The 72,089-nt window shown below is 44.5% G+C and overlaps 1 pseudogene; it reads right to left on the bottom strand.

Moving 5' to 3' along the window:
• Positions 1–32,152: 32,152 nt before the first annotated feature.
• LOC120915836 lies at positions 32,153–52,495 on the bottom strand (annotated as a pseudogene).
• Between the last annotated feature and the right edge of the window lie 19,594 nt (positions 52,496–72,089).

The raw sequence follows: 72,089 nt of genomic DNA, 5'->3' as shown, positions 1-72,089 counted from the left end.
GTAGAGTTGTAAGTGACACTGGAGGTGCAGTTAGATACTGTAGGTAAGATTCGAACCAAAGGAGAGCACAGCCACGGATACCAAGCAAATTGAGGTTTTTGAGGAGGAGCCCTGCATGCACAATCACCCTGTACTTGCTTTTGTGCGACTGTCTGATCTTTTCAGATTTCTGGAATTGCTTTTCAATTGAGTACCCTAGCTCGCTGATTGATGACCACGTTCTGCCCTCTGTGCCTCTACAGGAAGTATACAAACCATAAATTAGAGGAATCTTCATCAAAACATGCCAGATTCTTGATGACATCCACCGCCTAGAACAGGGATCCTCAAACTACGGCCCTCCAGCTGTTGTAGAACTACACATCCCATGAGGCATTGTAACACACTGACATTCACAGACATGACTAGGCATGATGGTAATTGTAGTTCCTGAACAACTGGAGGGCCGTAGTTTGAAGACCCATGGTCTAGAACTAAAACACAAAACCAAAAATCAATTTTATTCCTGCAACATAAACGTATCTCTCCTCACTCTTACAGAGCCAAGACCACCCTTAACCACCTTCTCAAAATGTACTACAAACACAGAGCCAAATGCAGACATCACCAAGTTACTTCCTTTAATTAACAACAGCTTCTACATCTCATTCATTTTAGTTTCTCATGGTTTTAAAATTGGCCACATCAATGATATTACATAAATCATTTGGGACCTTTATTTTACTGCTGTTCCTGGCCATGTTGAGAAAAATTTCTTTTATTTCCCGTCTGACACTGAGAATTTGTGTTCCCAATGGGATGCGGCTTACATCGTATCCAATTTGTGGGACATTTTAAAATACGTTCATTTGAATGAGGCTGGTTCACATATGTGCGTTGCATTCGCACTCCGCATTGCCCAAAAAATGTGTGTGTTTTCTGGGCATTGTGGTGCGAATTGCGAGCACATTATCTTCTATGGCAATGCATCTGATTCGCAGATGTGTTCCGTTGTGAACAGGCATTCTCTTCCCCTCCTCAATACACCTCCCCCTCTCCCTGCTCAGCTGATCCTCACCTACAACGCAGAGAAACCGCTGAACAGCTGTTTTTTCTTTTTGCAGAGAAAATGGAGCTGGAATTTGCACCGCATATGTGTGAACCCAGCCTAAGGGACCAAACACTGACTGGGTTTACACTGCTGTGCAGCAGCTCACAGCAGGGGTCTGATGCATCCCTGTTCTCCCTTTCAGGGACAGATCAGGCCTGAATTTTTGGCTGAATTCGGACAGGAAATAGACGGGAAGACGCACAGGACTCTGCAGCCGTCCTGGAGCTGTATAAACTGGCTCCATTGAGAGCCGGTCACAGTCTCCTGACATGCAAATTGGATGCAGGGAAACCACATCCAATTTGCACAAGTGTGAACCCAGCCTAAAGCTAAAGTTTATCTTTCAATGTTTTTTATTGAAAATTTTCACAAAACATGAATCAGACAGAAAATTTGATTACATACATGTTGTGTACAATTGATACGGCTACAAGTGCTTAGTATATTGAGCTCCAGAGGTATAAACAATATATCGTCCACAGCAATCCACAGAAACGGCTCTCCTAAAGCTCACAAACCACTTACTAACAGCTAATACCAACGATCATTATTCCGTACTCTTACTCTTGGACCTCTCCACTGCCTTTGATAGAGTTGATTACCCCCTAGAGCTCATTATCAAAAAACTCAATTTGCTTGGTATCCATGGGTGTGCTCTCCGTTGGTTCGAATCTTACCTATCTCACCGCACCTCCAGTGTCACTTACAACTCTACTTCCTTCTCTCCAACACCTCTTACCATTGGTGACCCCCAAGGTTCTGTCCTTGGATCTCTACTATTCTCGATCTACACATCATCCCTGGGTCAGCTGATAGCGTCCCATGGCTTCCACTACCATTTATTTGTCGATGACACCCAAATCTATCTCTCTACCCTTCAGATCACACATCACTTATTTACTAACAGACATATCAGCCTGGATGTCACACCACCTCCTTAAACTGAATCTATCTAAACCCAAGCTCATGATATTTCCTCCACCACGTGCCCCTTCACCTTAGTTCAGTCAAGATCAATGGTACAACTATCAGTCCACATGCCAGGGTGCTAGGGGTAAACCTAAACTCTGAACTGTCCTTTCAGGCCCACATCCAATCCCTGTCCAAATCATGCTGCCTTAGCCTCCGCAACATCTCTAGAATACACCCCTTTTTAATCAATGACACCACCAAGCTTCTAATTCACTCCCTGGTTATCTCTCGCCTCGACTACTGCAACTCATTTGTCATTGGATTACCTTTACATATACTACCCCCCCTTCAGTTCATAATGAATGCTGCTGCAAAACTCATCCACCTTACCAACCGTTCCTCCACCCCTTTCTGCCAATCCCTGCACTGGATTCCGATCACCCAACAAATCAAATTCAATTTAAAGTACTAACAATAATTTACAAAGCTGTCCACAACTCTGCCCCCAGCTATATCACTAAAAAAAATGTTACTCAACCCCCCTCCATCACCATGATTACACGAGATCTCCTTCACCTCCTCTACAAGGAACGAGTCACAACGGATTTCAAACGTGCTACGTCAAAGTCCCGCTTTCTCGCAACTTGGCAACCTTTTATGTCCGCATCACTCTCTCAAGAGGACTAAAACGCTTTTGATCACTACTCTTTCTCGTACTTTACGTCTCCTCCACCTGTGGCCTCAGGCGAGGATACCCCATCTCCTGCACTTTCCACCGCTCCCAGCTGATTGGGACTGCACTGTTTACTTCGGCCTGGATGTCACCTCTCTCCCCCCCCTCCCCCCCTATCTTCTGGTCACCTGGACACTGCTCTTATCTCGGTGCCTCCCCCCCCCCTTCCCTCCATCACCCCCTCCTCCTGCCTTAGCTCCCTTTGTTATGTTACAACGATGCACTGTTACTTATAGCTGTTTGTAATTCAAGGACCATCCTTCAAGTTCACCCTGGTCACGTATCTATTTTGCATAGATCCCACCAGTTCATACCAATGTGGGGACGGTGTCCTCCTCTGCATCCCCCCCCCCTGTTCTTGGGGGCTGTGGTCGAGGATCTCGCCTCTACTGTAACTAATACATGCCTATTGATCATTTTAATGCCTTGTTCTCTGGTCCGCTCAATGACATGTCTCTGTTAACATATAAGTATTGTCACACCAGGGCTGCGCCCCTCTTGTTACTTGTAACACCTTGCATCGTTTCTCCTGCTTTGACATTCCTGTTTTGTATTTCTTGGAAATTCAATAAATACTTTTTGAAAAAAAAAAAAAAATGTTACATACAAAATAACATAGGTCAGACATTGTCATTACCATACAGTACATTGAGAACACAGGAAAAAAAGACAAATAAAGAACTCATGTATAATTACAATGACTGCAGCCTGGGTTGCCCAATGAGTTAGACATTTAACCAACTGACACAACCCATGTAATAGCTGAGCGACCATCAGGCACCACACAGAAGGACAATGTGCTATATTCTATCGTAGCAGCAGCTGGTGTGTATTGGTGGCAGGAGGGAGGGGAGAGAGGGGCGAAAAGCTACCTCTCAAACCAGGAGCCAATCCCATAACCCCCATCGATACCCAACTGGAGACATCCCATTAGTGTCCAGGGTGCCCATAACTTATCATATTTCCAAGCACACCCCCTGTTTGAATATGTCATCCTATATAACGGAGTACCTCATCCACCAACTTCTCCCAACCGGAGATGGTCGGTGGAGATGAGGAAACCCAGTTAGGCAGAATCACCTTTTTAGCATAATACAGGTAAGTTTTATAAGAAATTGAGGGCCAAATCTTCAAAGGAGATACGCAGGCGGAACTGCTGTTCAGCCTGCGTATCCCTGTGCCTAACTTTGGAAACGATCCTCAAAAGGATTTTTCCAAAGTTAGGCAGAAGATCTGACATCTGTAAGACACTTACACTGTCAGATCTTAAGATGCAGTACCGCATCCGCCGCTGGGGGCATTTCGAGTCGAAATGCTGCCTAACGTATGCAAATGAGTACTTAAGCAGATCCACAAAGCTTTTAAGCTTTGTGTTTTCTGCGTAAGTTCCGATTTGCTTGCGCAAAATTAGGGCTGGTTTTACAATGTGTAAAGTTAGTACACCATGGGGGCGTGGCTTGGCACGCAACGGACATGGACGCTTGGTGAGGAAGCTCCGTTACACACACAGCCTGCACTCGCCTGATCACCCGATCCGCAGCTCCCAGATGCCGGGCAAGAAGCTCTACGGCACCCCGCACTCCCGCTCGAGAAAAGGAGCCTCTGCCTCCGCATCCCGGGACATTTCTGACCTCTTTAAAGCCACGGCGGGGACCCGCAGCAGCGTGGGGAAGGCCAAGATGGCGCTGGAGCGTCACGAGGACGACTTCAGCGAGGACTCTCAGTCGGCGCCTGAGGATTCAGGTAGGGGGTTAACCCGCTCAGATCAGCCCCTCACATTCGCGGCCATGTCTGTGATAGCCGCGGACATAAAGTCCACGTTCTCGGCTGCCATCACAGATTTAAAATCCAACCTGGTGGCTCTGAATGATAAAATGGCCGCGACGGAGGCTGCAGGCAAGCACAGGGACAGGGCCATACGCAGGCTTGAGAAAGTTTCTTCCTCTCACAACCATCGTTTTATTGAAATGAATAGGCACCTGGAGGACTTGGACAATAGAAGCAGGAGGTGCAATATTCGTGTGAGGGGCATCCCAGAATCTGTGGAACCTGCTCAGATTGTGCCGGCCCTTCAAAGAGTGTTTAACAGCCTGCTTGACAGACAGGAAGACATGATGATTGATTTTGTCAGGGCTCACAGGGCTCTTAGGCCAAAGGGCCCGGACACTGCTCCTCCACGGGACATTATTTGTTGCTTACAGAGCTTCACTCTTAAGGAAGAGATTATACGTAATGCCAGAAGGAATGACCAAGTGGTTTTTAATGGAGCAAACATTATGCTGTTCCAAGACTTATCTCAGATTACACTAAAAAATAGAAGGGCACTGCGCCCCCTACTGGAAGCTTTGAGAGAGAAAGAACTGAGATATACATGGAGGTTTCCTTTTGCGCTGACTGTGACTCTCAATGGCCACCAACATGTCTTGCGTGACCCTGATGGTTTGCCGGAGTTCTGTTCTGCCATGGGACTCGACCAGATCTTTCTGCCAGACTGGTACGCTGAATTCCAGGATCCTCACCGGGAAAGGTCGCCATCGAGGTCTCCGCTATCTACACCTGAGAAGAGGTCGGCAAAAAAGCAGAAACCTAACCGACCAGGAAACTCCAAAGCTGGAACTCCGAGGCCCTCCAGAGATGACCGCAGAGACCGGGAAGAGGAATAGCCTAGATCTGTTGGGCTCCTGATTGATGTCCCTGACCTACTTGGTTGCTTCCCTTTTTTTTTTTTTTTTTTGTTTTTTTTTTTGCTAATCTTTGTTTGTTGCCTTCCCTTTTTCTCCCCCATCTCAGCTGCTCATACCAGCCATACAGGCTATTTTGGTAAATCAACCATCTGACTTCCTGGCACTTCCATTTGGTGACCCCACTTATTGCGATAATTTGGGGGGGGGGCACTAACTGATTGTACAATGAACATTTACCATCCATGTATCTGTGCACACAGCGGCCGCTGTGGTAGCTAGGCTTCAGACAGTCTCTGAATTCCTCTCGGACTATTACCTTTACTAGTTTATTGCCTTTTTGTTTGCAGACTGTTCAGTATGGGTTGGCCCTTAGAGGGATGAGGATGGTAAGGGCTAATATGATTTTTGCTCCCATAGGTGTCATGGAGGGGATTTTGTAGCAGATGGGGATCAGCGGCTTAATCCTAGAATTTTTACTCACTCACTTTGGGATCGGGTGGATTTTGTTCTGCACTTTGTCCTAATAGTGGACAAACCAGTTCTAATCTTTTTTCTTTATAAGCAGGTTGTGTGTGTTACATTGTTCTTTAGTAATTTGTTGGTGATAACTTTTCTCTTTTGGTGTTATTACCTACCCTCAGGCTCTTAATGGCCAAAATTGTCCATTTTCTGTTGGCGGTCACCTCCCTCTACCCCCAACAAGTGTGTCCGTTCCCACGTTGAAGGGACGGGACGCACCATATAGTTCCTTTCTCAGGTGGGCCGGTCCCACCTGTTAAGGTATACTCTCAGCATACTCCATTCTTTTCTATTTCACTCCTTTTGTTTTTTCTCACTCTCTCCTTTTTTTTTTTTTTTTTTTTAGCACCTTTTACTTGTTGGCTATTGGCTTTGATTGGATATACTGCATCACTGGGTATATTGTCGAATTTAATTTTCTCTTTTGTCCCCTCGACAGTTGTGTGCCCCGGGCACACTCCGGCTCATCTCGCTCTGAACTCCCGCCATGGCCTACTCTGACCTCGGCCGAGGTCCAACCGTGATTTCGCATAATGTCAAAGGTATGAACATTCCTGAGAGGCGCTCCACATTATTACGTGAACTCAAAAAAGGTAGGCCGCATTTCGTGTTTCTTCAGGAAACCCACTTCAAAACACACCATGTGCCCAGACTGACAGACGCTTTCTTCATAGAGGCGTATCATGCTACAAATGATGAATCCAGGGCTAGGGGGGTTTCGACATTGATAAGCAGGGATGCTCCCTTTATCCTACAGGAAAAATTGTTAGACCCCATGGGCAGATACGTATTTTTGAAGGGCCTGTACAATAATGCCCCAATGACATTGGCTAATGTCTACTTCCCTAATAGGTCTCACATATCCTTTTGCCATCACATAGTACAGGAACTCTTGGGATTTGCCTCAGGCTGTCTAATACTTGGCGGGGATTTCAATGTGCCTCTCAACCCCCTAGCCGACACCTCAAACGGGAAGACGTGCATAGCTTACAAAATTCTTAAACGACTTAAAGCATTACTTCGAACTTTACATTTGATCGACACTTGGCGGTTTGACCATCCTGATGGTCGTGACTACACTTTTTTCTCACCCCCTCACAACAGACATTCCCGTATTGACTATCTTTTTATTTCACAACAAGACCTGGGTCGGATGACAGGGTCGCATATAGGCATAAAGTCTTTCTCGGACCACGCCCCGATATCTCTAACCCTAAAAGCCGGTACTCCTGTGCAACGCCCCCAAACATGGAGGCTGAACGCCTCTCTCCTGACGGACCCCGATCTGCTACCTACGTTGACTTCCTCGTTAACGGACTTTTTTGTGCGAAACTCTACCCCAGACATGGATCCACTCACGGTGTGGGAGGCACACAAATGCACAATCAGAGGAGATCTCATTAAAATGGGGTCGATGCGTAAACGGGAAAGGGAGAGGCACATTGCTGCCCTTGTGGACAAGATAAAACGCTTAGAAAACCTCCACAAGCAATCCCTTAGTGTAAGCTCGGCCTCTGAACTTCTGGCCCATAGGAAAGCCCTCCAGCAGATGTTCAATGACAAATCGAAGCGGCTCTTGTTTTTCCAGCAGCGCCTTTACTATGAGTCGGGGAACAAGACAGGCAAGTTATTGGCTAGAGCCCTAAAGGAACACACTGCTAAAAATGTAATCCATGGGATTAGGAGAGGGGACGGCCAATTAGATGTAACCACTGAAGCTATTGCAAGACATTTTCAGGACTTTTATACGAATCTCTATAATCTTCCCCCTCAACATAAAGTAAATGGATGGGTTGGGGATAGACCACAAATTATTAAGGACTACCTGGACAGGAGTGGCATGCCCGCTCTTCCTGATGCGGATGTCTCATTGCTGGAGGGCCCAATTACAACGGCAGAGGTAGAACTTGCTATTAAACTCCTTAAATCAGGCAAAAGCCCGGGTCCTGATGGATTCACATCCATCTACTACAAGACTTTTGGTAACATTCTAGTAGACCCACTTAGGAAGGCCTTGGACTCTATGTCCGAAGCTAGGACAGTCACCCCTGACTTTCTCACTGCCCACATCACCGTTCTACCCAAGGCAGGGAAAGACCCTGCTGAGTGCGCCAGCTACCGCCCTATCTCTTTACTTAACTTGGACACTAAGATTTACGCGAAGATCCTTGCCTCCAGACTGAGCCCTATGTTGTCCAAACTGGTTGGCCCTGACCAGGTGGGCTTTATGCCTGGCCGTGAGGCCAAAGATAATGTTATAAAGGCCATGCTTCTGACGCATGCGGCTTGTGCGGGTCACGTCGAGGGCCTTCTCCTGTCTACGGACGCGGAGAAGGCCTTTGACCGTGTTGCATGGGACTTTATGCTGGCTACCTGCACAAAGGTTGGCCTGGGGCCTCGTATGATAGCTAGGATCTCTGCACTATATCAGTCCCCCTCTGCACGACTAAAAGTGAACGGTGCGCTATCAGACACAGTCCTGATCAATAATGGCACTAGACAGGGGTGTCCTCTTTCACCCCTACTATTCATCTTGTCCCTCGAGCCTTTTATTAGAATGATTAGAGCTAATGCAGACATTCAGGGCTTCACGGTGGCGAATAAGGAGTACAAGGTAGCCGCCTATGCGGATGACTTGCTTTTCTTCCTATCCAGCCCATTGTCCTCCCTATCTCATCTATTGAAGGAGTTTGAGTCGTACGGCTACGTTTCCAATCTCAAAATCAACTATTCCAAGTCAGAAGCCCTGAATGTGTCCATGTCAGATGAGGTGTTTGGTCAGGTGAAAGACTCCTCTTCTTTTAGGTGGGTCCCTTTGGCCTTAAAATATCTTGGAATTTGACTCACACCCAACATTGGGGACGTGTATGGTCATAACTTCCCGGTTTTCCTAAAATGTGTCAGGGAAGATCTCCTTAGGTGGCAATCGGGTCATTTTTCTTGGTTCGGTCGTGCGGCCATTATCAAGATGACTACCCTCCCCCGTTTGTTATATCTGTTACATGCACTTCCGGTAAGGGTCCCCGCGTCCTTTTTTTTAGCCCTCAAGTCCATAGTTTTGAGATTTCTGTGGAATTCACAGAAGCCCAGAATTCGCTTCTCCCGGTTAATGAAACCAAAGGAACTGGGTGGCATGGGCATTCCAAACTTTAGAGCATACTATCAGGCCACTCACCTGACTAGAATCGTCGACTGGCACTGTCATAGGTCAGCAAAAGACTGGGTCTCTCTGGAGGATGCTCTATGCCCAATTCCTTTGAAATTCTCCCCTTGGGTCCCCTGGGACAGTTGTCCGTTAGGTTTGAGGCGTCATCCTCTCACTGGCACCACACTAGATATTTTCCACAACCTGACTAAAACCTTCGACTTTGCCTCACAACCTGGTCACCTAACCCCACTAAGGGACAACCCCGCGTTTACACCTGGTGTGGGCAACCTAAACTTCCAATCGCTAAATAAACTTGACCCCCTGTTAGTGGGTAATTGTTTCAACAATGGCCTGGTGAAAGACTGGGCAACTCTTAAGACTGAAGCTGACATCCCCCATATGCCCATGTGGGCGTACTTTCAACTTCGTAGTTACCTGGGGAGCCGGGCAGTTAGAGCTAAATTACACAGAACCCCTTCGACATTGGAGTCAATCTGTCAGTCTGGTGCACCTTGTGTTAGGGCCACGTCCATGACATACTCTTGGCTTCAGGAATTGCATTTTAAGGAGGTGGACGGACTCAGAGCGAGATGGGCTGAGGAGCTTCGGATGGAGATTACGGCCAAACAATGGAGGTATGCCTGCATACTAACTCACAAATGTTCAATAAGCACAAAAATGCAGGAAACTGCTTATAAATTGTTAACACATTGGTACAATACCCCAGCTAAAATGCACAAATGGAATCCGCAGGTCCCAGAATCCTGCTGGAGGTGTCACGAGGGAATAGGCACTTTACTCCACATTTGGTGGCAATGCCCGCTCATAGCACGGTTCTGGGACAGAGTGATAGCACTAACAAAACAAATCACAGACACTGAAATTACCTTGGACGCGGCTGCTTGTTTGCTCCAGGTCACGGATGTCTCCTTGAGGAGGTTTAAAAACTCCTTGACGAGACACTTACTGAACGCCGCGAGATCCTTGATACCTCTTTATTGGAGGTCTCAGAGGATCCCCTCTGTTGCGGAATGGCTGAAAAAGATTTCGGACGTTCATGCGATGGAGGAGACTCTGACCCAGGCAACTCAAGGTGTGGACAAATTCTTTAACCTGTGGCAGCCATGGGTAATCTTCAGGTACTCGTCCGAATACACAGACATTATGTCCCGATCGCTGCCCCTGATGGCATAATTGAGTTCTGAGCGGATACCTAATTCTGTGACTGTCTATGTACATCTACGACTAACTGTTTAATGCCAAATAGTTCTTTCTTTTTATTTTATTTTTATTTATTTTTATTTATGTATTCTTTTCTGGCTCTTTACCTTGGGCCTTGACTCTTCATACCTTTGTGCTTACTCTGTGCTTTTCTTACTAAACCTCAGAAATCAGCCACGTTTGTAACTGACCGCTATGTGTAAAGCTTGTTTATCACACTTCAACTACATCCCCATTGGCTCCGCTAGATGTAGGTGGTTGGGACCACCTAGAGTTAACATAAGCTCCAAGGGGAACTATATATGCATAATAATACATAATACGTTATGTAAGCTTCAGATAATTAGCCTTCTACTCTGAATTGCTTTTGGATCTGTACCATGCATGCGCAGTACGTCCGGCGCGGGAGTGCGCCTCATTTGAATAGGAATCGCCCCCTCGAGAAGACGACCACCTTGCGACGGAGGCACTTAAGTTACACGGCGTGTAATTTCTAGGTAAGTGCTTTGAAGATCGGGCACTTAGGTAGAAATTTAACGCCTGTGTAACTTAACTGCTGAAAGTTAAGTTAGGCTACGTTTTGGAGAATTTGGCCCTTAGAGTTGTGTGAATGCTGCTCTACATCAAGGATCCCCAACAGAGCCAAAGTTGGGGTAGGAATCAGACTAGTTTGTAGCCTGAGGTTTATTTAATCAAAAATGGCTTGCCAGTAAGACACTATGACCGGACAATCCTAGAATATATGCATATAAGTTGCTATGTGAAGGTCACAGCGGGGGGCAGTTAGGGTTATGGTGCAGGAACATCCTCTGAAGTCTCTTAGGGGTATTTTGTACCATGTGGAGGAATTTGACCTGTATTAATTTATCCCTGGATGAGATGACAAATTTGGGACCTAGCTCCAAACTTTCCTCCCAAGATTCCCTATCCAAAGATGGAACATCTGCCTGCCAATATTCCCACTGTTTTTCCAGCTTGACCAAGCTGGTACAAAGAAGTGCACCATGGAAAGGGGTTTCTCCATTGCCCCGGGGGACAGCAGCTCCTCAATAGAATCTACTGCAATGGTTGGAGGCTGGCGAAATTGAGCCCTAGCTGTGTGCCGCAATTGATGGTATCTAAAAAACATCCACCCGGGCAGGTCAAATTTCTGAGTCCTCATTGGATGTGATTGACAGCAGCGCGAGCCAAGGAACCAATGAATGAGCCAAGAAGCTGGCCGAGAACTTCCTGTTTGGAAGTTAGTCAAGGAGGCAGCTTGGTGTCACAATAGTTTCTTGTTCAGGAGGTGAAGGAGCTGGTGGTATTTTTAGAAGACGCTAGCAAAAAAGATCAATATAAGCGATCAACACAAATGCTTTAGGCAACCTAAAGAAAAAAAACAGTGAACTTTAAGTGCTGTAATAGTTAATTGATGAACAGAGATAGGACAGAAGTCCTAGAAAACTTCCTGAACTGAGGCACAATTAGTACCCAGGAAGATAAAAAAAGATAGGAGTAAAGGGCTCCAAAGGCCGAGTGTGGATGATCCTGTCTCCCTTCTTCCATGCTGAGTTCCATTGGGATGGAGGAAGGGGATGTGGAATGATAGCTCAACATTGTAAAGGGTGTAGGCCCTCCTGAAAACATGTTTCGCTCCATTATGATTGATCAGCATTTTTGCCTGTGCAGCCCATTGGTACTGAATATGGGTAGGTATCACATGGGTATCACAGAGCATGATGGGATTGTGAGGCCTATATAGGTCCGATGCACCCGCGCACCTGTCATTGCAGCGAGGAGAGGCGACGTGTCAACATCGGGAGAAGAAGAGAAGTGAAGAACATGACGTCACAGCACGGAAGAAGAACTCACAGCGGAGAGCGGCGAACATAGAAGGAGACCCCTGGAGAGCTGAGAAGACCCCCCGGATAGCGGAGAAGACCCGTCGGGATAGCGGAAGAAGAAGCCCCCCCGCCGAAGACGCCGGAGGAAACCCGCCGGGGGGTGGGGGCTTTTTTAAAAGCGACCCCCCCGGCGGTGGAAGAGAACCAGACGGCGGCCCCCACCCACCCGAAGACGTCAAAGAAGAAGCCCCCCCTGGTAAACAGAGCTAATAAAGAAGACAGGGGGGCCTCCGGAGCAGAAAAATAAATTATTTTAAAAACCCTTGTGTGGTGTGTTTATTAACTTTTAAATTTTTCCTACAGGTGAATGGGTAGGGGTACGATGTACCCCATATCCATTCACTTAGGGTGGGGGGCCGGTATCTGGGGGCCCCCTTATTAAAGGGGCTCCCAGATTCCGATAAGCCTCCCGCCCGCATACCCCGACAACCAACGGCCAGGGTTGTCGGGAAGGGGCCCTGTCCTCATCAACATGGGGACAGGGTGCTCTGAGGTGGGGGGGGCCGCAGTGCGCCCCCCTGCCCCAGAGCACCCAACCCCTCCATATTGAGGGCATGCAGCCTGGTACGGCTCAGGAGGGGGGGGCGCTCGCTCGTCCCCACTCCCTTCCTGGCCGGCCGGGTAGCGTGCTTTGGATACGGGTCTGGTATGGATTGTAGGGGGACCCCCTACACCGTTTTTTTCGGTGTAGGGGGGGCTCTCCTTACAACCCATAACAGACCTAAGGGCCCGGTATGCTCCTGAGGGGGGAACCCATGCCGGATTTTTATTTAAAATCCGGCGGGGACTTCCCCCTCAGGATTCATAACAAACGCCGCACACGTGTAGAATTGGCGGGAATCCAAGTCGGATCTCCCGTCGCTTCTATGACGCGCTTGCTGGGATGTGCTGTCACTATTCCAGTGAGTGCGAGATCTCGGCACCATGTCGCCGAGAATCAGCGCGATGCTGTCGTGCTAAAAACACAATATCACAAACACCTACTGTACATATTTATGTTGGGTATAGATGCACTTTAATCGTGACTTGTATGGATCTTAATTCTCATTGTCTCTATTGTATTAATTTGTTCTCTAACTCACCAGAACTGGCAGATTTTGAGTTTGACTTTGCAGATAAATAAATGGATGTGCTAAAGAGCTTGCACCATTTTTCTTGCCCTTCTTTATATATTCTATATTGAATAATGCTGAATCCAATGACACACCAGTGTCTCTGTGGGCACATACTTGCATTTCCCTTTGTACCACTTTACCAAAATGTCCTCTACTGAATCTATTTTTTTGTGTTTAAGACCTTGACCCACTTTTCTGGTCTTGCATGTATATTCTCTAGTTTATTAATAACTCTTGTCTCAGCTCATGATAGGTGGTGTATTTTTTGCTGGCTTAGCAATTTAATAAAATATGTGTTTTTTCTGTAATCCAGTTGTTCTCCAATGCATCAGCACTTAGTACGAGGTCACAACACTCTGTCACTTTACCCTATTACCATGTATACAGTATAAGCATAAAGATATGAAGAAAAGCACGTAATAGGACAAAGACAGGAAAACAAGAAAAGTCTTTAAATGGTTATACTTTATATCTCTATAACAGAAAGAAAAAAAAGCGACGCAAAAAAATTTAACATGTGGTTGTGTATATGTGTATATACATAAAAATTCAGAAGTATTAGTAGAGGAAACTATCTGCTGTCTCTTCCACTGAACTTCAATGAAAGTTCACACACACCTGTATGTTACCTTATACTCACTATACAATCAATGATATATAAGTGATTAAAATTGCGGGCCAATTGCCCCTAAATAATGTAAACACACTGAAATGTCCACAGCAAAGGTAAAGTCCCAAACAGAAGGATCTCCTAAAGATATAGATTTCTTAAACGAGAGTCCACGGTGACATATGAATAACACCCAGGAAAGAGTGAATATGTAAAGGAATCCTCCACCACCAGGTACTAGCCGCTTACCAGACTGTATGATCCCTTGGTTAAAAGAGATCACACATGCTTTGTGGCTTATTTCCCAGCCCTGGGTCTCTGTGTCTCAGCGGAAAATGATTTTCACAAATGTTCAGCTCACACGTCCACCTCAGCAGGTATTTAGATGGCCCCCAAAATCATGGCCTATTAATTTTATTGTCCTCTTGCTGATCTGTTTGTGTTTCTGTTTTCAAAATGTCCTCTACTGAATCTATTTTTTGTGTTTAAGACCTTGACCCACTTTTCTGATCTTGCATGCATATTCCCTAGTTTATTAATAACTCTGGTCTCAGCTCATGATAGGTGGTGTATTTTTTGCTGGCTTAGCAATTTAATAAAATATGTGTTTTTTCTGTAATCCAGTTGTTCTCCAATGCATCACCACTTAGTATGAGGTCACAACACTCTGTCACTTTGCCCTATTACCATGTATACAGTATAAGCATAAAGATATGAAGAAAAGCACGTAATAGGACAAAGACAGGAAAACAAGAAAAGTCTTTAAATGGTTATACATCTCTATTTAAATAAATATATATATATATATATATATATATATATATATATATATATATATATATATATATATATATATATGTTATTATATGTTATTTAATTCCTGGACATTAGGGGGGTCCTTTATTTTGTGTGATGCCATCCCAAAAAATATTATGGTAAATGGTAACTTATAATGGCATTACAATGTTTCAGGTTTAATTATCTATTTTTCATCTCATCTCAATCCCAAGAAATATACAGGTAACAAATTCCATATAATTCTGTGAAGAAAAAATAATAAGGTAAATGCTCAAACAAACAAATTTAAGATTGCTGAACTAGGTAAAATCATATGCAGTAGTAAATAACATTGAAAATAAAACAGAGTGACTTAACAAGCAGATGCTCAAGAACCTGCAAAAAAAAAAATACTCAGGGTTTCCTTTGACTCTGACTTAAAATAAATTTGCAGGGGTTTGGCCAACCTCCCATAGATGTGTCCATCAAAATCCTCTATTGTGAAAAAGCATTGGATGTAATATGGGACACAGAACCTGCTAATAGCACATTGCAATAGTTTTACAAACACTGCTGCATCTAAAAGTGATAACTGCTGGGCAGAAATTACAGTATTTAAAAATGTAACCGGTTGAGGATACTCGAACCTGCTACACAAGTCCAAAAAGGTCATCATAGCACATAGAATGAGTGTAACACGTACAGTCCTTATAATCCTCTGCCACATCTTCCACTCTCAATTTCCAGAAGTTTCCTGCTCTGAAAATAAAGCCAGGAGTTGCTGCAGCTGTCAAAAAATGAATGTCTAATGCCGCGTACAGACGGTCGTTTTTTGTGATGAAAAAAAACGTTGTTTTTAAAAACGTCATTTAAGATGACCGTGTGTGGGGAAAACGTCGTTTTATGTCTTTTTCAAAACGTCGTTTTTTGTTTCACAAAAAATGACCATGTGTGGGCAAAACGACGTTTAAAACGACGTTTTATAAACCCGGGCATGCTCAGAAGCTAGTTATGAAGCGAGCTTCAATGGAAAAGAGTGGTGAATGTAACCTCACTTTGCTAGAGCATTTTGGAAAAACGATGGTGTGTAGGCAACGTCGTTTTTGAAAATGAAGTTTCAAAAACGTCGTTTTATTTCATGATTTTAAACGTCGTTTTTTTTCATCACAAAAAACGTCCGTCTGTACGCGGCATAAGTCTTGTTCACACCATGTGCTGAGATGTGCGTTTGCGTCTGCAGTTGTCTCTGCAAGGGCCTCCCTAATGAGGGCCATTGCTTCATCGTCCACGTTCCTACCCCTCTTGGGCCCTCTTGTTTAAAGGCAGAGGGGAGGCACCTGGGATTAGGTGCTGGTATTGGGTCTGGCCACCTGCTGGCTGCCACTGGGCCCTGGCTGCCTTAGTTTTTGGTTCATTAATCACACACAATTTTATCTCATGACTGTTGCAAATTGAATGTTAATAAATAGAAAAGACTATAATTTTTGGCACACATCACGGCGCTTTGAGGGGGCAAGCCAGTACAGCCAGGTTCCAGGGCCGGGATAGGATTGAGGTCCTGAATTGCGGCCTCATGCCCAACTGATGGCATAAAATTCAGTTTTCCGTAGAAAGTTGTGCAGAACACAGCACGCCATAACAATGTGATTTAGTTTGTACTCCGCCATATTGACCGCGGCCGCGGAACCCGCGGACCCGATCGCCGCCGGTGTCCCGCGATCGGTCACGGGAGCAGAAGAACGGGGAGAGGTGTGTGTCACTGATCGTCTGTTCCCTGATATAGGGAAAGACGATCAATGATGTCACGAGTCCATCCCCGCCCCCCTACAGTTAGAAACACATATGAGGTCACACATAACCCCATACAGCGCCCCCTAGTGGTTAACTCCTAAACTGCAATTGTCATTTTCACAGTAACCTATGCTTTTTTATAGCACTTTTTGCTGTGAAAATGACAATGGTCACAAAAATGTGTCAAAATTGTCCGATGTGTCCGCCATAATGTCGCAGTCACAAAAAAAACGCTGATCGCCGCCATTAGTAGTAAAAAAAACATTATTAATAAAAATGCCATAAAACTATCCCCTATTTTGTAAACGCTATAAATTTTGCGCAAACCAATCGTTAAATGCTTATTATTATTTTGTTTCCAAATTATATGATATGTACTTATCCTTTGATTTTTCCATAGCCAACATAGACATCAGCTTTGTATATACTTGTATCCCCAACCAAGATGTAATTTCTGCTGTTAAATGGTTCTTAATTAAGCAGCCATCTCTGATTCTGATGGGGTTTTCTTACAAGGTTTCATGAATCCAATTTTGTTCTTTTCCAAATTATAAGAAGATCATAAATAAATTGTTTATAAAAAAATAAGTCCCAGGTGCCTATCCCTAAAAAACAACTGACTCCTCCTATTATGTCATGAAAATATTAGCCAGGCTAGGAGCAAATTTTGCTCCCATAGCCACGCACAAAAACTGCAAAAAATACCTTAATTATCCTTATATTAAAAATAATTTTGTGTAAGGCAAAAGTTGGAGATGGAGCCTGATGCTGGCAAGTGAACTGGTGTGCCTCCTTTTGGCCATAGTATGTGTGAGTGGAGGAATGGAGTGGTAATGGCCAGGAGATTGTTTCATTCTCCAGTCATATTAACCTTTCACTGGGAATGTGCATTTATTTTTTTGTGACTGATTTTTTTTTTGTATAGTTGACAATATTCCAATTAAAGTCATGTTGATGGATAATATTACTGGAGTTTCTTTGGTTTTTATGCCCACTTGGGGGTTTGGTGAGGAAGTAGATGGCGTGAGATCTGAACACTGGTTTTTAGTGAATTAATGAACCGTTTTAGGACCAGACAGTTGCAGAATCCAAATTTGGCAAATGTGTGAAAAAATTTAAATGTAAAAAATAGGCATCCCAAGAACCAGAAGTTAGTCCAAAATACCCCCCTCCATTTACACCCCCATCCCAGTATATCATGACATACAATTCCATGTAAAGAAAGAATGGGAGCTAGTTATGGAGCAGCTTGTGGCTCCCTAGACTCACATGCAGAGGCGTATATAGTGAAAATGGCACCTATGGCAAGCACTGAAGCTGTGCCCCTGTCAAAACATTTGAAACCCATCTTTCAGATAACCTTAACAAAAAAACGGCTAACAAAACTACAAGTCAAGCGCTTAAATTACCCCTTACACCAGAGTCAATAGCATTACATCTTATATCACAGTTCCCCCTTAGAGTTCCCAGAGAGCCCCCCTTACATCGGAATCAACATTTCCCCTTCACACTGGGAAACTTTTGCACTGATAAGACCCTGAGTCAGAAGGCCTGTGAGGAGACATCTCCTGAGTCCAGGAGTCCTGTCGAGAAATACAACGGCCCAATGCCACCGCTATAGAATCCCTGACAGCAGGCGGCGGAGTGATATTCAGCTGTCAGGGCTGCTGTAGCCAGAACTATAGAGGTAGCATTGGGAAATGTGGCTGCCTGCTTACTCCACGACCAGTGACTGCACTCACATGAGTAAGAAATTAGAAATAGTCCCACTTGCAGCACTGCCATTGTCCGTTAGCAAAGGTGATGAAAAGGAGATCCAGCCTATGCTCGGGAGCCTGGAGGGAAGAAAAGAACATCAGACCCTGGTAAGTGCATTGCACTGCCCAGCCACTCACCAGCGCCCCCTTCATATGGCGCCCATGGTACTTTCCATGGCTACCATACCCTAGATACACCACTGAATACACAGTACAAATTGGAAAAATCGTCAGAATGGCCAAACTTACTGTGATAGTGCCAGCAATGGAGCCAAAGGTGGCGGAGAAACGGATGTCCCGTTTCCATGAGGGCTGTGGACAGAGGGGGGTGCAGACTAACAATGAGAAGCCTGGGAGCTGTTACATTCAGCTGTCAGGGCTGCTGTAGCCAGAACTATAGAGGTAGCATTGGGAAATGTGGCTGCCTGCTTACTCCACGACCAGTGACTGCACTCACATGAGTAAGAAATTAGAAATAGTCCCACTTGCAGCACTGCCATTGTCCGTTAGCAAAGGTGCTGAAAAGGAGATCCAGCCTATGCTCGGGAGCCTGGAGGGAAGAAAAGAACATCAGACCCTGGTAAGTGCATTGCACTGCCCAGCCACTCACCAGCGCCCCCTTCATATGGCGCCCATGGTACTTGCCATGGCTGCCATACCCTAGATACACCACTGAATACACAGTACAAATTGGAAAAATCATCAGAATGGCCAAACTTACTGTGATAGTGCCAGCAATGGAGCCAAAGGTGGCGGAGAAACGGATGTCCCGTTTCCATGAGGGCTGTGGACAGAGGGGGGTGCAGACTAACAATGAGAAGCCTGGGAGCTGTGACATTCAGCTGTCAGGGCTGCTGTAGCCATAACTATAGAGGTAGCATCGGGAAATGCGGCTGCCTGCCTCCTCCACGACCAGTAACTGCACTCACATGAGTAAGAAATGAGAAATAGTCCCACTTGCAGCGCTGCCATTGTCCATTAGCAAAGGTGCTGAAAAGGAGATCCAGCCTATGCTCAGAAGCCCGGAGGGTAGAAGAGACAATCAGACCCTGGTAAGTGCATTGCTGCCCAGCCACTCACCAGCGCCCCCTTCATATGGCACCCATGGCACTTGCCATGGCTGCCATACCCTAGATACGCCACTGCTCACATGAGGTTGGTTTTGAGGATTAATTTGTGGATATAAAACAAAATCACTGATTGGGCAGCATTTTTTCTGTCCGTTATTTATAAAGTCATTAAGCAGTATTGTAAATCTTGCCCCGAGCATCAAATGAACCACAACTACATTTTGAGAGTCCTTAGATACACTTGCCTACAGTATATCTGAGGTCCCTTTCAAAAGGTTGCTATAGATCTGGTCGAGCCACTGCGGATGTCTGCCAGGGGGCGCTAGCAAATATTGGTAGTCCTTGCTTATGCCACCTGGTTTCCGAAAGCAAACACTCTCAGAAATGGGTTTTCTAAGGCAATAGCAAAATACCCATTCCACATGTTTTCCTATACAGTTATTCCTGAGGAATATTTGACAGATTGAGAAACCCCTTTTATGGCAAAAGTAACTAAAGAGAATTGTTGGATATTTAAAATTGTTCACCATTGCTCTTTACTTTACAATCCTAACTGACACATGGGAGTAAGGTTCCCCATTTCACAAAAGTGTATTTGAACACATTGTTCAGATGCAAAATAGGATAGTGCCAGTCTTGCCCATAGTGCAGGAACATATGCAATAAGCCCAAGAAATGCAGGCTACAGTTTATAACCTCTGTGCTAAGATCAGAAACTTTGGTAAACTTGGGGGCTTTGGTGCCCACCATGGAGAGTACTTTTCTGGCGAAGTGAGTGGACGCCTATGTGAAAGACAGAAAATCATGCAAAAAATTACAAATAGTCAGGATTTGTGGTGGACCTTGTGTCGCTGTGAATTTCAACCTCATCTCTACTGTCCATTAAAATTGATAATAGTAGGGAAGGAAAGGCAGTAAGTCCCAATTAAATGTACAGTGGAAGGGACAAGTAGACATTCTCCAAAATATAACATACAATTGTGCTCATAGATAATAAATTCACACTCATTGAAAGCATTTTTTATTGGAGCATGTTTATGCTAAATGTGCTTTCTCTGTCTTTTTTCTCTACGCTCTCTTTTTTTTTCTCTAAATACATAAGTGGGCCATATAGTGTATCGTTATTCACTTTAAGAAAAAAATATATATTTAACCTCCAAATACAGAACGGCTTCTTCACAGTAAGAGCTGCGGACATGTTGAATAGACTCCCTTGAGAGCTGCCTGGATTCTTTCCTAAATGCACAAAATATAACAGGATACTAATATTTAAAGGTAAAGTTGATCCAGGGAATATCGGATTAACCTCTTGGGAAAACAGGAAGGATTTTTTTTCCCCTGCTGAAGCAAATTGGATCATGCTTTATTGTTTTTTTTTTTGTTTGTTTTTTTGCCTTCCTCTGGATCAACAGTGGGTATAGGATTGTGCATATGGAGGTTTTGATTTGTGTGTGTCTTAGTTTTTTTTTCTGTGGGTGGGTTGAGCTGGATGTGTCTTCTTTCAACCAGATTAAATATGCAGCTATATACTGTGAGAGCCTGCTGCTGGGTAAAAAATGTTGACTGCTGGCAGTATGTTAAAAATAAAAAAATAACAGGTGTGGGGTGTGTGGCGCTACCAAAAAGTAAAATGTGATAAACAAATCACTCTTTATGGGTGGTTAGTTATCCAGTGGCATGAGGTGTTTGAAGGTATGGCGTATATTACCCTATACCAATACGGTTAAGCACAATCAAGCGTGCTTAGGACCCAAGGTCAGCAGTAAACCTAGGTATGTGTGACAACTCTGTTAATAGGGATATAATTTATCCCAATCATCCAAGGTTAAAATTAACCTGTGTCATACATTAAACACAAGTGAAAATATAAAAGGTATATGTAACAATATTAGGTGCCATTATTAGGTGCCACGCTTTACCCGCACCACCAGAGATAGAGCCACACTGTACCCGCACCACCGGAGAGAGACACACTGTACCCGCACCACCAGAGAGAGTGAAGCTGTACCTACACCACCAGAGAGAGCCACGCTTTACCCACACCACCAGATATAGCCATGCTATTGCCCAGTACCACCAGAGGGTGAGCCATGCTATACCCAAACCACCATAGAGAGAGCCATGCTGCCCAGTACCACCAGGTACTGAGCCACTGCCATGCTACACTACTGACTAGAGTCAGCCCAGGCAACCCTGAAGTGAACATCCAGCCAGAGGGATCACTGCTGCAGTTTCACTGGGTCTGGTACGATGGCTTGTTGCCCATTTACCATTACTGTTTCTAGGGACTGAGCAATTATAAAGTGCCTAACCTGCTATCCTCTAAGGCTGCTTTCACACTGGGGCGGGCGGGCATTGATGGTAAAACGCTGCTAGTTTTAGCGGTGCTTTACCGTTGTTTTAGGGGCACCATTCGAACACTAGCAGGGTGCTTTGCACGTGCTTCGGCAGTGGTGCCTATTCATTACAGTTTTTTTAACGTCCTGTCAGTGCAGCACCCCAGTGTGAAAGCACTCCGGCTTTCACACTGGAACTGCAGGGGAGGCGTTTTTACAGGCGCTATTTCTCGCCCAAAAGTGCCTGAAAAATGCCTCAGTGTGAAAGGGGTCTAACTATGTAACCCTAATACTGCATACAGGCCTTATTGACCACCGCAACGTGTGCCAACAAGCTCTTAACGCTAGAATGTCAACCTGAAAATAGGGGGGGTGACACAATTTTTTACCGCACCAGGTGACACCAATCCTAGTGATGCCACTGGGTGGGGGGGCCCCTCCATAAGGGTAGGTAGCAAGAGGTTTAGCAGGGAGAGTACACCCTAGTGTCCATGATACTCTCCATCAGACTCCCTGGGTGGCAGGAAATCACTGTCCTCTGCAGAGAGTTTGTCTCTGGAGAAAACCACCCAAGCTCGTTGGTTCAGCATGTAAGGAACTGTATAGCAGGCTTTAGGCAGTGTGCGTTGTAGTAATACCTGGTGACAGGCACTGATGTATTGCAGACACTGTCCATGCATGTAGTTTTAGAAACTGCATCACAGAGGCTGGTAACTGAATGCAGGCAAACTGTATAGTGATTACCATTGACACAGCAATGTCTCTCCTATAACATCTCACTGTATGGAACTGACCGTGCAACATCCCGTCATAGACACCCCCTCATTGTATACCGTTACTAGGAGCAACAACAGACATTCACAAACTCCTTTCACTGTGTTGAGCAGTAATAATAACATCACTTGTTTCTGCAATGCAGTGTGTAATGTCAGCGCCATGCAGAGTGCTGGACATATTTGTAATCATCGCTCGCCGTGGATGCCACGGGTGATAGCACATGGTTACAGTCACTGGTTCAAGGGCTTATTACTGTTGTGAGTGTCCATTGAGGCAACTGGGTGCAGGGGCGTGATGGCAGCGCTGATCCTGAATGGTTTCTATGGACAACGGCACTTGGTAACAAGCTGATTTTTATCAAGTACTAGCTGAATACCCGGCGTTGCCCGGTCTTCCTATCTTAACCTTTTGGGGAGGAAAATCATAGTAATATAAATATACCCATCTTTTATATAAGGGTGTAGGTAAGGGTTAATTTAACTGTCATATATTTTTATTTGGCATATAAGTAATATGTGTACCAGGTATTATTGAAATATCTCCAGGCGTACAGAAGTTATGCGGGAACATACATTTCCCATTGATTTGCATGGGACTTTAAACAAAAACCCCGACCCTCACAAATGGGGGTAGTTAAGGGATAAATTAACTATCCTATAGTTTAAGTGGACATATAAGTAACATGTGACCAAGTGTTATCGAAATATCTACAGCCGTTTGGAAGTTATGAACTAACATGTATTTCCCATAGAGTTGAATGGGACTTTAAAGAAAAACCCCGACCATGGCAAATGGGGGTGGGTAAGGGTTAAACCACCTATCCTATGTTTGTTGCTGACATATAAGTAACATGTGTGCCAAGTTTCATGTTAATATCTTTAGCCATTTGGAAGTTTTGAAGTAACATGTATTTCCCATAGAGTTGAATGGGACTTTAAAGAAAAACCCCGACCATGGCAAATGGGGGTGGGTAAGGGTTAAACCACCTATCCTATGTTTGTTGCTGACATATAAGTAACATGTGTGCCAAGTTTCATGTTAATATCTTTAGCCGTTTGGACGTGATGCTGGAACATACATACATACATACACACACACACACACACGTTGAGTGTTATATACTGTATATAGATATTTTCCCCAATGGGGTTTTTAGGCAAATTCATTAACTGAATTAACCATTTTCGGGGTGAGCAGCACCATCTTTCTATAGATGTGTTTTGTTCCTTTTCATCAAGCTGGTTTTTATTGCTATGGGCAACAGCATATGGCAAAAGTAATTGTTAAAGGCAAACACACAGGGCCTAATCCTCAGCCAGGCGGCGTAACTTAACTTTCAGCAGTTAAGTTACACTGACTTAACATTTCTACCTAAGTGCCTGATCCACAAAGCACTTACCTAGAAATTACACGCCGTGTAACTTAAGTGCCTCCGTCGCAAGGCGGTCCTCCTCTCCGGGGGGCGTTTAAAATTTAAATGAGGCGCGCTCCCGCGCCGGCCGTACTGCGCATGCGTGTGACGTAATTTTCCCCGACGTGCAGCGCGCGAACGTAATTTACGCCGGGCTTTGTGGATTGCGACGGGACACTAAAGTTGCGACGGGTGAAAAAAAATATACGCGCCGGGAAAACAAATAATTAAAAAAAAATTGACAGCGTCGCTCGGCATGCATTCCTGAGAGGGAGAACTCCATGCCAATTTTCAAAGAAAAAAACGGCATGGGTTCCCCCCCAGGAGCATACCAGGCCCTTAGGTCTGGTATGGGTTGTAAGGAGACCCCCCCTCTGCCGAAAAATCGACGTAGGGGGTCCCCCTACAATCCATACCAGACCCGTATCCAAAGCACGCTACCCGGCCGGTCAGGAAAGGGAGTGGGGACGAGCGAGCGAAGCCCCCCCCCCCCCTCCTGAGCCGTGCCAGGCCGCATGCCCTCAACATGGGGGGGTTGGGTGCTCTGGGGCGGGGGGGCGCACTGCGGGCCCCCCCACCCCAGAGCACCCTGTCCCCATGTTGATGAGGACAGGACCTCTTCCCGACAACCCTTGCCATTGGTTGTCGGGGTCTGCGGGCGGGGGCTTATCGGAATCTGGGAGTCCCCTTTAATAAGGGTGCCCCCAGATACCGGCCCCCCACCCTAAGTGAATGGATATGGGGTACATCGTACCCCTATCCATTCACCTGGAGGCAAAAAGTTAAAGTCATTAAACACACAACACAAGGGTTTTTAAAATAATTTATTAGTCTGCTCCGGAGGCCCCCCCTGTCTTCTTTATTAGCTCTAATACCAGGGGGGGCTTCTTCTTCCACTCTCCGGGGGTCTTGTCCACTCTCCGTGGGGGGTTTCTTCTTCCGCTCTCCGGGGGGGGGGGTCTTCTCCGCTCTCCGGGGGTCTTCTTCTATCTTCGCCGCTCTCCGCTGTTGACTCGGCGCACCCCGGTTCTTCTGCAGCTGTCCGGTGCCTTCTTCTTCAGCGCTGGCTGCCTGCTATCTTCGTGTGTTAGCTCAATTACTAACAGGCAGCCAACGCGGTCTTCTGTGATGTCATGTTCTTCTTCTCTTCTGTTCTTCTCCCCTCTTCCGATGTTGACACGTCGCCTCTTGTCACTGCAATGATGGAAGCGCGCCTTGCATCCTATTTATATAGGCATCACCGTCCCATCATGCTCCGGCAGGTACCCACGTGGTGGGTGCCTACCCACGTGCACCCACCACGTGGGTACCTACCGGAGCATGATGGGACGGTGATGCCTATATAAATGGGATGCAAGGCGCGCTTCCATCATTGCAGTGACAAGAGGCGACGTGTCAACATCGGAAGAGGGGAGAAGAACAGAAGAGAAGAAGGTGACGTCACAGAAGACCGCGCTGGCTGCCTGCTAGTAATTGAGCTAACACACGAAGATAGCAGGCAGCCATCGCTGAAGAAGAAGGCACCGGACAGCTGCAGAAGAACCGGGGTGCGCCGAGTCAACAGCGGAGAGCGGCGAAGATAGAAGAAGACCCCCGGAGAGCGGAGAAGACCCCCCCTGGAGAGCGGAAGAAGAAGCCCCCCCCGGAGAGCGGAGAAGACCCCCCCCCCCGGAGGGCGGAAGAAGAAACCCCCCCCGGAGAGCAGAGAAGACCCCCGGAGAGTGCAAGAAGAAGCCCCCCCTGGTATTAGAGCTAATAAAGAAGACAGGGGGGGCCTCCGGAGCAGACTAATAAATTATTTTAAAAACCCTTGTGTTGTGTGTTTAATAACTTTAAGTTTTTGCCTCCAGGTGAATGGATAGGGGTACGATGTACCCCATATCCATTCACTTAGGGTGGGGGGCCGGTATCTGGGGGCACCCTTATTAAAGGGGACTCCCAGATTCCGATAAGCCCCCGCCCGCAGACCCCGACAACCAATGGCAAGGGTTGTCGGGAAGAGGTCCTGTCCTCATCAACATGGGGACAGGGTGCTCTGGGGTGGGGGGGCCCGCAGTGCGCCCCCCTGCCCCAGAGCACCCAACCCCCCCATGTTGAGGGCATGCGGCCTGGCACGGCTCAGGAGGGGGGGGGCGCTCGCTCGTCCCCACTGCCTTTCCTGACCGGCCGGGTAGCGTGCTTTGGATACGGGTCTGGTATGGATTGTAGGGGGACCCCCTACGTCGATTTTTCGGTGGAGGGGGGTCTCCTTACAACCCATACCAGACCTAAGGGCCTGGTATGCTCCTGGGGGGGAACCCATGCCGGTTTTGATTTTTCAAATTGCCGTGGAGTTCTCCCTCGGGAATGCATACCAAATGCCGTCGCTTGAATGTGCTTTTACATGGTGTTACTAACTTTACACCATGTAAAAGCAGCCCTAGTTTTACACTTGGCAAACTAAAACTTACGGCGAAAAAACGAAGCTGAAAAGCTTTGTGGATCGCCCTAAGTGCTAATTTGCATACCAGAAGCGGCATTTCGACTCGAAATGCCCCCAGCGGCGGATGCAGTACTGCATCCTAAGATCCGGCAGTGTAAGTCCCTTACAGATGTCGGATCTTCTGCCTAACTTTGGAAAACTGATTCTGTGGATCAGTTCCAAAGTTAGAACCAGGGATACGACGGCTTACGCCGGCGTATCTCTTTTGAGGATTAGGCCCACAGTCCTTTCCTTGTTATACCCCAAACTTGGCAAAACAGGTAAAGTCTCCCCTGGTTTCTGATGGCTGCTAGGGTTGACGGCCAGCAAGCTAACCATGAAGGTGAATCTTGTTTGACCTCCAAATGTAGAGGATGGTTGCTACTGGTTACTAACATCCACCATATCACCCTGCTTCCAGACCTTCATCTATCACCTCAGAGACAATGAACAGTCATTTGCATTGTTTTGTTTTTGTTTATTGGAGTTATAACTTGGTTGGGGGAAAGGGAATATGGGATTCCCATAGAATATGTTGCTTTGCCAATATATTAAAGTAATTAAAAGAATAGATTGAGCCTTGAAGAAATCATGAACCCTAACATTTACAGTCACTTCCCCTGCATAACCCATGCAGACTACTGCTCCTCCTCTGCAATGATCTCCTGCAGACTGTTGCTCCCAGGACTTCTCTGCACAAAACTTCCACTGTAAACTGCTAGTCTTTCTGTTCAATCATCTTCGCTAGCCAAAAGAGATCACTCTGAATAATCGCAGATTGTTGGCTGTAATTGGCTGTAATTGGCTGTGTAGTTACTAGCTTGCATTAGCTGATGGACTTCTGATCCCAGCTAGCCTGACCTGCAAATCCTGCACACGTAGGCTGCATCAATTTGACACAAATCCCACAGTTCACCTGGCATGCCTCTTCCAGAAATCCACTGTGTCGCACTCACTGACCTTCATCCGCTCTGAGTCCATGATGGAGAACTTTAACCAGACATGCGTTCCAATACCTTCTCCAGCCCCTCTGTTCCAGGACACCTCGTCCATGACCGTGTAAGGATGAGGCTCTCTCCCAGTTCTTCCAGGCTCCTCTGCTGGGCCCGACACCCTTTACAACCACTTTATGCTACAGGTAAGCCTATATTAAGGCTTACCTGTAACTAACCAGGATATCTCCTAAACCTGCACGGTTTAGGGGATATACCCTGTCCCCTGCATGTGCCAATGCAAACTGAAGCAATGACACCTGTGTGCTGTTGCTTCAGTCCGTGTGCCATTATCGGCGGCTCCCGCGCGCACGGATGAAACCCCCCGGGAGAGATGTTACCGACGGGGATCTTCGATCTAAGGTAAGTAATTCATAATGATCTAGTATGCTATGCATACTAGCTTATTATGCCTTTGTCTTGTAGGGTTTTTTTTTATATTGGGTTTACAACCACTTTAACCACTTCCCGACCTCCTCATGTACATATACGTCAGCAGAATGGCACGGACAGGCACATGTACGTACCTGTACGTCCTCTGCTAGACGTGGGTGGGGGGTCGGGACCCCCCCCGGTACATGCGGAGGTGGGGTCCGCTCGGGGAGCGATCCGGGACGACGGCGCGGCTATTTGTTTATAGCCGCTCCGTCGCGATCGCTCCCCGGGGGTGAAGAACGGGGAGAGCCGTGTGTAAACACGGCTTCCTCGTGCTTCACTGTGTCGGCGCATCGATCGCGTCATTCCCTTTATAGGGAAGACACGATCGATGACGTCATTCCTACAGCCACACCCCCCTACACTAGTAAACACACACAAAGTAAACCCTAACTCCTACAGCACCCCCTGTGGTTAACTCCCAAACTGCAACTGTCATTTTCACAATAAACAATGCAATTTAAATGCATTTTTTGCTGTGAAAATGACAATTGTCCCAAAAATGTGTCAAAATTGTCCGAAGTGTCCGCCATAATGTCGCAGTCACGAAAAAAATCGCTGATCGCCGCCATTAGTAGTAAAAAAAATAAAAAAAATAAAAATGCAAAAAAACTATCCCCTATTTTGTAAACGCTATAAATTTTGCGCAAACCAACTGATAAACGATTATTGCGATTTTTTTACCAAAAATAGGTAGAAGAATACGTATCGGCCTAAACTGAGAAATTTTTTTTTTTTATATATGTTTTTGGGGGATATTTATTACAGCAAAAGGTAAAAAATATTGAATTTTTTTCAAAATTGTCGCTCTATTTTTGTTTATAGCGCAAAAAATAAAAACCGCAGAGGTGATCAAATACCACCAAAAGAAAGCTCTATTTGTGGGGGAAAAAGGACGCCAATTTTGTTTGGGAGCCACGTCGCACGACCGCGCAATTGTCTGTTAAAGCGACGCAGTCCCGAACTGTAAAAACCCCTTGGGTCTTTAGGCAGCAATATGGTCCGGGGCTTAAGTGGTTAAGGACAAACAAAGCTTTCTTTTAGCAATATTGTTTTGCAAATATTATTTTAGAATCTTTCCATTTTTTTTTTTACAAAATAGTTGTAGTGTTAGTGAAAAAAATGCAGTTAAATTAGTGTTGTATTTAAATCAATAGTTATACATATAAAAGCAGGTTAAGGCTTTTTTTTTTTACAAGTATAATTTTTTTTAAATGGAAAATAAATTCATGAAAATAAAAAAATATATAAGAAAAGTTACATATGAATGTTAAACTAAACCAATAGTAATTAAAATATAGGATAACTCCTAATTGCTAAATAAAAGTATCTTCTTTTTTAAAAAGCATGCTTACACATAAGAAATGTGCCAGATAGTCATGGAGTTGTCTCGGTGAGCACAAAATACAGAATCCACAGAGGATAAGCACAGTACAGAAATAAAGGCTTACAGATAATCAATGTGCCTGCTAGTATCTGGAGACAACGTGGACACATGTATGTATAGCATAAGTCCATTTAATATACAATAATTTTGTAAAATGTTTCAGGACCTGACTACTATGAAAAACAAACAGCAAAAACCTTCAGTGCAAATAAACCCTCTCTGTGTTGGCATTTTAAGACAACACAAGGCCAAATTATGCTTGGTATAGTCGGTATAGTCGGGCTCTTGCTGCATGTCGACGCCACGGTCATCACAAGGAGGGTTTGCGCGCCAAACGCCAGGCATGCTATTGCTTGGGCGGTGACGCGGCCCTCCTCCTATCACGCTGCATGGCGTTATTGGCCACCATTGGTCCACGGCTGCCATATACACCTACTCACACTGGACTATCACTTCGGATTGTATCATCTCTATGGGATCCCACACACTTTATGGTGCTACCTCTCGATCCACCCTTGCTGGGCAGGTACTTACGGTGCAGTCCTTTCATTATTATATCTGCACTTTTACTTCCTTACTTATGCTTTTCTTTAACATGCTGGTGCATGTCTCCACTCACATGCCTACCTTTTTAACTTTATACTTCACTCCCTACCATCACCTTTAATTATTTATTTATTTACCCCACAGATACCTCTGGGTCTTATCACAGACTTTATCACTTCCACCATTGTTGACATCCACTATCCGATGTTCATAGTCAATACTGTTTATTGTTGCTGCTACTGCCGTGCCAAGGTGTCACCAATTCAGCTCCCAGGGATGATGTTATTTATAGCTGCCCCTCTCTTACAGTACCATCTTATGATTCTACCCATTTTACTACAACTAGGTGAGAGCGATTGGGACTATTACTGTTCCCCCTCTTTTCTATGTTTCCCATTATGTCCATTACTTTACTATGGCATTTATTTTCTATTATAGATACCCGTACACTGTGTATCTGCTCCCGATGAGTGTTAAAGTGAACTCGAAACGCGTAGAGCCATTATACGATGATATGTCACAGTGTACATGTTCAATATTTACCTTCCAACATTGTATTTTTATGAACCAATTCAATACTATTTATTTTTTATATGCTACCACTACAAAGCCGGTTCTCATATACTAGATGCCCCATTATGGTTACTTATCACAGACCATTATCTACCCCCTTGTTTCCTCTAGATTTATGTACTTAGACCCATTACTATTATGCATTACCATGTATGTTTTGTTGGACTAATTTTGTATTATTATGTAAATTCTAGGTGGTTACTATTTTTACCATTATACCATCTTAATGTGTATATGTCATACCTCCTTTGTTTGTATCAATAAATATTTTTACTATATGTTTTTGGTTCGTATGTCAATAATGTCCTTCATTAAAATCCCACCCTTAGGCCTTGTACACACGAGCAGACATGTCCGATGAAAACGGTCCGCGGACCGTTTTCATCGGACATGTCTGCTGGGAGCTTTTGGTCTGATGTGTGTACACACCATCAGACCAAAATCCCAGCGGACAGAGAACGCGGTGACGTAGAAGACACCGACGTTCTCTGACAAGGAAGTTCAATGCTTCCACGCATGCGTCGAATCAATTCGACGCATGCACGGGATTTCGGGCCACTGGTTATACGTCATAACCAGCGGACATGTCCGATGAGTCATATTAACCATCGGACATGTCTGACGGACAGGTTTCCAGCGGACAAGTTTGTTAGCATGCTAAGAAACTTTTGTCCGCTGGAAACCTGTCCGCTAGGCCAGGAAACCGGTCCGCTAGGCCGTACACACGGACCAGTTTCAGCGGACATGTTCGGTCGTGTGTACGAGGCCTTAGTCTTCTCATTTTATGCTTGGTATACGTGTATAACTGTTGGAGAGACTATAGCTACTACAAAATGGACACATTTTCGAGATGAACAGATATATCTTCAGAACTTGGTTGCTAAGGTCCGGAGATTTCTCAAGCTACAGTATATACTTTTTGCTTATAACCCTCACTTTATTCAAAGATACAAAAAAACATTTTCATTGATAAATTGTTAAGCAAACATTTTAACAACATTAATGCAAAGCATGTAATTTAGTAATATTTTTAAAACAATCCACATGGTTAAAAACATCTATTAACTGACATCCTTGTACACCATATCAATTATTTTATCCATGCCATGTTTTACATAATATCCAATATTTTTATTTGAATTGGTGATTATCAAACACTTGACCCTAATTATTGCATGCAGATTTGTCAAATCTTTGAAGAAGAATTCCAGACTGCCACACTCATGAAATGTCTGGGGATCAGAGTAGCAGAGCATCTCCCAGCACATACAAATTATTTACTGTAGTCACTACTGTCTTGAGGAAGAGTTTTTTGTGGCCTTGAAGTATTGCATTATTTTACGATGATAAATGTCATTGCTTTGTTATGCTGGGCGTGCTGGTAATGTTCCCCTATTCAGATGCTTTGACTGATAGTGGTGCTATTGTTTGTTCATTGTAACAATCACATATGGTATCTTGAAATGATGTAAGGAATGCACTGGATTGCATGATCTACTTGAATTGTATGATACTCAACTGACTTGACAAATCTGCATACATATATTCAAAGTAAAGTATTTGTGGTATACAGATTCACTGATTTGCTTACATTTTGCTTATTACTAGGCTAGTGCCAAGGCAATTCCTAAAGGCTATTCTAGGTAGAAGGTTAGCCTACTAAAGCTTAGCACAAATGAGAATGTTACATCTATTTAAGGAAAAAGGCACATGTAGGACTGCATGATTGATAGTAAGCACAAGTATAACTGAAACTGAGTAGTTTAAATGTGAAATTCTCAGTTACTGCCGATATTTATGGTTCAATATGCCATTATGGATTAACTGCAGAAAAAACTTGCAAAGTCTACTGGAAAATATATACATACTGTACTGTGTAATGAAATATACAAAGATTGCAATTACTGACCTTTTCTTTTTCTTTTTTGTTGTCCAAAAACAACTTTATTTTAATGTCAAATTTACAAGTATGATCCCAGTTAGCGGTAACGGTGGAGCTGAAGAGTGTTGCGTCTTCTCCAAGCAGCACAAGGTAAGCCACCAATGGTAAGATGGAACTTGAGACCTTTGCCAAGACCATGACTCTGACCAGCGGATGTCAGCCCATGCATCTCTCTGTGTTTGTGTACAGCTTTTGTGATCCATTGGGTGCTCGAATTGCGTCTGATGGCTTAGTGGAATGTTACAATGAGGATGATCTCAAAGAACTTGTAAGTGGAGTCTTCACCAACCCAGTAGGAGTTAAGGACTCTCAGTCCTCCACAGTGATGGCCAGCATGCTCCTCAGCAACACACTGCAGGCTGTGAGCAAACTATTTTTTTTATAATTACTTATTTTCTTTATTATGACAAATTACAACATATACAAAAAAGAAAATAAACACCACACAAAACATATAAATACATCAAAACCATATAATATACACTACCCCCCTCCTCAAGAGCACCCTCAATTTGTTTCCATTGCTTCCCTTCCTTCTCTTCCTCCTTTCCTCTCTCCCCCCCCCTTTCTCCCCCTAAATCAACCCTCCACCTACAGGAGAGAAAAATAAAAAATAAATTAAATTGTTCTTCCCTTTAAAAAAAGGAGGCTTACGAGCTCCCTATTTCGTGACCCTTAATAACTCTTTAAATCCCACCACCTTATGGCCCCATACCACACAAAAAGGAAATAAAAAGAGGGGCTTAATATCACCCTGTTAAAAAAAAAAAAAAGGAAAGAAATCCTAATATTATCCTAATATTTTGTGACTTGACATCTCTTTGGATCCCCGCTTCACATTCTTATGGCCCCCTCCAACCAATATTTTTAAAGAGGGGCTGAAAAAAAAAAAGTTTAACCCCACCCTCGTTGTTCTTCATAAAGTGTTAACTAGTTGTAATTGTTCTCCCTCTCTACTGTGCACATTATCCCGAAAAATTTGTGTTGTGAAGAACTGTAAAAAAAAAAAAAGGGGGGGAACCCAAAATCCCTTCTCTCTTTCCATACACTTAATCCTCTCTCTCTCTGGTGGGGGGGGGGAATAAAAAAAAAAGGACAGTCTCTCCCTCTCCACCTGCCCCCCTAGACCTCACAACCCAGGGCTAATCCACCCCCATTTCAGGAGAGTAATATATCCATCCCGTCCATATATCTTTAAATTTGTCCTGCTGGTCCTTTAAGCGGTTGTAAACCCGTGATTAATTTTTTTTTTTTTTTCACCTAAAAGGCAAAAGCCATAATGAGCTAGTATGCACCGCATATTAGCTCATTATGAAATACTTACCTCGGAACGAGGTCAGAGGAACTTACCTGGTCCACGCCGAGCGAGATGTCATCTTGACTCGGCGTGTCTTCCGGGTGTCGCCGTTCCAGCGCTGTGATTGGCCGGAGCGGCGATGACGTCACTCCCGCGCATGCGGCGGGAGACTTCAATTCGGCAAGGTCCGGCGGCTGCCAGTCCTTTAGCCGAGGATCCCCGCTGCGCATGCGCCGCTGCAATCAGCAGCGCATTGCGGGCGGAATATCTCCTAAACCGTACATTCTTTATATTCTTTATAGGCTTACCTGTAGGTAAAAGTAAAAAATGTGGGTTTACAACCACTTTAACCGTATGTACCCATCTCTCTGCTTCCATTATCCTCTCCACCTCCCTTTTCCATTCCATTATATTGGGGACTCTGGATTGCTTCCAAAATCTAGGTATCAATGCCTTCGCTGCATTTAACAAGTGTGGTGTAACACTTCTTTTATAGAACTTAATACATGATGGCATCGCATGGAACAGGAAATGTAATGGAGTTTGCTCAATAGGTCTTAATGTCAATTTTTTTATCCAAGGGGATATCTCATCCCAGAATATCCTAATCTTGGGACACTGCCACCATATATGAAGAAATTAACCTCTTTGGTTACACCCCCTCCAACAATTGGTGTCCGTTGATGGATAAATCTGGGCCAAACGAGTTGATGTATGATACCATCTAGACAAAAACGTATAAGGCCCCGTACACACGAGAGGATCCATCAGCTGGAATTGATCCGTGGACCGGCTCCAGCGGATAGATCCCCTGGTGTGTACAATCCAGCGGATCTGTTTCCGCGGATTTTTATCCCCTGGGATGGATTTCAAGCGGGTAAAAATTTGAAGACATGCTTTAAAATCTATCCGCTTGAATCCATCCCAACGGATTGATCCGCTGGTCTGTACAGACTCACCGGATCAATCCGTCCGAATGGATCCCCCGCATGCGTCGTAATGATTCGACGCATGCGTGGAATTCCTTATATGACAGCGTCGCGCACGTCGCCGCGTCATCATCGCGGCGACGGCGCGACACGTCATCGCGATGGGATTTCGGCGCGGATTTCGATCCTATGGTGAGTACACTCCATCGGATCCAAATCCGCGGAAATCCTCAAGAAGATTTATCCGCGGATAAATCCTCTCGTGTGTACTAGGCCTAAGACATCTCTTGTATATAAGAGCTTATTGAGGCGTGGTGTGTTGCTTCCATCAACCTCTTCATTTGCTCTGCTGTAAAATTGTGGCCCAACTCCCTCTCCCATTCACGAATATAATATGGCGTTGTCTTATTTTGAGCACTCTGGACCAATCTATGCATCCGAGATAACATATGGCCCGGTTCCACAGGGTTAACACACCACTCCTCAAAAGTAGTCATAGAATTTAATGATCTAATTTGATGTTTCCATTTATTAAACATATCTTTCAACTGCCGGTATTTCCAATCTATCATTGATACCTCTCCAAACTTTTGAACCAAATCTCCCAAAGGGAGCAATTTCCCTTGTGGGGCCACCCCTGAACAATTCCCCTCTCCCTCCCTTCCCCAACCCTCTAAACTTCCCTTTTCTTCCACCGGGGGGAACCATGGGAAACCCTCCAGAGGGGTTATAGGCGATATTGGAGGGGCAAACTTTCCTGTCTTGTTCATTCTATCCCAAATGGATAAAGTTGTTATAGTTAATGGTGAAACATATTTCGAAAACCCCCTAAAGGCGCCAAATCCCTTCCTGCCAATGTTTTCTCCAGGGGTACCCATAATTTACCCTTTCAACCATGTCACCAATTCATAATACGGGCTAGGGCCATGGCTCTATAGCAGTGGTTCTCAACCTGGGGGTCGGGACCCCCTCAGGGGTCAAATTATGATTTGCCAGGGGTCCCTGAATCCTGGGCTGTTCTTGAAGCCCGCACCACTCTCCCTGCCTTTTTGTGGCCGCCCAGCTGGGCTGTCCCTGGAGCCCGTGGCCTCCCACTCAGCCTCTTCGCAGCTGCCCATTCAGTTCACGGCATGGATGGGGGAGGGAAGAGGCTAGAGGTCAGCTGACTGGTGAGGAATGTGAAGTGGGAGGGGCTGGAGGAGACCCTATCTCCTGATTCCGGGATAGGTGCCACTGCTACGAGATGCCACAAAGTTGGAGGCACAGTAACACTACCTGTGATTATAGTTTCCATTAAAAGTCCTCACAACAGTTCTCAGATCAGCAGGTGACCTTGTTCAAGAGCACCTAATCCACTCATCCCACCAAGGAGTAAGAAAGAATACAAATAAAGAATACATGGAAGGGAAAGGAAAAGAGGGGTGGAACAAAGAAAAAGGGAGTGAAAGAACAAGAAAGACGGCTAGAGAGACGGATGGGGGGGAAAAAACAAGAAATTTGAAAAGAGAGATAAAAAGGGAAAGAAAGGAGAAGAAACAGAGAGTGGTACATCTGAAAATGTACCATAAGGGGTTTTAATACTGTAAGTGGAAGGGACTCAGGGAGCGCTAAATGTCCGTGGGTTAGGGGTGCAAATTACTTGTCTTGCCCCGGGTGCTGACAACCAACGCTACAATTTTTTTTTACTGTTAGGGGTCTCCACAACTTGGGAAATTTTATCAAGGGGTCACGGCACTAGGAAGGTTGAGAACCACTGCTCTATAGTAAAGTGCCTTATCTGGGAGACCTACCCCCCCTTCCCCATTTGATCTTCTCAAAATTTCATATGCCAGCCTGGGGTGTTTATCCCCCCCAGACAAAAGTCCTGAATGCTTTCCTTATTTGTTTGAAAAATATTTGTGGGAGAGTTATGGGGATAGCGTGCAGGACATAGATGAGCCTTGGTATTACACTCATTTTAAGGGCACTTACTCTCCCAAACCATGTCAACGTATGGCTTCTCCATTTCTGTGGGTCCCTTAGTATTGATGAGAGAAGGGGTACATAATTTAAATCTTATAGGCGTTTGACATCTGGGGCTATATGTATTCCCAGATAAAATATAGAATTAAAACGCCACACGAAGGGGAAAGGGTCTTTGCAACTTTTTCCTCATCCCCAAGGGCACCTGATTCGTCATCAACACTGATTTCTCTATATTTATTTTAAAATTTGAGATACAACCAAACCTGTCTATCTCTCTCATCAATTCTATCAGAGACTCTTGAGGCGAGGAAAGATATAACAATAGATCGTCCGCATATGTGGATATCTTATGTTCCGTTGATCCTATAACTATCCCTTTGATCCCCCTATTCCCTCTGATCATACACAAGAACGGTTCCAATACCATAGCAAATAACATACGGGACAATGGGCACCCCTGCCTAGTCCCATTCCTTATTTCTAAATATTCTGATAATCTACCATTAACTTTGACCCTTGCTCTGAGGTCTACATACAATGCCATCACCCATCCCATCATTCTTTCCCTCAGGCCCATCTCCCTCAGAACTCCGACCATAAATCCCCATCCTACCCTATCGAAAGCTTTCTCAGCATCCATTGAGATCACCACTGCCGGAGTTTGATTTGGGCCTCTATGCATCCAATGGAATACATGAAGGGCCCTTTTTGTATTATCTCTGGCCTCTCGGCCTTTTCATAAATCCCGTTTGATCCGGGTGAATCAATTTAACAATGTGATCTTGTAGCCTCAAAGCTAGAATCTTATACAGGAACTTAACATCAGAGTTCAGGAGGGAGATAGGCCTGTAACTGGCACAACACTCAGGGTCCTTCCCCGCTTTCGGGAGGACAGTCACATATGCCATTAAGACCTCTGGTGGCAATGGATTGGAAACCGAAACAGAGTTGAGATATCTACAAAGAGGGGTCAGGAGTATAGAGGCAAACTTTTTGTAGTACATATTAGTGAAACCATCCGGTCCCGAGCTTTTAGCCTGTGCTGCAACTGATATCACTCTCCCTAAGGGCCCTTTCACACGTGTGGACCGTTCATCCATTTTTTCATACTTCCGTTTACGGATTAAAACGAACTGCAATGCTTTCCTATGGGATAGCGGACGTTAGTGGATTAGCATCCGCTAAAGTCCATTAACATCTGTAACGGAACCCCAAATGGGACAGGGGTTAAATCCGTACACGATATTCCATTCCCCCCAGAAACGAGACACACAGCTCTGGTTGAGGTTCAAAACAGGGAATGAATCTTTATTATCTGCACATGGTAATACATTTCTCTTCAAAATACATCCCTCCCACCCTTGGGAAACAGGGTGGGTTAAATTGTCCAATGACAATGGTGATACAGGTCAGGTGTGTTCAAACTTCTCCTTCAGTAAACAGTCTTAGCAGGGGAGGGGGGTTTGCTGGAGTGATTCCCCCCCTTTCCTCACAGCAAGACACTTTAACATCCCATAATAGGTATTCAGACTGTCTACCAAGATCCAATCCACAGAGCAGACTTAATTACCACAATAGACAATGGAATGCAATCACACCCCACCCCTTTCATCACAGCAAGCTTACTAGTATACATCAGCCAACACACAATATATATATATACAATATCTGACCGCATTAAATGTGACTAGCACAGACCATAGTGGGGTTCTCATTCACCCTGTGCCCCTAAAGTCACTCCTGTTACATGGCTCCCTCCTTGTGGAACACTCTGGCAGACCCGGCTTGATCCTTTTCGGGTCAACTTGGGGATGTCCGGAACTAGGAGGCCGGGATGACGTCTGTTTGCCGGGATAAACCCTCAGCATTGCCATCTGGCTTACCAGGTCGGTAGCTGATGGTGACGGTGAATAATGGAATTCAGTTCTGGAACAGTCACTTGCTTTGCTCTCTCAATGGCTCCCAAAACCTGTTGCTGATGCTCTTGGGACAGATAAGGCACCACCTGGATGCAAATCCCATTTAATCTTTTGACAATTTCAGCCTGTTTGTGCATTTCAATGTTCAAGCCACGGGACATCTCATAATACATGACGTAGTGTCGTTGCATCTCTGATTTCTCACTGGCCAACTTGTCACATTCCCATTTTAGACTGTGATATTGTGCCGGATCTACAGTACATGTCGGGGAAGGTAGTCTTACCTGGGTCTCAGCAGCAAGCGAGTTGGTTCCAGCAACGCGGGTCTGGGCACAGGTAGTCACTGTGTGGGCTTCAGCGGGGCACATCGGGGCGTACGCAGAAATAAGGGGGGCCAAATCATTCCCCAGTAGTACATCTGCTGGCAAATCCTTCATCACCCCCACATTCACGTGTCCCGAACCAACCCCCCAATCCAGGTGAACCCGGGCAACGGGTAGCCGGAAGACGGTGCCTCCCGCTACTCTTACGGCTACGGTGTCTCCGGTGTGCTGGCTCTCTGGGATGAGTTTCTTCTGTAGCAGGGTCATTGTGGCCCCAGAATCGCGTAGTCCATTGGCTACCTTTCCATTGACCCAGACAGTCTGCCTGTGTTGCTGCCTGTTGTCCTGGTTAGCTGCTTGTATCGGATCTGCCTCGTGCAGAACGTCCCAATGTTCTTCCTCCTCAACGCAGTGGGCCGCAGGCATGGGTGTGCGGGGGTTCCCCCTTTCTGGCTGTCTCCATGGCTGTGACTGCCTGGGTGGATTCAATGGACAGTCTAGCTTTCTGTGTCCTAGCTGTTTACACCCGAAACACCTGATGGACTGTGAGTAGTCCTGGGAGTTGAACGTAGGCTTCTGAGGATAAGTGGCCGCTGGAGGTGGTGTTGTAGGACGGTCCGACTGGGGTTTGTAGGCAATAGGCGGCGGGGGTGCCGCTGATCCATAATCCACCCGAGCTGTGGTCTTGACCACAGAGTTGTCCAGTTTGCGGGCGTCTGTGTATTCGTCCGCCAGGCGAGCTGCTTCAGACAAGGAGAAAGGGTTTCTGTCCCGGACCCATTCTCTGACTTCCCGGGACAGTTTGTCAAAGAAGTGCTCCAGCAGGAACACCTGCAGCACCTCTTCCCCGGATTCTGCTTGGCATCCATCGACCCAGTGGGATGCTGTGCGGTGTAGGCGGCATGCCCACTCGGTATATGAGTCTCCAGTCTGCTTGCTCGTCTCTCGGAACCGCCTCCGGTATGCCTCTGGTGTGACGGCATACCTGGCCAAAAGTGCTTCTTTTACCAGTCCATAGTTCATAATATCCTTGTCTGGAATGGCCCTGAATGCTTCACTGGCCCGGCCGGACAATTTCCCAGACAAAATGGTAACCCATTCCTCTGTGGGCACCCGGTGTAGGGCACATTGCCGTTCAAAATCAGCAAGGTACCCATCAATCTCCCCTTCAGTTTCAATAAAGTTCTTAAAAGCAGCAAAATGTATCTTTCTCCTTTCAGTTGGTGCTGCTGTGACTTCTGCTGCTGCAGTACGTCTTTGCCGTAGCCAATTTGCGTCCACAGCAGCTATAACCCGGTCTATGATCTCCGGTGGAGGGTTAGGACCATAGTGTGCCAGTCTTAGCTTAACAGCCCGATCAAAACTTTCTTCCTCCGGGGTCCTGTCTGTTACGCTGGGCCTTTCCGTTATGTTGGGTCTTTCCGCTCGATCCATTTGGACAAGTTCTGTGATCACGTCCATCTTCTTATGGTTTCTGGCTGCTCTGCCCCGGCTCTCCAGTAAGTCCTTGAGGGTAGAGAGCTTCAGCCGTTCCTACTGTGTCTCCATTGTCCTGTGTCCTTGTAGCTGTCCTTTAAGGCTGTGGGATCATCTCACTGCTTGCCAACAATTGTAACGGAACCCCAAATGGGACAGGGGTTAAATCCGTACACGATATTCCATTCCCCCCAGAAACGAGACACACAGCTCTGGTTGAGGTTCAAAACAGGGAATGAATCTTTATTATCTGCACATGGTAATACATTTCTCTTCAAAATACATCCCTCCCACCCTTGGGAAACAGGGTGGGTTAAATTGTCCAATGACAATGGTGATACAGGTCAGGTGTGTTCAAACTTCTCCTTCAGTAAACAGTCTTAGCAGGGGAGGGGGGTTTGCTGGAGTGATTCCCCCCCTTTCCTCACAGCAAGACACTTTAACATCCCATAATAGGTATTCAGACTGTCTACCAAGATCCAATCCACAGAGCAGACTTAATTACCACAATAGACAATGGAATGCAATCACACCCCACCCCTTTCATCACAGCAAGCTTACTAGTATACATCAGCCAACACACAATATATATATATACAATATCTGACCGCATTAAATGTGACTAGCACAGACCATAGTGGGGTTCTCATTCACCCTGTGCCCCTAAAGTCACTCCTGTTACAACATCCGTCTCTGTTAAGCTCCTTTTTTTGAACGGAAGAAAACACTATTTTTCTTTCGTAATAAAAACGTAATGGACGAAAAACGGATGTTAGCGGACAATCTATTAACATTCGATCCGCTAACATCCGTTTTTCATCAAAATATGTAAAATATCAAAATTCAATAAACTTTAATATGCATGCAATATGCATACATTACAATACCCTTTGACCCAGGAAGTGGAAAGTCACATGCTTATTAAGTACATGCTGCCTAGTGCCTGGAGAGAAGACAAGAGAAAGTGCCTGGAGAGAAGATACAGTGCCTGGAGAGAAGAGACAAAAATGGCCAGAGATGTGTCACATGAACAGCTCATACAGCTTGTGCATGTTAGGCCTGCTCTATGGGACAAGAGATGCACTGAGTACAGTGACAGAAACATTTGTAGTATAAAATGGGAAGAAATTTTTGAGGCGGTGACACCGACCTGGCTGACACTCAGCACCAAGAAGCGTAGGATACGTGGTAAGCAGTTTGTGGGATGAGGGTGGGTTGGCATGATAAAACTTGTAGTCCATCCATATGTCAGCATCCATATGCCTGCCACAAGTTGTGGATTGTCCACTGGCCACGTAACTTGCCACTAGTTGTGGATTGTCCACTGGCCATGTCACCTGCCACGTCACTTGCCACTAGTTGTGGATTGTCCACTGGCCATGTCACCTGCCACGTCACTTGCCACTAGTTGTGGATTGTCCACTTGCCACGTCACCTGCCACGTCACCTGCCATGTCACCTGCCACAAGTTGTGGATTGTCCACCTGCCACGTCACTTGTCACTAGTTGTGGATTGTCCACTTGCCACGTCACCTGCCACGTCACCTGCCACAAGTTGTGGATTGTCCACTGGCCACGTCACTTGCCACTAGTTGTGGATCGTCCACTGGCCACGTCACTTGCCACTAGTTGTGGATTGTCCACTGGCCACGTCACCTGCCACGTCACTTGCCACTAGTTGTGGATTGTCCACTTGCCACATCACCTGCCACATCACCTGCCACATTACCTGCCACAAGTTGTGGATTGTCCACTGGCCACGTCACCTGCCACTAGTTGTGGATTGTGCACTGGCCACGTCACCTGCCACTTCACTTGCCACTAGTTGTGGATTGTCCACTGGCCATGTCACCTGTCACGTCACTTGCCACTAGTTGTGTATTGTCCACTTGCCATGTCACCTGCCACGTTACCTGCCACGTCACCTGCCACAAGTTGTGGATTGTCCACTGGTCACGTCACCTGCCACGTCACTTGTCACTAGTTGTGGATTGTCCACTTGCCACATCACCTGCCACGTCACTTGCCACTAGTTGTGAATTGTCCACTTGCCATATCACCTGCCACGTCACTTGCCACTAGTTGTGGATTGTCCACTGGCCACATTACCTGCCACGTCACTTGCCACTAGTTGTGGATTGTCCACTGGCCACGTCACCTGCCACGCCACTTGCCACTAGTTGTGGATTGTCCACTGGCCACGTCACCTGCCACGTCACTTGCCACTAGTTGTGGATTGTTTACTTGCCACATCACCTGCCACGTCACCTGCCACAAGTTGTGGATTGTCCACTGGCCACGTCACTTGCCACTAGTTGTGGATTGTCCACTGGCCACGTGACAAATGTACAGGCGGGAGCTGAAAGAGGAGGTTAAGAGTCAGAGCGGAGCTGGATCATCCCCCAAAAAAAGGGGCCTTTCTTTGAGATGATGGATTTTTTGAGGAATGTGATGACTTAAGAAGGCAACTAAATAAATGAGTTATCCCCTATATTAAATTAATTTGCCTAGTAAACTCCAAATTGGAAGTAAACTTTAAACAAAAAAAAAGAACCCTACAAGACAAAGGCATAATGAGCTAGTATGCATAGCATACTAGCTCATTATGAATTACTTACCTGAGATCGAAGCCCCTGCAGTGGTCTTCTTTCCCCTCCTTCATCGCCGCCATCACTCCTTGAGTGACTTGTGGGTATTGCGGCTCCGGGGCTGTGATTGGCCGTAGCCACGATGACATCATGCGTGTGGGAGTCACCAGTCACGGGACGATCGCCTTCAGAAATGGCACGCTTAGTCAGGCACCGTTGGCTACGTGTTTTATGCAAATATCTCCTAAACCGTGTAGGTGTAGGAGATATTTCTTGCACCTACAGGTAAGCCTTAATCTAGGCTTAATTGTAGGTAAAAGTGGTCTGTAGGGTTTACCACAACAGTAATCACACACATGGATCTATGTATTGTAATGACTGTTCTGTATTGACCTTTAATCCATCTATCAACAAATATTTTACAGTACCGCCAGCAACATTTCCGAAACCGAAGAGGAGGGGGATGCAGAGGATACACATCAAGAGCCTAAGGGAGAGATGGGAGTTGCAGAGAACCAGCCAAGTCCTGTCGAAAACCTGTCTTACCAAGCAGCAGCAACAGCCACGCTACAAACACAACGTGTGCCTGTAAGTATCCTATATAAAATGACTCCTGTTGAAATCTTGACAAAATAAAATGTGCTAATAAATGTTCCACCCTTCAGATTCGTTCTGTTACCGCATCGAAAGGCAGTAAACGACACGGGAAGAAAAAACATGATATGGATGGAGCCATGTTAACATTCATGGAGGAGAAGAGGGGAATGCACAGGGCTGACAACAAGGATCCATTTTCAGACCCCAACAATGAAGATGCTACCCTTTTAAGAAGCCTATACCACCATCTCCAAAAAGTCCCCAATCCTAGGAAAATGGACATCCAACTGGCAATTAGCAATTTCAGTGGGGCGTGTGTAAAAGCTGCTATGTCTGGTGATCCCATGCCACCAGTTATTACCCCTCTCCAACGCCCATACCATACCAAACAAGCTCCACCACCTCATTTTAATCAGCAATACCACCCAGGCATTATCCCCCATCACCACCGTGCCCCAGCCACCACTGCCCAAAATGTTGTACCACCACCCCAAGCACCCACCTATGAGTCTTCCACTTCCCAGGCCACTTCATATGGCAATTCCTCCCAATCTTCCAATCCCTATTCCACTTCCCCCAGACCTTATTATCAGGACCTTTAACCTCTTTACCACGGCGCTATAGACAAAAGACGTCTACAGCGCGGTGGAGTTATTCTGGGAGGACGTCCCAGAATCCTCCTCTCACGCGCCCCCCAAATTACGGAGCGATCACTTGTAAACAAACCGGCGTCATGTGGTGACACCGGTTCCTCCCTCTCCTCTCTGTACCGATCGGTACAGTGTGAGAGGAGAGGGGGGAGAGCGGGTGGCAGCAGCAGCTGCTGTGGCTGGATCTGTGACAACTGCAGTCACAGATCCAGCCATCCCTCCCTGTGCAATACTCTGCAATACCAGCAATACTCTGCAATACCAGCAATACTCTTCAATAACCCCCCCATACTCTGCAATAACCCCCCCATACTCTGCAATAACCCCCCTTACTCTGCAATAACCCCCCATACTCTGCAATAACCCCCCCGTACTCTGCAATAAACCCCCAATACTCTGCAATACCTGCTAATATGACAGAAACAAGATTTTTTTTTTTTTTTTTTTACAGAATTTTCAGTGTTTTTTCTTTTATAGCGCAAAAAAAAAACCCAGAGGTGATCAAATACCACCAAAAGAAAGCTCTATTTGTGGGAAAAAAAGGACAAAAATGTCAGATGGGCACAATGTTGTATGACTGAGTAATTGTCATTCAAATTGTGAGAGCACCGAAAGCTGAAAATTGTTCTGGTTAGGAAGGGGGTTTAAGTGCCCAGTGGTCAAGAGGTTAAGTAATCCCAAATTTAAGTTGCCCCGTTTGAAACCCCCATTTTTAGTTGCCCCATTTTCTCATGTTCTACAATTCTCATCTCTATTTTGGCTCTTGTTGTGTATCCTCTGACCATGTTTTGTGTCTTTTATGTTATAATTTTTTTTTACAGTATATTTTGTTATATATGTTGTGGTCACTTCTATGACATTAATAAAGACAATTGACTGCATGAAAAGTATTTTTTTTTTATTGTACTCTATATAAACCAAAAGTCAGTGGCGTAACTAGAGACTTCAGGGCCCCTGTGCAAGAAATCGTGAAGGCCCCCCCCCCCCCCTGAAAAGCCTGATTTTGATACTTAATTTTTTTACACTGTACAACAAAGTAAACAACACGGTTTCTGATTTCACTTGAGGGGGGGGGGTGTGTCTGCGGCGACAGTGATGGTGCCATCCTCTCCCACCACCACCTTTGCCTCTTACTGATCTCATCCCTACCTCTGTTGTAGAAGTAAAAGGGGGATAGGGATGAGATCAGTGGTGGGATGAGATCAGTAAGAGGCACGGGTGGTGGTGAGAGAGGATGGAACCACCACTGCCACCCCTCCTCAAGTACCACCGCTGCCACCTCCCTCAAGTATCACCCCTTTCACCCCCCCCTCAAGTACCAGCGGTGGTACTTGAGGGGGGGGGTGGCTGCGGCGGCAGTGTTGGTGCCATCCTCTCCCACCACCACCCGTGCCTCTTAGGGGTCCCATCCCCCCCACCACTGATCTCATTCCTATCACCCCTATTACCTCTGTTGTTGAAGTAATAAGGGGATAGGGATAAGATCAGTGGTGGGGGGATGGGATCAGTAAGAGGCACAGGTGGTGGTGGGAGAGGATGGCACCACCACTGCCAACCCCCCTCAAGTACCACCACTACCAACTCCCTCAAGTATCACCGCTACCACGTATCACTGCTACCACCCCCTCAAGTACCACCACAGCCACCCCCCCTCAAGTACCAGTGGTGGTACTTGAGGGGGGGTAGCAGTGGTACTTGAGGGGTGTGGCAGCGGTGGTATTTGAGGGGGTGCAGCGGTGGTACTTGAGGGGGGTGGCAGGAGTGGTACTTGAGGGGGGGTGGCTGCGGTGCTACTTGAGGGGGGTGGCTGCGGTGCTACTTGAGGGGGGGTGGCTGCGGTGGCGGTGCCATCCTCTCCCACCACCACCTATGCCTCTTACTGATCCCAGGCATCCCCTCATCACTGATCTCATCCCTATACCCCCCATCACCTCTGTTGTAGAAGTAATGCGGGGATAGGGATGAGATCAGTGGTGGGGGGATGCCTGGGATCAGTAAGAGGCACAGGTGGTGAAGGTTGGCATCGATTGCTGAGCTCTGCCTCTGTCACTTAATTGACTTACCGTCAGTCAAAGAATTAATCGATTTCCCGCGAATTCCTATTGACTTCTGTTCTGTCACGGGTCTGACCTTCACCGTGCCTTCTTCTCCTGCCAGGATGCCTTGCCTCACATGGGAGCCGGGTAGGTACTCCAACTAAACACGAAGCCGAAGAGGGGAAAGCTCCTCCCCCGCCATCTCTCATTTGTTGTCAGGGTCTGCCCCGCCTTGCCTACCTACATCTCTGTGTGCTGCCTCAGCTGCATTCTCCCTTCTGTATAAGCCAACAGAACACACTGACAGTCAGGCAGATGTCTCACACGGACGGGTGGCTGGCCCCCCAGACTTGGCGAAATGACAGGGCCCAGTCGCAACTGCGACTGTCACGACCCTGATAATTCCGCCACAGTGACTGTGCCATCAAACGCAGCCAGGGGGTGGCTGGAGAGAGGGGACGCACCGCTACTAACACATACATGCACACTCACATACATGCACACACACATTCATACACACATGGCATGCACACTCACTTACACACATATGCACAGGCACATGAACACACACACATGAACACAGGCACATGAACACACACACATGAACACATACACATGAACACACACACACACATGAACACACACACACACACACACACACGAACACACACACACATGAACACACACACACACACATGAACACACACACATGAACACACACACAAACACACACACACACACACATGAGCACACACACACATGAACACACAAACATGAGCACACAAACATGAGCACACACACATGAGCACACACACATGAGCACACACATATGAGCACACACACATGAACACATAAACATGAGCACACACACATGAACACATAAACATGAGCACACACACATGAACACATAAACATGAGCACACACACATGAACACACACACATGAGCACACACACATGAGCACACACACATGAACACATAAACATGAGCACACACACATGAGCACACACACACATGAACACACAAACATGAGCACACAAACATGAGCACACACACATGAGCACACACACATGAGCACACACACATGAACACATAAACATGAGCACACACACATGAACACATAAACATGAGCACACACACATGAACACATAAACATGAGCACACACACATGAACACATAAACATGAGCACACACACATGAACACATAAACATGAACACACACACATGAACACATAAACATGAGCACACACACATGAACACATAAACATGAACACATAAACATGAGCACACAGACATGAGCACATAGATACACATGCAAACACACACAGTAGATAAAAAACGGCAGTCTTTTACCTTAGCAGCTCTTCCTGCCGGGTACTGCACTGTAGGGGGAGACAAAGAGCACACACGTTCGCTTTCACTTTGTAATGAATGTGATGAGCTCCCCGCACAGTGCAGATTACAGCTCGGCTTGGGATCGGGGAGCTCATTTTCGCTCCTCCAAAGCACTGTAGTATACAGGGGGCCCTCGAAGGCCCCCTGCAGCAAGGGGCCCGGTCGCAATGGCGACCTCAGCGACCCCTATAATTCCGCCACTGCCAAAAGTAACTGATACAAAAAAATGTGATGGTCATAGGGTCAGTGATGATGACACTAGGAGAATGAAAACTATCAGCTTTAAGCATTCACTGATAGAAGTCACAAGACTGCTATAATGCTAACGAGAAAAAGTAGTATTTGTTTAAACTATTGCATTTCCATTTTCTGTGGGAAAACAAAGATCATGCAGGTTAGCAAAAGGGGGTCAAACATGGTACTAGCAAGGTGCACATAATAAAGTGCCTGGTGGGTGTTTTTACACATGTTGATACTGCCACGGAACCTCTCCCTCTGGGGTCATGAAATAGTTTGCAAACGTATCACGCATGGTAACGACTGAATTGTTGGGTCGTAGTCCGGTAAACCGTACAGAAGGTGAATTTATCTCGTCCTCTTCCTCAACAGTAATTATTGTATAACTATAAGCATGCTTGTATAACTAGTTGGGCATTCTCCAGGCTCAGTTGAATTGTTGTATGGAATATGCACCACTTGCTGGTCAAAATGCCAAAGGTGCATTCAATAAGGCGCCTTGCACGACTCAACCGATAATTAATTTTTTTTGGGGGGGTAGTTATTGTGCCTGGCATAAGGCCTTAGGAGATGCTGCGAAAGTGTAAATGCCTCATCAGCTACAAGCACATGTGGCATATCTGGCCCTACAGTTCCTGGAAGAGGTTTGCCAGATGGTAAATTAAAGTGGCCCTCAAGTAGTCTTCTCCCCATTTGCGATGCTGTAAACACTCTTGAGTCTGCATTTGATCCATACGCCCCAATATCTACAGCTACAAACTTATAATCACAGTCACAGATTGCCATAAGCACAAGGGAGAAGTATTTCTTGTAGTTATAATATTGTGAGCCAGATCCAGGTGGCATCTGAATTCGGATGTGTTTCTCATCCAGGGCTCCAACACAATAAGGGAATTGGGTTTTCTTCCAAAAACCATTTGCAATTTCCTGCCACATGGATGTATCTGGAACAGGCATTGCAGTACACCGAAGCTCCTCCCATATTGCTTGACAGGTGTCATGCACAGTTCCGGAAATTGTAGAGGTTCCCAACAAAAAATAGTGGTTTAGGGACGTATAGGATAGTCCAGATGCCAGAAACCTAGGAAGAGTAGAAGAAATGATGAAAGGAATCCAACATTATGCTGGACATAATCAAGCAGAAAGGCTGGCTGGCTTACCTCAGGGTAAGTAGAAGTCGCTCCTCTGGAGGCACACAACGTCTCATCCTTTCCAAACGGGGATGCAACTTTTCCAACAAAAATTGAAACGTTGGAACAGACATTTGCACAAAATTGAAAAATGTTTGAGAGAAACGTCGCAGATCTGCATAGTGTAGAGCAAAAAACCTGTCAGTTGGCCTCTTGAGCAGCATGGGATATGTCCAGTACCTGCGTCTTCTCGCAGAAATTTTCCTGGTCCTGCTTTTTTGTCTCCTCAAATAGGATAACATGACAAATAATGTCATATGCTCCAAAAATCTCCCCAAATCCATTGCTGCATAATAAGCATGAACACTACAGCAAGGTATCAGGAAGCACAAAGCGAGCTGAAACCACAAAGCAGCATGGAAAGCACAATGCACGCTGGGTAAAACAAAGAATCATGGGAAAATTTATGAAAAGCTGATTAAATAAAGTTCTAACAAAAAAAAAAAAAAACGGATGAAAACGGATGAAAAAACGGATGAAAAACAGATGTCAAAGAATGAAAAACGGATGAAAAACGGATGACAACGGATGAAAAACGGAAGTGAAAACGGATGAAAACTGATGAAAACTGACAACAATTGATGATAAAAAAACGTGACTGAACTGATCTAATGTACGGTCCGCATGTGTGAAAGGGCCCTAACTCCTCTATGGAAATGGGCTTTTCCATTTCCTCCAGGGCTGCAGATGGTATCGCTTGCAACCCTGAAGCCTCCAGATATTCCCGGATCCAATCCTCCTGTCCCCCCTATCTACCCCCCCACAATCGAGTCTATGTTATATAAAGACGAGTAAAACTGATGAAATTCCGCTGCTATTGCTTGGGAGTCTACTATCTGTTTATTCCCTGCCTTTATAATGTGTACGTGGCGTGCCTCCTGCTGTTTCTTTAATCACTTAAGACCCATACCTTTAGGCAGCTAAAGGACCTGGCCAGTTTTTGCGATTCGGCACTGCGTCGCTTTAACTGACAATTGCGCGGTCGTGCGACGTGGCTCCCAAACATAATTGTCGTCCTTTTTTTCCCACATGTAGAGCTTTCTTTTGGTGGCATTTGATCACCTCTGCAGTTATTTTTTTTTGCGCTATAAACAAAAATAGAGCGACAATTTTGAAAAAAAATCTATATTTTTTACTTTTTGCTATAATAAATATCCCCCAAAAATATATACAAAACAATTTTTCCCTCAGTTTAGGCTGATACGTATTCTTCTACCTATTTTTGGTAAAAAAATCGCAATAAGCATTTATCGATTGGTTTGCGCAAAATGTATAGCGTTTACAAAATAGGGGATAGTTTTATTGCATTTTTATTAATTCTTTTTTTTTTACTACTAATGGCGGCGATCAGCGATTTTTTTCGTGACTGCGACATTATGGAGGACACTTCGGACAATTTTGACACATTTTTGGGACCATTGTCATTTTCACAGCAAAAAATGCATTAAAAATGCATTGTTTACTGTGAAAATGACAATTGCAGTTTGGGAGTTAACCCCAAGGGGGCGCTGAAGGGGTAAAGTGTGACCCCATTTGTGTTTCTAACTGTAGGGGTGTGTGGCTGTAGGTGTGACGTCATTGATTGTGTTTCCCTATAAAAGGGAACACACGATCAATGACGGCGCCACAGTAAAGAACGGAGAAGCTGCGTTTACACACAGCTCTCCCCGTTCTTCAGCTCCGGGGACCGATCGTGGGACTCCAGCAGCGATCAGGTCCGCGGGTCCCGCGGTCACGGAGCTTCAGACCGGGTCGCGGCCACGCGAACCACGGCTGGGCACTTAAAGAGGACGTACCTGTACGTGCTTGTGCCCAGCCGTGCCATTCTGGCGACGTATATGTGCAGGAGGCGGTCCTTAAGTAGTTAATTGTCTGGCCATTAACCTCGCACTCTTATTTCCTTGCTCACAAGAGCGATGGGCAAAGTATCTGTTTTTATTTTGAACTTTTCGATATTCATCCAATATTGCTTTGTTTAATCTCCAAGTTCTTTCCCTGCTCCCAACCAATACTGATCTCACCCCCAAACTTATTGGGGCGTGATCTGATATGGTGATTGACTCAATAGTCGCAGAGTCCACCAGACTCAAATAATATTGGTCAATCATCAATATGTCAATCCTTGAATATACATTATGGGTTTTGGAAAAATATCTATAGTCTCTGTCCTGCTCATGTAACACCCACCAACTGTCAACCAAGTGTAGGGAACGGAGGCGCCGTTTAACACATCTTAACGCTTTCTGTGACAAAAAGGTTTTCCCAGATGAGGTATCTAAACTTGAGGTATCTCCCCCCAAAATGAACAGGCTTTCTCTAAATTTCTCCAACTTATCTAAGATTCTAATTAGAAACTTCACAGTTTGACTATTCGCAGCATAAATCATTGCTATAGTGTAGCACTGGCCCTAAATCTTCCCTTTAACAAAGAGATATCGACCTTCAAGGTCCTTTTGTTTTTCTATAGGTATTAATGGACATTGTTTGTGTATTGCCATTGTGACTCCTCTTGCCCCTGAAATGGGTGATGGTGCATGAAACCACTGGTTATATAAAGAAAGGGGCATACGAGGGATCGACCCTGCCACAAAGTGAGTCTCCTGCAAAAGAACAATCTCCGCCCCCAGACGACGCACCTGAACAAAGACCTCTTACATTGTAAGATATAATTTTCATTCTATCTGCCATATTTCCGGTTCTTGCCTACCATATTCTCCCATCCAACCATCCCCCCCCAGCAAAAGAGGGGGGGCAGGAACCGGAGAGGGGCAAAAGAGAACAGGGATTGGAACAAGCCCCGGGTGGGCGAGAGAGAGAGGAGACGAAACAACAGAAAAAGAAAAAAAAAACACAAACCAAACATAAAAAAAGAAAAAACACATATAACATATAAACCACCATATAAACATATGGTTTACCCCCTGCGAGCAAACTTGATCTGGTTAACACCATGGTGCACAGGTTTAACATAGGCTGCACCCTTGGGCACGGGATGGCATGGCGAACTCTTATACAGTAGATGACATACCCTTGTTTGGCCTTGTCAAATTGGTCACTGGCTGAAGAAGGAACCAATGAGCTGTTCCAAAACGCATCCCGCCTCTATGACAAAATTTCTGTTCACTTCCTGTTTGTGTTCCATGCTGGTTTTTGTCTCGCTTCCTCTGACGTCATTGCCAGGCTCCAGCATTATTGTGTCCTCTGAACATTCACAGCACAAGTCGGCTGTTATCTCGTGGACTTCCCTGGAAGCTTTACATCACAGACTGGGACTGCCCTGCCACTGGAACATCTCCTGGACGCTCTTACCTGCTACATGCCTGTTTCATCCACTATCTTGTAAGTGTTTTTAACCCCTTTAGGGGATATTACAAGTTTTATACTTCTGCACTTAGAGGCACCTTGTTTGTTTTTCTGTTTCAATTAGAGATTGCTTGTCTCCCTGAGTGCTGCCTAAAGTGTGTGAAGATTTTCTACCCTCTCCAACACAGACTTTATCTGTCAGGATTCAAATGCTTGGAGAGCCCTGGGTATACACATTGTTCTGTTTTTTTGCTTGGCCTTGTAGCCTAGTCTACGAGCTTTGTCTAGGCGAGTAGGACGTGGAGCGCGATGAGAGAGAAGACAGTTGGTGATATTGTCAGCATCGGACAGACAGGAGAAATCGCATCACATCTGACTGCTTCTTCCTCCATAGCTCTTGCATTACTTGTAGGCACATGGCTTATGCTAATAGCTCGGCAGCCGGAAAAGCACTGACCTTTTATGAAAATGCTAGCTGCCTGACTGACATGTTGAACAATAGAGTCACTGGTCTAGAAGAGGAATGCTGATAAGGGCTTCTGAATTTTCAATTACTTTTCTGAATTATAAAATTGTTCCAGATCAGGAAATTAGAAAATAATTAAGTTAACCACTTAAGGACCGTCTACTGCACATATACGTTGGCATAATGGCACGGCTGGGCACAAGCACGTACCTGTACGTCCTCTTTATTAAGTGCCCAGTCACGGGCGCGCGCCCGCAACCCGGTCCGAAGCTTCGTGACCGTGGCCGCAGGACCCGCGGACCCGATCGCCACTGGAGTTCTGCGAACGGTCCCCGGAGCTGAAGAACGAGGAGAGCTGTGTGTAAACACAGCTTCCCCGTTCTTCACTGTGGCATTGTCATTGATCGTGTGTTCCCTGATATAGGGAAACACGATCAATGATGTCACACGTCCAGCCCTGCCCCCTACAGTTAGAAACACATATGAGGTCACACTTAACCCCTTCAGCGCCCCCTAGTGGTTAACTCCCAAACTGCAACCAGGAGTTTAAAACAAGAGTTAAGACAGGAGTCTTAAACTGTAAGTATCATCTTAATCTTCATACAAGTAATTATATTGTAACTGGGAAATGAGTGCTAGCAGGGTTGAAGGTTTTGCTCAGTGCACAGTGTGTCACGTGTATGCAAAATTGGTGCAACAGCTCCAAGATGGATACCGCTGTGACAGATGTGAGCAGGTTACCCTTCTGGAAGCTCGTATTAGAGATCTGGAGGAGCAAGTTGCAACACTGGGTAGAAATGACAACCTTGAAAGGGGTCCTCTGCTCGCTGAGCAAGTGGTCAGTAAGGTTGATGTGGAGGGTGGAGGGGCAAGTCAGGATTATCAGATAGGGAGATGGGTTAATGCAGTTAGAGGGAGTGGAAGGGGCGTGAAGAAAGGGAAGGCCAGTCCTGTATTTGTGCATCAAAACAAATTTGCCAAGTTGGGTGATGATGTGGAGGTGGCAAAAACAGAGGTGGCAGCCCTAGATGTTACTGCTACCCCTAACAGCCGGGAGAGCAACCCATCTAGTAGAGGTGGGGAGGGGAGTGCAGATAGGCCTAGACAGTTGGTGGTAATAGGGGATTCTATAATCAGAAGGACTGATAGAATAATTTGTCGCCAGGATCGCTTCAACCGAATGGTTTGCTGTCTCCCTGGTGCCAGGGTTCGGCATGTGGTGGACCGGGTGGATAAATTACTGGGAGGGGCTGGGCATGACCCAGCTGTCTTGGTCCACGTTGGAACCAATGACAGTATACATGGAAGGTGGAGGCTTCTTAAGAATCAATTTAAAGAACTAGGCTGCAAGATGAAGGGAAGGACCTCCAAGGTGATATTCTCTGAAATATTGCCTGTGCCATGCGCAACACAGGAAAGGCAGGGGGAGATTAGAGAGCTGAATGCATGGCTAAAGACCTGGTGTAGGAAGGAGGGATTTGGGTTTCTAGAGCACTGGGCTGACTTTTCATTGGGGTGCAACCTATATGCTAAAGATGGTTTGCACTTGAATGGAAGGGGGTCTGCTGTGCTGGGGGAGAGGTTTATGGGAATGCTGGAGGAGTATTTAAACTAGGATTGAGGGGGAGGGTGAATTAGAATTACATCGAGCAGACAGGTCAGTTAGTGGTCAGACATTAATGGAGAGTGGAATGGGGATAGATGGGGGAAGGGTTATGGCAGGTGACAAGAAAGTTCCCATGTTGCAAACAGCCATTGGAAATAATAGTGCCATTTGTACTACTATAAATTATATGAAAAACACCAGAGAAAAATGTAACAATACATTTAAGTGTTTGTTCACCAATGCCAGAAGTCTGCCAAGCAAAACAGGTGAGCTGGAAGCTCTGGTGCATGAGGAGAGCTATGATGTAATCGGTATTACTGAAACTTGGCTTCAATCCTTACATGACTGGGCTATTAATATTCCTGGCTATGCTCTCTTTCGGAAAGACAGGGTAAAAAGGAAAGGTGGAGGGGTCTGTCTCTATGTGAGAAGTGACCTCAAAGCAAGCGTGAAAGAGAACCTGGTTGATGGAGAGTGTGATGAGGCTGAAGCATTATGGGTGGAACTGCATACAGATGTGCGTAGTTCAAAATTAATCATTGGAGTTTGTTATAAACCACCCAATGTAAATGAGGAGGTGGAGACTCAGCTCCTTGCACAGATGGAAAGGGCTGCAAGGTCTGGAACGGTGATAATAATGGGGGATTTTAACTACCCAGAAATTGACTGGATTAATGGCACTTCTGGGACAGTTAAAGGACAAAAATTTAAAAACCTATTGCAGGACAATTTTATGGTGCAGTTTATTGAGGCCCCAACTAGTAATGATGCCCTGTTGGACCTGATAATCTCAAACAATGCAGAGCTTATTACTAATGTTCAGATAAAGGAACACCTGGGTAGCAGTGATCATAACATGATTTCATTTAATGTTAACTATAAGCAAGAAATACATACAGGAAATATTAAAACACTAAATTTTAAGAGAGCAAATTTTCCAAGGATGAGGGCTGCTCTCCAGGACTTGGACTGGGAGGGACTATTGGCACAGCTGAACACAGAACAGAAATGGGAATTCTTCAAAAAGACTGTGTGGAACCTCACTGCAAAGTATGTTCCCATGGGCAATAAGTTTAAAAGGCTAAAAATAAAACCTATGTGGCTCACGGTCAAAGTTAAAAAAGCTATAAACAATAAGAAAGTAGCTTTTAAAAAATATAAAAATTAAGGAACACTAGTGTTGTTTAAATGTTACAAAGAATATAACATGATATGCAAAAAGGAAATCAAGGATGCAAAAATTCAAAACGAATGACAGATTGCAAAAGATAGTAGGACAAACCCCCAAAAATTCTTTAAATATATTAATAGTAAAAAGGTGAAGTCTGAGCATGTAGGCCCCTTACAAAATAATCTAGAGTGGGTGACTGGGGACAAAGAGAAGGCAAATTTATTAAATGTTTTCTTCAGCTCTGTGTATACAATGGAGCATGGGGGAGCTCATGTCCAAAATGGGGGTGGGAGTGACACAGCCTCAAATCCACAATGGCTCAAAAGTGATATGGTCCAGAAATATTTAGACAGAATAAAGGTGGATAAAGCACCTGGACCTGATGGCATCCATCCACGGATCCTAGGTGAGTTGAGCTCTGTCATTTCAAAGCCACTGTATCTAATATTTAGGGACTCATTAAAGACAGGAATAGTACCACTGGATTGGCGCAGGGCCAATGTGGTGCCCATATTTAAAAAGGGAACAAAGTCTTTACCAAGTAACTATAGACCTGTTAGTTTAACTTCTATAGTTGGGAAGATACTGGAACGTTTAATAAAAGACCACATGGATGAGTTCTTGCTGGAAAAAAACTATTTAAGCAGCAGACAACATGGATTCATGAAAGACAGAAGTTGTCAGACAAACCTGATTTCCTTTTATGAAGAGGTAAGTAAAACCCTGGACAGAGGCGTGGCTGTGGACGTGATATATTTGGATTTTGCAAAAGCGTTCGATACAGTTCCGCACACACGGCTCATGTGTAAGGTAAGGTCTACAGGATTGGATATATCAGTTTGTAAATGGATAGAAAACTGGCTAAAAGACAGAATTCAGAGAGTCGTGGTTAATGATTCTTACTCTGAATGGTCCAATGTTATCAGTGGAGTACCCCAAGGTTCAGTGCTGGGACCCTTACTTTTCAATATATTTATAAATGATATTGGGTCTGAGATCAAAAGTAACATTTCTGTCTTTGCAGATGACACCAAGCTATGCAGTGGAATAACGTCCTTGCAGGATGTCTCCAATTTACAAGCCGACCTCAATGCTCTGTCTAATTGGGCGACTAAGTGGCAGATGAGGTTTAATGTAGATAAATGTAAAGTTATGCACTTGGGGGCTAAGAATATGCATGCATCATACATACTAGGGGGAGTACAACTGGGGGGATCTGTAGTGGAGAAGGATCTGGGGGTTTTAGTTGATCATAAGCTCAATAATGGCATGCAATGCCAAGCTGCGGTTTCCAAAGCGAGCAAAGTCCTTTCTTGTATTAAGAGAGGTATGGACTCCAGAGACAGAGATATAATTTTGCCCCTGTACAAATCATTAGTAAGACCTCATCTGGAATATGCAGTTCAGTTTTGGGCACCAGTTCTCAAAAAGGACATCGGAGAACTGGAGAAAGTGCAGAGAAGGGCAACCAAACTGATAAGAGGCATGGAGGAGCTCAGCTATGAGGAAAGATTAGAGGAACTGAATTTATTCACTCTTGAGAAGAGGAGAATAAGGGGGGATAGGATCAACATGTACAAATATATAAGAGGTCCATACAATGAACTTGGTGTTGAGTTATTCACTTTACGGTCAACACTGAGGACAAGGGGGCACTCTTTACGTCTAGAGGAAAAGAGATTTCACCTCCAAATACGGAAAGGTTTTTTCACAGTAAGAGCTGTGAAAATGTGGAACAGACTCCCTCCAGAGGTGGTTCTGGCCAGCTCAGTAGATTGCTTTAAGAAGGGCCTGGATTCTTTCCTAAATGTACAGAATATAACTGAGTACTAAGATTTGTAGGTAAAGTTGATCCAGGGTGGTGGCGCTGCTTGTGCTTATTGTTTAAGTGTCCACAAGATATCCTATGTGTAGTAAGATGTTATATTTGTAGGGGAGCTCCAATTACTAGCTCATTTTTATTTTTCTGCATTCTTATTTTTGATTGGCTCTCTGATTTTTAATTTTATTTTAAATTTTATTTATATACACTCTTTGGTAACTATTTCCTGGAAATGTTTTTTTAACAAACTATTTTTCTGCTAACTCTTACATATATCCCACGGGGATTTGGGATTACTGGTTGGTTTGTCAAACCACCTAAAAATTAGCAGATTTATATATGGTTACATTTTTTAAATAAAGACGAATGGTCTTTTTCTTTTGCAAACGCAGTGTCACGCTATGTGGATTTCTTTTTTTCTTTTTTTTTAATTACTATCCTTTGGACACCTGGAAGCTGTTTGGATTCTCTTCCCTCCCCCTCTGGAGAGGTGATAAAGAATTTTCCTGCCGTTTAGAAATATAAACCAGCGCAACAACAAATACCGAGGTACCACCACCATTGCCTTTTGCCCCTAGGGGTGCCAACATCTGGTGAGTGGGGACCCAGCAGGGGGAGCACAAAAGTCACGATAAAATCCATCAAGAAGAAAATCACATGAAGTCACTATTTTGCTTTTCCTTAAATATGCACTTTGTCATCAGTGATACATTGTTTCCAAACTGAACTTTTGTTTGGTCTCTGAGATCCCGGCTAACCAAGAGATCTTTCTAGCAATTAATTGCCTATACCCACCGAGGGTTGTTTGTCTATTCTGATTAACTATATATTTGAGCCCGGACGTTCAACTTCACTCCTTACATGTTCACTTTTCACTGTTGCTGGTTTTTTTCACTCATAAGTGACAATTAACAGCAAACATATATATCTTTTAAATATCTTACTCTGTGTACCCTATCGAGGGACGGTATATATTCACATTTAATCAATTGTCGCTTTGCACTTAATTTTTGGTTTAAGACCCGACAATATTGTTGGTGGTCCTAATCAGACTGTATTGTTTTTTTTTTATTTTTTCTTTACACTTATTTTTCAACTCACCTGATGCTAGAGTTGATCTACACTCAGGCCCCATACACACAATAGAATCCATCCGCAGATAAATCCCAGCAAATGGGTTTCAGCGGATAGATCCTATGGTGTGTACACGCCAGCGGATCTGTTTCCGCGGAGAAATCTCCTCTGGGATGGATTCCAGCAGATCGGATATTTGCTGACATGCACAACAAATCCATCTGCTGGAATCCATTCCAACGGATGGATCCGCTCGTCTGTACAGACTTACCGGATCCATCCGTCCAAAGGGATTCCCCGCACGCGTCGTAATGATTTGACGCATGCGTGGAATTCCTTATATGACAGCGTCGCGCCCGTCGCCGCGTCATAATAGCGGCGACGGCGCGACACGTCATCGCCAGAGGATTTCAGCGCGGATTTCAATGCGATGGTGTGTACACGCCATCGCATAGAAATCTTCTGAAATCCTCGAGAGGATTTATCCGCGGATACGGTCCGCTGGACCGTATCTGCGGATAAATCCTCTCGTGTGTATGGGGCCTAAGGCCCACAGTATAAATTTAACTTTTTGCCTGCACAGTGCCCCGGAAAAAGGCACTAACAATTTATATACAATTCGTTTGACACTCTATCTCACAGCTATCTTAGGGTGTTTAACCCTGAATTATCACTTATAGTGCCCTGGGGGACACTTTATAATTATTATTTTTTGTGTTTTATATATATTTTTTAATTTGGATCTCACGGAACACTGGATCTGTGCACCTATTGCACATATTATCACTTTGAGGTTACACTTTGGAACCACTTGAGACACCTTTGAATATAATCGGATACATCTACTTAATTAGATATAAGCACATAGGATATCACCAGAACTGAAATTTAATCTACTGGCTGCCTTTACACTCTTTTGAAACATATACATCAATTTCACTGGAAGAACCAACAGATCATTGGGTCACCAGTGTTGATTATAAGCAATAATAGGGGGTAGCACCTGGACGTTTGGACAAACGACATGCAGGTCTAGGAGACCCACCTCCATTGGTCTCTCCTAGTAATTGGAGCTCCCCTACAAATATAACATCTTACTACACATAGGATATCTTGTGGACACTTAAACAATAAGCACAAGCAGCGCCACCACCCTCTAATCCAATTATTTAATATTTCCAGGTTTCTTTGAGACCTGTCAGGGAGGCAGCAGCTTAACATCCCCTTATCCTAAGCGCGGATCCCCCCAATTTAAAGTTGATCCAGGGTAAATCCGATTGCCTCTCGGGGGATCAGGAAGGAATTTTTTCCCCTGCTGTAGCAAATTGGATCATGCTCTGCTGGGGTTTTTTGCCTTCCTCTGGATCAACTGTGGGTATGGAGTTGGGTGAATAGGATTTTACTGTGTGTTTTATTTTGTTTTTTTATTTTTTGTGGTTGAACTGGATGGACTTGTGTCTTTTTTCAACCTGACTAACTATGTAACTATGTAACTATGCAATTGTCATTTTCACAGTAAACAATGCGGGCCAGATCCACAAAAGAGATACTCCGACTTAACTGCTGTTCAGTCTGTGTGTAACTTTGGAAACGATCCTCAAAAGGCTTTTTCCAAAGTTAGGCAGAAGATCCGGCATGTGTAATTGAATTACACTGCCGAATCTTAGGATGCAGTACCGCATCCGCCGCTGGGGGCATTTCGAGTCGAAATGCCGTTTCTAGTATGCAAATTAGCACTTAAGGCGATCCACAAAGCTTTCCAGCTTCCTTTTTGCGCCGTAAGTGTTATTTTGCAAGTGTAAAATTAGGGCTGGTTCTACAAAGTGTAAACTAGTCACACCTTGTAAAAGCCCATTCCAGCGACGGCATTTGGTATGCTTTCCCGAGGGAGAACTCCACGGCAATTTGTAAAAACAAAACCGGCATGGGTTCCCCCCCAGGAGCATACCAGGCCCTTAGGTCTGGTATGGGTTGTAAGGGGACCCCCCCTACGCCGAAAAATCGACGTAGGGGGTCCCCCTACAATCCATACCAGACCCGTATCCAAAGCACGCTACCCGGCCGGTCAGGAATGGGAGTGGGGACGAGCGAGCGCCCCCCCCTCCTGAGCCGTGCCAGGCCGCATGCCCTCAACATGGGGGGGTTGGGTGCTCTGGGGCAGGGGGGCGCACTACGGGCCCCCCCACCCCAGAGCACCCTGTCCCCATGTTGATGAGGACAGGACCTCTTCCCGACAACCCTTGCCATTGGTTGTCGGGGTCTGCGGGCGGAGGCTTATCGGAATCTGGGAGTCCCCTTTAATAAGGGGGCCCCCAGATACCGGCCCCCCACCCTAAGTGAATGGATATGGGGTACATCGTACCCCTATCCATTCACCTGGAGGCAAAAAGTAAAAGTTAATAAACACACAACACAAGGCTTTTTAAAATATTTTATTATTCTGCTCCGGATGCCCCCCCTGTCTTCGTTATTAGCTCAATTACCAGGGGGGGCTTCTTCTTCCGCTCTCCGGGGGTCTTCCACTCTCCGGGGGTCTTCCGCTCTCTGGGGGTCTTCTCCGCTCTCCGGGGGGGGCTTCTCCGGACTCCGGGGGGCTTCTTCCATCTTCTCCCCTCTTCCGCTGTTGACTCGGCGAACCCCGGTTCTTCTGCAGCTCTCCGGTGCCTTCTTCTTCAGCGCTGGCTGCCTGCTATGTTTGTGTGTTAGCTCAATTACTAACAGGCAGCCAGCGCGGTCTTCTGTGGCGTCAGGGTCTTCTCTTCCTTTCTTCCGATGTTGCCTCGTCGCCTCTTGTCGCTGCAATGATGGAAGCGCGCCTTGCATCCCATTTATATAGGCATCACCGTCCCATCATGCTCCGGCAGGTACCCACGTGGTGGGTGCCTACCCACGTGCACCCACCACGTGGGTACCTACCGGAGCATGATGGGACGGTGATGCCTATATAAATGGGATGCAAGGCGCGCTTCCATCATTGCAGCGACAAGAGGCGACGAGGCAACATCGGAAGAAAGGAAGAGAAGACCCTGACGCCACAGAAGACCGCGCTGGCTGCCTGTTAGTAATTGAGCTAACACACAAACATAGCAGGCAGCCAGCGCTAAAGAAGAAGGCACCTGAGAGCTGCAGAAGAACCGGGGTTCGCCGAGTCAACAGCGGAAGAGGGGAGAAGATGGAAGAAGCCCCCCGGAGTCCGGAGAAGCCCCCCCCGGAGAGCGGAGAAGACCCCCGGAGAGCGGAAGACCCCCGGAGAGTGGAAGACCCCCGGAGAGCGGAAGAAGAAGCCCCCCCTGGTAATTGAGCTAATAACGAAGACAGGGGGGGCATCCGGAGCAGAATAATAAAATATTTTAAAAAGCCTTGTGTTGTGTGTTTATTAACTTTTACTTTTTGCCTCCAGGTGAATGGATAGGGGTACGATGTACCCCATATCCATTCACTTAGGGTGGGGGGCCGGTATCTGGGGGCCCCCTTATTAAAGGGGACTCCCAGATTCCGATAAGCCTCCGCCCGCAGACCCCGACAACCAATGGCAAGGGTTGTCGGGAAGAGGTCCTGTCCTCATCAACATGGGGACAGGGTGCTCTGGGGTGGGGGGGCCCGTAGTGCGCCCCCCTGCCCCAGAGCACCCAACCCCCCCATGTTGAGGGCATGCGGCCTGGCACGGCTCAGGAGGGGGGGGCGCTCGCTCGTCCCCACTCCCATTCCTGACCGGCCGGGTAGCGTGCTTTGGATACGGGTCTGGTATGGATTGTAGGGGGACCCCCTACGTCGATTTTTCGGCGTAGGGGGGTCTCCTTACAACCCATACAAGACCTAAGGGCCTGGTATGCTCCTGGGGGGTGAACCCATGCCGGTTTTTTCTTTGAAAATTGGCATGGAGTTCTCCCTCTCAGGAATGCATGCCGAGCGACGCTGTAATTTTTTTTTTTTTTTCCCCGACGCAAATTTTTTAAGCCGTCGCGATCCTCAAAACTCGGCGTAACGTAACTTCGCGCATGCGCAGTACGGCCGGCGCGGGAGCGCGCCTCATTTAAATGGGACTCGCCCCATTTGAATAGGAACGCCTTGCGCCGGCGGAATTTTAGTTACACAGCCTGAAATTTCTAGATAAGTGCTTTGTGGATCAGGCACTTAGGTAGAAACTTTAAGGCAGTGTAACTTAAATGGGATTTTTTAAGTTACGCCAGGTTTTTGTGGATCTGGCCCTGCATTTTTAGAAAAAATTTTGCTGTGAAAATGACAATTGTCCCAAAAATGTGTCAAAAGTGTCCGATGTGTCCGCCATAATGTCACGGTCATGAAAAAAATCGCTGATTGCTGCCATTAGAAGTAAAAAAAAATATATTAATAAAAATGCAATAAAACTATCCCCTATTTTGTAAACAGTATACATTTTGCGCAAACCAATCGATAAACGCTTATTTTTTTTACCACAAATAGGTAGAAGAATACGTATCAGCCTAAACTGAGTAAAAAAAAGTTTTTTTTATATATTTTTGGGGGATATTTATTATAGCAAAAGGGAAAAAATATTGCATTTTTTTTTAAATTATCGCTATATTTTTGTTTATAGCGCAAAAAATAAAAACCGCAGAGGTGATCAAATACCATCAAAAGAAAGCTCTATTTGTGGGGAAAAAAAGGATGCCAATTTTGTTTGGGAGCCATGTTGTTCCTCCTCTGGCGGTCCTCCATGTCCCCGAGCTTATCAGTATGAGCTATCACCTCACAGTGTACATTCTGCAATTTATTCTTCAAGGGATGCACCACATCCTCTAAAATCACTAATCCTCTACTCAGCTTCAACAGCCCTCTCTCTAATAGTCTGCACATCATGTTTGAGGAATGACATCTCAGCCCTTATGCCATCTATATGTTCAGTTAGTGTGGCCTGGCAGGTGCAAATGGCTTCCATAATCTGCTTCAGGGAGGACTTCCCCTCACCCATGCCCGGCTCCGCTTCCCCCACTGCCTGTGGCGGTATTCTGTCCAGGGATGATCTCTTTCTCAATCCCTTAGTTCTGGGTGGCATCGGGCTTACCTTGCCACTGGAAAGAGGGGGCCATTCAGTGCCACTGTGCTGCGTAGAGCTGGGGCCTTGTTCGTCTGCCGCATGGCCGCCGACATCTTGAGATCCCCAGGCAAACTGAGACAGACGTTCTGCGGGAGATTCCATGGGTGCCCGACCATATTTAACCATGCCTCCATGATCGGCATGGTCTTGGTAGCCAGGGGGAGCTGTTGCTGCTGAAAATCTGTGCCTCTGAAGCCCAGGATGACTGTAGGATTCTCTGTCCTACACGGAGCTCCGGTTCATCGCTGATTACAAGTTGGCCGTTGGCTCCGCCCCCCTAGTCAGAAGACTCTTGGTAAAAATTAGGAACAGTGGTCTGGAAATTACTTGACTGAGTTCCCTAAATACCCTCGGGTGCAAGCTATCTGGTCCTGTTGATTTATTAATGTTAAGTATCTCACGTCTATTTCTAATTATGTCCTCTGTTAGCCATGAGAGTGCTTCCTGTGATGTGTCATCATGAGGACAAACACTGCAGTTTTGGTTACTGAAGCCCCCCAATTTCCTCGTGAATACTGAGGAGAAGAATAAATTCAATGCGTTGGCCATCTCCCCATCCTTTGTAACCAGATATCCTTCCTAATTCTTTATGGGTCTGTCCTCCCTTTTTTACTGTTTATTTACTTAAAGAATTTCTTGGGATTTTTTTTGCTCTCCTCCGCTATGTGTCTTTCGTGTTCTATTTTAGCCGCCCTAATTGCACCCTTACCCTTAGAATTGTTGCATTCTTTGTAAAGTCTGAATGCTGATGACGTTCCCTCAATTTTTTAAAAGCCCTTCTCCTTTGTTTTTATATGTATTTTCATTGGAGTTAAGCCATCCAGGACTTTTGCTTGCTTGCTTATTTCCAGAAGGGGTGCACTGGCTAATGCCCCTATTTAACCACTTGCTTCCCGTCGGACAACTATATACATCCTGTTTTTGAAGAGGAACACCATTGTTATGGTAGCAGCTAGCTACCATAACCCTGGTATCCTCTTCAAGACCTGGTGGTTCTCTTTCAGATAAAAGTGGTCTCTGCAGCACATTCACCATGAGATCACTTTTATTGGCGGCAAGAGAGGGGCCGAGAGAGGCGATCCGGACCTGTCCCTAGCCTGACATGGAGATAAATGAGGGGAAGATGGCACCCACCCATCTCCAAGTCATTGCAGGGCAGAAGAGACGTCAATACTTCACTTTCGCCCATAGCTCTTAAAGGGCCATTGTATTATTATTATTATTTTTTTTTCAAATGACAATATTTTTTTATTGCATTTTAATGCAAATATGAGATCTGAGGTCTTTTATGATCCCAGATCTCATATTTAAGAGGACCTGTCATGCTTTTTTCTATTACAAGGGATGTTTACATTTCTTGTAATAGGAATAAAAGTGACATTTTTTTTTTAAAGAACAGTGAATTTTTTTAAATTAAAGGTAAAATAAATAAGAAAAAAATAATAATTTTAAATGCTCCCCGTCCCACCCAGCTCGTGTGCAGAAGCGAACGCATACATGTGTAGATCCCACATATGAAAGTGGTGTTCAAACCACACATGTGAGGTATTGCCGTGATTGGTAGAGCGAGAGCAATAATTCTAGCCCTAGACCTCCTCTGTATCTCAAAACATGCAACCAAATTTTTTAAACGTCGCCTACAGAGATTTTAAAGGGTAAAAGTTTGTCGCCATTCCACGAGCGGGCGCAATTTTGAAGCGTGACATGTTGGGTATAAACTCGGTTTAACATTATCTTTCACAATATAAAAACATTTATGACATGTACACACGATCGGTTCGTCCGATTAAAAACGGACTGATGGCTTTTTTGATCAGATATCCGATGAAGCTGACTTTCATCAGTCTTGCCTACACACCATCAGTTAAAAATCCATTTGTGTCAGAACGCGGGGACGTAAAACACTACGACGTGCTGAGAAAAATGAAGTTCAATGCTTCCGAGCATGCGTCGACTTGATTCTGAGCATGCATGGATTTTTAACCGATGGACTTGCCCACAGACAATGTTTTTTTTCTATCGGTTTTTTAACCATCAGATGATTTTAAAACATGTTCTAAGTTTTTTCACTGATGGGAAAAAAAACGATGGGGCCCACACACGATCGGTTCGTTGTGTACGCTGCATTAGACTAACTTTACTGTTGTCTTATTTTTTAATTCAAAAAAGTGTATTGCTTAAAAAAAAATAGTGCGCTTGTAAGACTGCTGCGCAAATACAGTGTGACAGAAAGTAATTTTCTAGCAAAAAAAAAATGTTTTTAACTTGTAAACACCAAATCTCAGAAATAGGCTTGGGACTGTAGTGGTTAATATGCTCTTAAAGCAAACCCATCTCTCTTCCATGTTCTTTGTTTCTAAGATTTTATCCCAGTTAGAAGTTAGAAGATGGTTACTGTGCATAGCTGGAACAGATTCTGTGTGCACCAGTTTTAGTGGATCTTTGCGACCAGGCAGTGGGAAAACAAAATAGAATTCTAGGATGCATCACTAGAGGATTTACCAGCAGGAAGAAAAACATCCTGATTCCCCTATATAGTTCTTTAGTGAGATCTTATTAAGCCCTAGTTTAGATTGAAGCGACGTGTCATGCAATTCTACATGTCAAATCGCATGAATAGTCGCACCTTATTGTGGGCAATCGCACTGTTCAAATTGGTGCAATGCTGACTTTGCAGTGCCACACTGATTTGAAAAGTATTTTCAGCACGAAGCACATGGTGATTTTGTGTGCGACTTGCATAGACATCTGTGCGTGAAGCTGCACAGATGTCTTCCAAGTCGCACTGACAATTTGAAATCGTGCAATTTCAGATAAGTCACATGATTTCAAAGCCGCAGTCAATGTGAACGAGAGCTTAGACTACTGTTTCCAGTTCTGGAGACCTCACCTACAAAAAGATATTAATAAGATAGAAGGAGTTCAGAGACGGGTAACACAAATGGTGAAAGGTCTGGGGGATAAAACATATTGTGGGGGACATCAGGAACTTAATATTTACAGTCTGGAAGAAAGAAGGGAAAGGGGAGACATGATTTAAATACAAACCTTTAAATACATCAAGGGGGTCAATAGGGTTAAGAAAGGAAGTTTTTTCAATATTAAACCAAAATCAAGAACACGGGGACATGACCTAAAAATATCTGGAAGAAAGTTCAAAACAAATCTTGGAAAGTATTATATTACGGAAAGGGTATTTGAAGCGTAGAATAAACTTCCAGCAGAGGTAGGGAGCTAGTCAACTGTAAATGACTTCAAACATGCTTGGGACAAACATAGTTTTATGCTTAGACCAAAAAAGTTAACAAAAATGTAATATAAAAAACAACAAACAAAAAAAATACATGTATTAAAAAATAAATGGGCAGACTCAATGGACTACTCCGTCTTTTATCTGCCGTCAAACTATGTTTGATTGTCCATTGATGTGCTTCTTCCTCTTCTGCTCTGCATTCTGCTGTAAAGTAGAGTTCAGGAGGTTGATAGTCAAATCTGTACCCAACTACCTATTTTCAATAAATGAACATTTCTTGACATTGCGGTTCTTTCGTTGGACTCTTACTTTTAAGACCCTAAATCCAGTTCCTTTTTTTTGCACTTGTTTGGTACTTAATCCAGACATGGGAGGTGAAGCCTGAGATCGCCATCTATGACACGGTGCAGCTTTTTGCCATATACCTCATCCTATCACCTGATTCAAAGGCAATCTCTTTGTTTCCATTTTTGAGCTAAAAATCTACTCAATATTTCAATTTCATAGATTTTAGCTACGGTTTTATTATTTATTGGGTGAAAAGGCCAGAACAAATGCTTAGTATAACCATATACAATTTCATTGCTATTTTCAGGTCAAGTGATTTTTCATCCAGAGTTGCTTCAGTTAAGACTATAGAGAGTGTATATTATGTTTCTGAACCTAATCTTATCCCTACAGTGTTTAAGGGCTTAGCCAGTTCTGCTGACTTATGGACCTTGCAATGCGGGGGCAATTATATCAATGACAAGTAGAAAGAAGTCATTGAAAATCTATTGATTATTGACTGCCTAGCATACAGCAGAGGTGAAGAGACAGCCAGCAGTGATATTACATTTATGAGTGCTTATTGAAGCTGAACTGAACTACTTGCCTTAGAAAATGAGCCTTTAATACATGAAGGTATCTGGGCCAGATAAATAAAGGTCCTGTACTTTTCACTGAAGAGTGTCCTTGGCTTGATGATTAGTCTTACCAAGTTCAGCATTCAGAGTGATAATCAACACCCACCCCCTCCAGAATTCACAGCAATAATCAGTCTCACCCACTCCAGAATGTGCAGAGATAATTATTCTATGTGTCTTCAGAATCATATATTGTAATGAGAGTATCCATCTATCTGTAAGTGCAAGTGAAATTAATGTCACTGTACAAAATGCTGCTTCTTGAGGCCACAGACAAGCTCAGTCAAGCTAGTAGATCATGTGAAATGTAAAAAGTCCAAATGCAAATGCAAACATTTGTATTAGCTCATGTCAGATCTTTTTGTAATCAAGACTCACTGAGCATTTAAGAGAAAAATGCATGCAGAATTAACTCTATGTCTCTCACATTCAGTTTTCAGACCAAATCAGACATCTCAGGTTTTCAAACAATAAATTCAGTATTGCTAAACTTAGAAACTGAGCAAATAAGTACAAACTTTGTGGTGGGATTTGTTTTAGTTTATTTGAGAGCACAATCACACAAATAATCTTAGCATATTTTGCTAATTTATACAGCAGAAGTAAGAAGAAGATTAACTACTGGCGGACTGCCCGTCCGCAATGTATTGCAGATGGACAGCCTGTACAGTTTAGGGCACCCACATGTATTGCCCCCTCCTGACACCTGCTGTGATTGTCAGCAGGTCCCAACAATGATTCATGGCTAGGACCTACTGATTGGCTGTGTCCAATCACAGCCCAGAGCCCTGTGTTAACAATAAACACAGGGCTCTGTACAGATAAGAAACAAAAAGATTTTTGGTAAAAAGCATCACTCATTACACAAATTAACACTTGGTAGGCACAAATTTAACCCCTTGATTACCGAAAATGTTAAACCCTTCCCTGCCAGTGTCATTAGTACAGTGACAGTGTATAGTATTATCATTGATCTTTGTATAAGTGTCACTGGTAATGTCAGTGGAATTTATTCAGGTCCCATCCAGTGTTAGTTAATGTAAGATTGCCCAACGCACTCTGAGTCACTAATCACCTCCATTAGTAGTGTAAAAAAAAAATCCAGTACACAGTACCATAGATTGTAGACACTACAACTAATCCAGTGGTGATAAAATACCCCCAAAAGAAAGCTCTATTTGCATGAAAAAATAAATATATATCAATTTTGTTTGAATACAGCGTTGCATGACCATGCAATTACCAGTTAAAATAGCACAGTGCGGGGAGGCCTAATCTCATGGCTCTGATCACTGGGGAGAGATCCGGAGCAAAACTGGCCCGCATCCACAGGCAATTTGCAGCAATACAGCCTCCCTAAGCCCCGGACACCAGCCATGTCCCACAAGAGGAAAAACAAACACCAATATGGCTCCAAAGGTCAGTGATATCCAAAATGGTTCCCGGCGGCTGAGGTGCGCTCATCTAACACAGATCTCCCTGATGACATACAGGGAGATACAAACCCCCAGCTACTGACCCTGTCTGCTGGCAACTCAGCAAGGGTAAGCCCACATTCTGGGAGCCCTGCTAGGGCCCACATGAAGATGGATGAACCCCCATTCACAGAACACACTGAGACATTTGCTTTTAACCCTCTCCAGTCAAACCAGGCCTTACAGTCCTCTATGGCAGCTTTTCCTACCACAGGCTGTGTGGTAGACACAACCTTAAGGGACTTGCCCCTCCCACGGCAGATGTCCTTAATGTCAGACCTGTCCTCTCTCATAACGAAATTCCCCTTTGACATCAACAGTTTTGGGATTAGGGTCTCATACATAAATATTATAAATAAACATCTTCCAAAATTCGAATTTGGATAGAAAAGATTAGGATAGACTAGACATGTGCAGGATGAAAAAATGTGTTTCGTTTAATTTCGATTCGTTATTTAATTAAATTTGTTTAGTTAAGTTTGTTGCATTCATTACATTCTTTTTTGGGATTCATTTCGTATTCGAAAAAATTCTACTGCATTCGAAAAAACTCTACCGCATTCAAAATAATTCCAACGCATTTGAAAACAAATCTACCGAATTTGAAAAAAACTATCAAATTCAAAATAATGCTACCACATTTAGGTGTCCGTTTATGAAGCAGTGAAATATATTCATTGCTTCATTCTCCGGCATTCACGGAGGAGATTTTTTTCCTCTGTGTGCCAGTTTATGAAGCGGAGTAGATCACTTCACCCTTTGAGGAGTGAAGTGATCTACCAACGCTTCAAACAGTGAAGAACGGCCCCTGATACTGGAATCTTGTGAGACTTTACGAGATTACAGTACCAGAAATTTACAGAAATACAGAGATGTCAGTTTATTGAGCGGTGATAAATTATCACCGCTCAGTAAACTAAGGCCTTGTACACACGGTCGGACAAAACCGATGAGAATGGTCCGACGGACCGTTTTCATCGGTTCACTGCTGTAGTGGCCTGATGGTCTGATGTGCGTACACACCATCGTTCCAAAAACTGATCGGGTCAGAACGCGGTGACGTCAAACACACTACGTGCTGAATAAAACAAAGTTCAATGCTTCCAACTTGCATGCGTCGACTTGATTCTGAGCATGCGCGGGTTTTGAACCAATGCTTTTCTGTACTAACCATCGGTTTAGACCGATCTGGCAGCAGTCCATCGGTTCGGTTTTGAAGCATGTTTTAAAATTTTGGACCGAAGGAAAACAGACCGATGGGCTATACACACGGTCGGTTTGGAACGATGAAACTGAACCTCGGTCCATTCTCATCCGTTTTGTCCGACCGTGTGTACGGGGCCTGACAGACGGTGTGGTTAATGTAACTAAAATAACGAATCCCCCTTCAAAATATATATATGTATACACACACACACAGTATATACACACACATTATATATATATATATATATATATATGTAAACATAAATATTACAGGGGGACATGGTTACAGTGTTGAAATTCAAATTCATTCTATACGAAATTCGAATTTGGGAAAATGGTTATATATATAAATATAAAACCATTTTCCCAAATTCGAATTTCGTATAGAATGATAGTTCATTTCATATAGAATGATATTCATCTAGAATGATTTTGAATTAGAATAGAAAAGATTAGAATAGAATAGAAAATAGAAAACAATAGAATAGAGTTGGACAACAATAGAACAGGATAGAATAAAATATAATATGTTTTTCGAGTTTATTATTTTCTATTATTTTCTATTCTAATATTTTGTATGCAAATTCAAATTCATTGTATACGAAATTCGAATTTTGGAAGATGGTATATAGACACACACATTTTCTGTTCTGTTTTTTTGTTTTTTTTTATGCTATTCTTATCTATTCTATTCTTTTCTATTCAAATTCGATTTCATTCTATACGAAATTCAAATTTCAGAAGGTGTTTTATATATATATATATATATATTTTTTTTTAATTATATATTTTTCTGTTCTGTTCTAGTGTTTTTCTATTCTTTTCTATTCAAATTCAAATTTCTATTCATTTGTATTCTTTTCGATTCTAATTCATTCTATACGAAATTCAAATTGTGAAAGATGGCTTCAGAAGTTCGAATTTCGTATAGAATGAATTTGAATTAGAATAGAAAAGATTTGAATAGAAAATAATATAAAACAATAGACTAGAAAAACAATAGAACAAAAGCGAATAAAATATTATATTTTATTCTGTTCTATTGTTTTTCTAGTTTATTTACTTTTCTACTATTTTCTATCCTATTCTAATCGTTTCTATTCCAATTCGATTTCATTCTATATGAAATTCGTATTTTGGAAAATGATTATATGTAAAAAAAAAATCGAATGTGGTAGTTTTTTCTAATTTAGTTGATTTTTTTCAAATGAGGTAGAATTTTTTCGAATGCAGTCGATTTGTTCTAATCTAATTAAACTTTTCAAATTTGATCGACTTTTTAGGAATTCGGTCAAAAAAAATTCAAATTCTAATATGAAACTAATCTTTTATAATCTTTTCTATTCAAATTTGATTTCATTCAATAAGAAATTCGAATTTCGTATAAAATGAATTCAAATTTGAATAGAAAAAATTAGAATGGAATAGAAAAGAAAAACAAGAGAATAGAATCAAATATAATATATATTATAATTGATTCTATTCTGTTCTATTGTTTTTCTATTCTTTTATATTTTAGTTTCCATAAATTTTAATTATTTTCCAATCTATTCCAGAATTCAAATTTATACTAAGACTGTCATGTTCTATTTTATTACATTCTATTAACTTCTATTCTATTATTTTTGATTCTATTGCTTTATTGTTTTATATTCTATTTTATTGCAGTTTTTTAAAAATCGATTTCTATTTTTTCAAATTCGATTCGAATTCGAATTTCGTTCGCGTTTTTTTGAATTTGTTTAAATTCATTAATTTTGTAATTCGGAATTTCGGATGCATACGAATTTCCGAATAATGACAAATTTGTTCGAATTCTAATTCGTAACAAAACGAAATGCACATGTCTAGCTTCAAGGATTATATTCCAATACACCTCTACATGCGCGTGATTATCAGTAAGGGACCCCAGGCGTCGCTCCTAGCAACAGGATTTTTGGAGGTTCTCTACATCATA

Source organism: Rana temporaria, chromosome 10 (genome assembly GCF_905171775.1).
Source record: "Rana temporaria chromosome 10, aRanTem1.1, whole genome shotgun sequence".
NCBI lineage: Eukaryota > Metazoa > Chordata > Amphibia > Anura > Ranidae > Rana > Rana temporaria.
This window is presented reverse-complemented; position numbering and strand designations above follow the sequence as displayed.